This window comes from Centroberyx gerrardi, chromosome 8 (genome assembly GCF_048128805.1).
Source record: "Centroberyx gerrardi isolate f3 chromosome 8, fCenGer3.hap1.cur.20231027, whole genome shotgun sequence".
Taxonomy (NCBI): domain Eukaryota; kingdom Metazoa; phylum Chordata; class Actinopteri; order Beryciformes; family Berycidae; genus Centroberyx; species Centroberyx gerrardi.
The window spans coordinates 27,038,673-27,110,761 of NC_136004.1; positions in this window are offsets into that span (position 1 = coordinate 27,038,673).

Consider the following 72,089-nt stretch of genomic DNA (forward strand, 5'->3'; position numbering starts at 1 on the left):
TGAAACCTGTTTGGCAAATAGTTTCATGGATGAATGCTTATCCATATTCCAGCGAGGTGAGTGATGCGATTTCACTGTTGATTACCTCTGCTGATCAGTGTGATTGGTTTAGTGTTGGATAAATATAGCGAGCTGCCGAACGGAATGATAAGTACATGCGGACCCTGCACCGTATCAAGGCAAACAATGCATGGATTATGATGGTAAGAATCGGAGGGATAAGCTAAGAGGCAGCCGTTGGTGATTTTAATAATCCTGGCGAACTATCAAACAACTTTGGCAGTTGTGCGTCGCAAGGTCAACATGTGACATTAATTGAAACTCATCTCAAGTTGGCTCAGCGTAATGTTTGACCTCAGCTGACAAGTTTTTCAGAGCATGTAATTTTTGCAGGATTAATACGATAGCAATCTGCTGCCTTTAATTCCCCGGTAATTTAAAACCCAAAATTGATCCAACGCGTCTAAATGGACATTTTTTTCCCCCCTCAAATCTGCGCCATATCAGATGCATTACCTCTGTGAGATACTTTATCAGAACAACTTAGAGTCAAAGTGACACACATTCGGCAGCATTGCATTTCTGGGTCTGCCCTAAAAGGCCCTTTCCTTCCTTCTCAGCGTTTCAGGGGTAATGACAGGGCAACCCTACTCCTGCAAGGCAAGAGGCCAGGCAGTCCAGGCCCTGATACATAAAGCATCCGATTGCACATGAGCACCAATCCAAACAACTTGTCATGGGAAGATATTTACTCCTTAGTTCAGACATTATTCACACACAACGATGCCCTTGGTGGAAAGGAAGCTGTCTTTGGCTGAAAGAAGAGTAGTCTTGTTCACCTCATCTGTCCCCGAGAGAAGGAGAGCAGGCAGGACGAAGGCAGAGAGGGAGAGAGAGAGAGAGAGAGAGAGAGATACAGAGATGAAGGGGGAGAGAGGAGGAGAGGAGAGAGGGAGGATATAGGTGCAGAGGGGAGAGGGTGCAGAGAGTGTAAGTGAAAGTAAGGAGAGAAAAAGGTAATAGAGAGATGCGGAAGACAGTGAAGGCAAGGAGGGAGATAGCAAAGCACCCAACTATAAAGACTCAGAGTTGTTTGAGCCTCGCTGATGATGCAGGAGAGACCATCATTTATGCTAAAAACCCTTTTAACTCTTGACCGAGCATTGAACAGCGCTCAACTTGCTTTCAGGCTCTCAAAATGGACTCCGGTGATAGCTTAAGACCGTCGACTGTGGCAGAGGAAGAGTGCGCGTATGTGTGTGTGTCTACCCCCCCTGCATGTGTGTATGTTAGCCGTGCACGTGTGCATGCTTTCCGCCTGTGTGTTTCTGTGACAGCAGCTCAGTGCGAAGACGGATGCTGCCTCCCAGTTGACTGTCCATCCTGCCGGCGTAAATCATCTCTGTCACTCTCAACAGCCATCCTCTATGCAGAGCCTCATTAGTCTAACCACACAAGAGCTCCCTCTCGCATACAGCCGAGCATCTCAGCTCTCTGCGGTAGAGAGCCGCCAGCAGATACCGTCGGTGATGCCCTCACATAGATAAATATACACACACTCTGCACTCAGGCAGGCAGGCAGGCGGGCAGGGCATGCAAACGCACACACGTATAGCGCAAGACACAAATGCACAATACACAGAATATGCGCTCAAGGAGACAGCAGCAAAACAAATACGTCGACATAAATGTGAGGTCACCGAGGCGCAGCCACAAACCCAACTTTACTTTCGGTTTCCACCACTGTAAAAAGCTCTCAGAGGCAAAGTCCAATACAGGATGCCCTCACCTAATGCACGTGTAATGGGGCCCATTAAAGGGACCATAAACACAGGCTGGCTGGCTGGCTGGCATGGGGCGTAAGAGTTTAGTGGTTTAGGCGGTCATACTGTCCGTCGAATTTAAAGAGAGATGCAGCATTTACTGCGCCTATAGGCTGCCTTGCCTCCAGATAATGTTGTCCTGTTTGAAGTCAAATATCTGCAGTATATTTTTTAACATGTGGGTTGGATTGAGGTTGGATTGATAAAAAAACTGGATAGAGACTTTTTAACATGTGGGTTGGATTGTTAAATAATCTGAGAGGAAACTGGAGAAGATTCAGATTTTTTTTTTTTTTTTATGAAATCCGAATCTTCTTCAGTCTCACATTATTTAACAATCCAACCCACATGTTAAAACGTATATTGCAGATATTTGACGTCAAACAGGATAACATTATCTGGAGAAGTGGTGCAAAATCTGTGTTTTAGGGTATTTTTTTATGATATTTGCACTCCTGTATGTTAAGTGCTGTCTATAAGCTTAAACTGTGAGCAGGAATGTGCATACTACTATCCATCTGTCTAGGTGAGTGTGTATGCCAAGATGCGCACCCATTCACATTCATTAGCTTGTATTTGTGAGTGTGTGTGTGTGCGCCTGTGTGTGGCGTGTGTGTATTTCTCCACATCTGCCCTCAGCCATCCACCCAGCTTGGGGAAACTCCCATCTCACCAGCTCAGCTATTCCCCGCAGCCCTCGCTCCGCTCAGCAGACAATGTGAGGAGGAGACGTGACTCATCCTGGGACGAAGCCTCTCTTCTCTCTCCGTCTCCCTCCTTCCTTCCCTCCTTCGCTCTCTCTCTCGCTACCAGTTATCTGCTTGTGTGCCTGGTGTCTAGCCTACACTGGCTGACTTGAGAGTCACACTGGCACCACTGCCCCAGGCCAAAACAAGGCTTGATGAGTGAAGACACTCTCTCCTCCCTCTTTCCCTTCCCAGATGGGCACCACCTCACTCTGTGTACAGTCGCATCTCCCTCTACCTATCGTGGATGCGTTGATTGGGTATCTGCGGTGGAGAATTGTTTGTAAGGTTTGATCATGCTGTGTAAAAACAGCACTTGTGTAACCTTCATCTGCTTGTTCTTGAACCCTAAAACGCACTTGAGATTTTATTTTCCTTTCAAGGAAAATTCCAGCCTCGGGTGATCTTACATCATTACATATCATCAATCTGTTTAAAGCGTTCCAGGAGTTATTTTGTGATGAAGTGTTATAATTTACCGTTTTTGTTGCGTTCACTTTCATTCAACCTGCCTCGTCTGCTTCTACTTCAGTTAGTGATTTCCTACATTTCCCAGAATGACTTTCAACAACCCCCAGAGAACGGGCCTGAACTTGTTCCATTCAGCTGTGAGTTATAAGTGTAGGTGAAGAGTGCGATAGCGATACCGGTTGTGTGAAGAAGCGAGAGTCGCGCCCCTTACTCAAAACACAGCATGTCTTGTGGCTGCATTGCATTCTGGTCTATTGAGGCTGCTGTCAGTGGAGAAATTGGTCTCTCTGCCTCTTCTACGATGGATTTCTCCCTGTATGATTGTTGAACGTCGGTGCAAAATGGCGGCTCCAGAAAGAAGCCCTCTCTCTGATTCTGAGGGACTAACAACAAAACCTGATGTTTAATGCTGTTAATGTTTTAGATAGCTAAAACATGTCCTGCTATTAAACTCCTTTGTAGCTGCCCTGGAAATATCCTGACATGAAGTCACACTGTCTATGTTTGTTGGCTTATCCATGGGAATAAGAAAAACACACCACCTAACAACAAAAGAGGACCCAGACATGCAAGGAACATCGCCAACAGCTGGTTTTTACAAGGTTAAAGTGTTTTATGGTGGATTTTTGCTTTAATGTTTCTTTTGGCAACCGACATAATGCAAAAGATCACAGATGTTTGCCTGCACAAGCTGAGCCTGGAGCTGGATAGCACTCAAGTATGCATTCCAGGTTCAGTCATAATGAGAGTACATGAGAAGTTTCCTCCCCTGCGCTTGTTATCATAATCCAGAATGGGGAATCTGGGGTCTCCTGTCAACGGGTTGGGATGGGGAGAGACAGTGCTGCCATTCCCTGCTATTTTCAGCAACTGTAGGAGGTTGGTATAAGCAAAAACAAAAACAAAGGAAATGAAAATCAGCCTCAGCATCTCCAGCTGGGGGAGAGAGCTCAGAAACCTTGCCTGGAGAGGTTGTAATACGCATCAGTAAGATGTGAAAATCATCCAAAGCAATGTACATCAAATCATTTTCTTATTTGCAAGCCATAATTAAATACATTAGGTCACAGAGGTGCCAAAGCTGTCACATCATCATTGCTTACAGCGTCACATTGAATCAATTGAACCCAGGAAGGGAAGCCATTACATGTCAGTGGACTATGTAATGCTGGCAAGGTAATTGCCCTTTTAGGACAGAGGGTTGACAGTTTAATTGTTTAATGGTCAGTCAATGGGGCCTCTAACATGTTCGTATCTCACCAAGAAGACAATTCAGTCTGCTGCGCCATGACATGACTGGTAAGATTGTTATCACCCCAGAGCTGTTGGTTACATAAGCCATTTGCCTGCTGCCTCTGTGTGCAGGAACGGGCCTCATGCACCGTGGCACTCTGTGTCACTCATGTTTTCCATTAAGAGCCTCCAGCACATTGCTGCTCTTTGTACACAAATCCCCTTTAATTATGGGATTTATACACCGGCGGTGTGCAAACATGAATAAATAAATATACAGCAACGGAGAGCAGCAGAGGCAAATAAAGCCAGCTAATGCTTCCACCGAGCGTGAGATTCTGCAAGGTCACCACAGACAAGGTGCCCAGTTTATGGGATGCATCTCAAGTAGAACAAAATATATCTTCCTAAAGAGGCAGTAAAGAGTATAGAGTATCCTTTGCTGGGAAAAAAGATAGCAAGATTTGTTTTGTGATTATAAAAACATACACATACAGTATATGATGCAGCCAAGGTTGAGTTGAGCATTTCAGCGGTGATAAAATTGGTATACGGTATAGCGTACGCTCAATAAAATAAATTTGTTAAAACTTATCAATATCTAATAGCACTAGCTTGAGGTAATCGGATGATGAAGGACACTGACTGCGCTGTATGTCTGTGGGCCACATAACTTGCTTCCCTGTGCATCCTGCCACTGGGGAAGACTATTTAAGATTCCAGCAGTGTGTTAGACAGAGAATAGGAAAAGCCTTTTTGTGTCCATGAATACCCAGGCAATCAAGGCATCAATTATTCAAGACGCATACTGAGAGAAACCATTGCGAGCTGTCCATCGGCGCTGCGTCCCAAGACTCCTAATGTTGTTCAGGCAGCAGTGGAACAATACAGATGCAGCAGAACCATTAGAAACAAGGCAATGAATGAAAACTGGCTGCAAAATTAGAGATAAGATAGGTCAAACGTGTTTATGAGTTAATCAATAATAACTAGGTTTAATCACAGTATGCAAAGAAGGCACAAGTGTTAAGGAAACTAGTTGTTTGTGTTCAAGCACATTGCAGGAATACACAGGTGTAAAAATGTTGCTTACTTTTACAGTTTTTTCCTTCTGCTCACATATCAACACAGCAGTGGACCTTGTAAGCACAGAGATCCTGACACGCGTATTATTGCTGCCTTGTTTGGCTGTAACTACTAGTTGTATAAGAAACAATGACAGTCATAAATGCACTTTCTCGTCTTTCCATAGTCAGCACAGTGTGTACCCTTCAAACCTGAGCTACCCTTCAAACTTGTTCTCCAAGGGTAGCCTCCCAGCATGCCGCCCAAACTGTCCCTGTATTCCACTCTGCTGTACATACTGTATATGCTCACAACAGGCCAAAGATTTATTTACAACGCTGTCTCTCAGCCCCACTTTTTTGGCCCTGTCTTCGGGAGATAAACAGTATGCTAGACAGATCTCCGGGGAGACGCATTCAGATCCTCCTCCCCCCCCCCCCAACCCATCCATGTAATATAAAGCTGCAAAAATGTCAACATGATTTTATATCCACACCTTAAGGTTAATTCTCCTTTGACCGCCTGATGTCATTATTTAATCCTCACCGTGACGCCACGCAACGCCTTTTCATATTTACAGCGAAGTTATATCATAAAATTGGGCAATAAATGTCCCACAGATGATGTGGATCGCACTGATAGCACAGTGGTTCCTAACCTGGGGGCCAGATGACCTGATTTTGGGGGCTGGCAAGATGGCTTATGTGGATGTAAAAGAATATATTTATAATATACAAATTTCTCATCATATTTTTGATCTTGGTGATAAATGTTTTTTTCTTTGAAATACACTTTACAGTAATCATTAATAATTGGTAAATTAATCAGTATAGTATTTTTTATCTTTTAATGGGTAACTAAGAAATAATCAATGCTAAGTTACTTCTTACATTATTTACTAATAATCATAAGTTGTATAGGGTATATTATTTAAACATTAAATAATGACCTGTTAATGAATCAATTAATAATTTATGTATTATCAGAACTGTTTGAAATTAAATTAATGATTTGAGAATGTGATTATTTAACAATTTGTTAATAATTTGTTATTTTCCAGGTTTATCACTTTTGAATACGTAATTAACTATCCATCGCCATGATTAATAAATGATTTATAAAACATAAATAAGCATTACAGTAGGTGTGCATTTATTATGAAGTTGCAACTGATGTTTATAATGCTTAATAAAGTGTTAACAAGCGCTTCTTATACATAAATGAAAAGTGTTACGTTGGCATTGTTCAGTTGTTGTATCCCCTTTTTGATTCTATCTCTCTCAAATATTGATTATATTTGGGCGGCCCGCCCAGGAAAATTAAAAGCCGCCCGGGTAAATTTCTCTTTTAGATTTATTTCAAGTGCTCTGATGCACTGAGCTGGCATTCAAACCAGGTATTTCTGGTCAGCTAAAATATAGCCTACATGTAAACACAACTGAAGAAAAAAAAGTCCATGATTTTTTGAATAGATTGAAGAGAGGAAGAACATTTTGCACACAGCCTCCAAATACCCTTCCATACTGCTAAGCATTGTAAACATCAGTTGCAACTTTATAATGGCCCAGATGTTCTCTTTTTTGATGTTTATTTTTGTTTTACAAACCAATTCTAAACCATTTACTAACCATACCCATTTCTCAGCAGTGAAAATACAACATATAAACGTTTAATTGATTGTCGTTAATTAATGATTAAATAATGTACAGTATACATTTTATTATTAAATTGTAAGCAATGTAGGCAATTAACTAACTTAGTTGTTACTTAACTATTCAATAATAATTACTAAACATTAAATAATTATTAATTCACCATTCATTAGTGACCATTATTGTAGTGTTACAGCCACTAGGCTTATTCCAATAATAAATCAAGTCATATAGACTGAAAAGGGAAAATGAAAATAATAATTGTCTAATATTGTCTAATAATCAAAGTTCACCATTATGTATATTTACACCTGCAATAGTGGGTCATAACTAAGTATCACTTTGGGCATCACAAGCTGAAAAGGTGTAGTGTAGAATTTTATGTTTAGCACTATATATTTTTACTGCCACTTTTTGTATTTACAGCAAGCACTTACAGTATCTGTAGGTATTCTTCTGTTAGGTATATATTAGTATTAATGACGAAGAGAATGACAGTGGATTCATATATTTTTGTCTTTTATATCCAAATGACTTTCATAAAAGCACTACAGACCAAACCGTCTAAGACACAGAAATAACATATTTCAAAGCTGACGTTTGCCAGTATCCCCCTTTAAGTCACGCTACTGCACTTGCATTAGATTAGATCGCATTCAAAAACCTACAATAACCGATTCAAACTTTAAAGACTCATTTGATATTCTCTCCCATTTCACGCCATTGTGCGGTGATGAACCTTTCCCAGGTGTAATAATCTGTCTTGATTAAAACTGCAGTGCTGTGGCGAGTGGGAACAGCACGTATCACTCACACATTGACTTGCTGCACCACTTCACTCTGATGAACGAGACGGAGTCTGAAAAGCAATATTGGTTTCAAAATCTAATTTTTTAAACTGCCAGACTCCCCATATGCCTGACAAATATCATTGAACCAATTAAAATGCACATCTGTTTCATTAACAGACCTCATATCCATCCATCTTATCTGTCAATCTTATCTTACAGCACCTTCATGCAGCTCATCAGATGGCTCTACGCATGTCTGACCATGAAGACTGATTGGGCCAATTTCACTTCATTTCACTGGAAGGGAAAACTTCATGCTTTGGATTGCTAAGTTGATATTCAACTTTATGAAATTATAAAGTCAAATTTGTCCAAAAGACCAACGTTTTCTTTGATTATTTATGGGTGAAATGTGAAATTAACGATAATATGCACCGACCAGCTTGCATGGGCTTACAATGTGTGAAAGAATTAATGATTTATTTCCTTGTCATGCTGCTTAAATGAAGTCTGTGAAGCAATATTGGTTTACGAATCTAAATTTTAGAAGAAAGATTATATAATGCAACTATAAAATACCAAAACAGTGCGTGCCAACATTAAACAGATGCAGAGTAAATGTGTATTCACAGTTACAAAAGCATTGTTTTCTTTCTGCATTCCCCTTGAGAATACCCACAAGTTGCATGTGAATATAAACACTGGTGCTGCGCTACGGGCAGATTGTGAACATGAACACAATACAGTGGGTTCTCCCCTCTACAGGACTCTCAGACACAAAAGCCCTTTATGTGTCTTTCAACGTTTGATACAAATTGGATTTTGTCGGTCCAGAGGTTTACATGAATAACAGGTAAAGAAACTATTACCGGGGATTGTTTCCTTGTCTTTTTTAAGCCGGCTGACAGTGATGTGAGGAAATTGTCTGCTGCTGACTCTGTCAGCTGTCAGTCACAGGCCGGCGTGTTTTTACTTTTCAAACAGACGGGGTTTAGGTGTTTATTTAATCTTACCTTATTTAATATAACTTTATTTAATCAGGCGTGTCAGCAAAGAACACATTTGTAATACGTACGGCCTGCAGCATTCATTTCTGTTGCGCAGCGGCTACTGAACAGCTGCACTGGACCATTTTGGGGCGATCAGGCCACCGCAGAGGAGAATACCTCAGTCGCTTCCCCAGCCCAGATTTTTGCAGCTGGTCTGGGCAATTCGCCATAATCTCACTTTAGTTAGGCTCCTTTGTTACCTGAAATTAATAAGTAAATATTTCAAAAACACAGATAATTCTATCCTAGGATAACTATTTTCTAAAAAGGTCGTAAGATGATTCTTAACAGTAATTGCAGCCCAGAATTTGCTTTACTTTCATGCCGAGGATCATTTTGCAAGTCAGATTTTTCAAATGGTGGATATCTAATTTTGGAAGGAAACTGAAATTGAATTTGAAATGATTCACAAGATGAAGAGATTGTTTCAAGTTTCATTTGGAGAGTCTTCCTGTTACTGTTCCTTAAAAAAATATAACTAAATGTCATGAACCAAGGCTCATTTAATTTTAAAGCAGACCCATTTTACATCAAAAAAAGTTTAATCAAAATGCATGGTAAAACTAGATGGCACTCAGAGTGCATACCTCCGCCAACGCTATGCAATTGTCAAAATATGGTTGTTCCACGTGTCATATTTTCACCAAAAGTTAATAATTTATTCCGTGCCACTTTACCAACTTAATCATGAGTTAGACCTGAAACAACCTGGGCAGTTATGTCTAAATGAGCTCTCCAGTGCCCCCATGTTGTTTGATTGGTCCAATAATGGAGGGTTTGCCCCTTCTTCTGTCTGCTGATAGGCCACAAAGTTTGATGGCGTTACGTGAAATTGTTCGGAAGTTATATGCCTTTTTATGAGAAGCCACGCCCACTGCCACGCCCCCCTGTGGCCAATCAGTGTGAAAAGTTAATCAGTTCTTCCTTGCTCAATGACCAAACTTTCTACCAAGTTTCATGCAAATCAGTTCATAACTTTTGGAGTTATCCTGCTAACAGACAAACAGACAGACAAGCAGACGGACAGATGGAATGGAACGAAAACAACTCCGACTGGCCCAACTCCGACTGTTTCATCTTCAAGAAATCTGAGACACTGTCCGACTCTTGAAAAATAAATCGCTCTCATATTGGAACGGGATTACCCTGATTGATTACCTTCAGTCCGTCAATCATCTTACGGTTGACAGTTTTGGGTTGTGACATTCTTGGAGGTCACAGTAAGCTGAGAAAGGCAGTGTGGTTTAGGTAAGAACGGGCCAAAAAAAAAAAAAAATAGGCAAGGGAATGAAGAGAGGGGATGTAATCAATCTTGTATTCAAAATTAATTGAAATTCAGTAGACATCAGTTTGTGATTTTTACATTCCTGCTTGACAACCTAATGAAGATGCCACATATGGAGGCTGCCTGAATGGTTAGCGCTGGCCCAGTGCCAGTGGAAGGTTGCCACATGCCATTTTCAAATGTTTTAAAACCAGTGGTTGAGACTTGTGAGTAGAGAAAATAGCTGGTAAAGGAACGGCATTGAGTGCAGTGAGAGTGCAGAGTGTCTAAACTGCAGTGGCCCTTTTTCCTCTCTTGCATTTCTGCGAGTAACAGAAAAAGTGCTGGCATATTATAACAACCTATGTCACTGTTGTACTTTTGTTTCTTAAATCTCGCCATTTCTCAAGCTGCCATGTATTGATGTTCACAATTCTTTGCAATAATATTTTAGCTGACTGTAAGCAAAAGTTGACTTTTAAGGGAGCAACATTGTTCTATCTTGCTGTTGGTTCACAGCCAAACCCAAGGAACCATATAATAACCTCTTACTTTGGGTTGCTGCTTTTCAGTTCAATAGCAAGAATCACTTAAACAGATATCTAAAGCAAAATAAAAAAACAACAACAACACCGTAGCTAGCCAAAGTCATTTTATCCCGACAAAAGGGTGTCTGTAGTGTATTGATCAGTATTGTGAGGGCGCCCGTGCATCCATTAATACTGCCTCTCTGCACTTTAACTCATCATTCTTGTCATCATTAGAGAAATACCATCGATTAGGTCAGATGAAAGGAATTTGCACAGAAACAGAGAGCCAGTGTCATCCCTGAGAATCAAAGGCCAAGGACTCATAACTCCCCGTGTTATCAATTATGGAGGAGATACAAAAGCGTCCATCGAGATGCTGCAGTTGTGTGTTATTTCACTGCTGCGTGCATTCAGCTATAATCTGTTTGATCCAGAAGCACTGCATGCACTCAATTTGGATTATATATTGGATGCGGCATCTCTTTGATGTTTAAAGTAAGAAATATCTAAATGAATTGTCAGCTACGATGGAGCGCAGACCTGCCGGTGATGTTCTTTCTGCTTGTTATTACCACAGCTGGAAGAAAAAAAAACGTACATGTCGGTCTTACGCCTTAAATTGTTTCTTCAATACTGCAGAGATTCAAGATTGCACCATCATCTATCTTATTACAAGTGAGGCTGATGAAATGTCTAAGTGTCTGTTTGAGTCTGGGAAATGTAAACAAAAAAATATTTTAAATAGTAACTGATCACTTATTAGATATTAGGAGGCATTACACTAATGTGCTGCTTTTGCCTGTGCAATGTACAGGGAGAGGAGTCTGATGACTGTTATGACGAGTATGGGCCGATCTTGTATATATGACAGTTGACACCAGTGGAAAAGTTCAGACTGATTCTGTATTTGTGTTTCTTATCTAATGTCTTATATACCTTTTTTTAGGGCTGCCCCCGACCAAAGATTCTCCTAGTCGACTAGTAGTCGTTAGTTCAAGCCATTAGTCGACTAGTCGTCGCACATTTATGATATTAATTTAACTATTTAAATTTTTTTTTTTTTGAAAAAACACACCCAAGTCGCGGCTACTCGCGGTCAGAAACACCGGTGAAATACACTCTGGTTCACGGGAGAAAACACACCCAAGTCGCGGCTTCTAGCGGTCAGAAACACCGGTGAAATACACTCTGGTTCACCCAAAAAAAACACACAATAGGCGTAGGCTATCAGTCGCTTGCTTTGAGCCCCGCTGCTGCACAGAGCGCTGTTCGCTTGTTTATTCAAAGTTTATTAATATTGAACATGTCGTGTGTCCAAATTGCACCAAATCCGACACTGCACGTCCTTGGGTCCCCAGCAATACACCCGCCAAGTGCAACCCTGGTCTAATAATTTTTTAACGACAAGGCGCAGCTCCCGAATGGAGTTTGAGGGGGGTTTTTTTGGGGGGTTTTTTCCCTGCGACTAACTGACCAATGAAAACTTGGTCGACTAAGACTCTTCTCATCGACTAACGTTTGGTCGACTATTAGGGGGCAGCCCTACCTTTTTTGTACGAAATGTGCTATATAAATAAACGTCCCTTGCCTTGACTGGTCATAATGACTTCACTTTAGAATACCTTTATTCCAGTGCGTTAGCCTGTGTATTTTAAGTGCACAATAATAATCTGCATATACTTGACAAAGCTCTCATGATACATGTTACATTAAGAGAGTTCAGAAAATGTGTATTCTAAATTTTGCACATACTAATGCAGTACTGGATCACAACATTTGAATAAACAACTTTAAGGGAATGAAATGTTCTGCTCCGGACACGACAAAGCAGTAAAGAGTAACTAATTGGGAGAGAGCATCCCCTAAGTGCATCGCTTAAATGTCATAAAATGTCTTTACTTCAGGAATGTTATTCTAGTTATTAAACGTGCAGAAACACTGTACCACACAGGCACATATTGAATTGCAAAAACAACTGTTCTTAGTATACAAACTGAGTGGCACATGCAAATATAAAAAGAACAACTTGTTCATTCAGCTTTGCATGTTTTTTTCCTGTTTCCTGGAATGTCAAAAAGATTAATAAAATATATTTGACATTTAAATGTCATACAGTTGGATTTAAATGCCATACATGACAATTGCTAACAAGTTAATAAAGCCAGTGCTTTGTAAAAGTGGGTAGTATTAACGTATTAAATTCACCATTTCTCAGAAACCTAAATTTGTTTTATGGGTGTGATCACTCCATTGAACTGAGCTCCAGTTTCCCAGTGTCCAGCAGAATGAGTGAGTCTGAAGCTGCTATGTGACTATAATTCACATTGAGCCAACCTTGGGCTAAGGGCAAGACCCTCTTTGAGAAACCCATTATGGAGCAGTCCATTGGTATCCGTTTCTCCACACTGGGACCAGCGCTGGTGTCTACTCTCATTTTATCATTGACATCTTCTCTGGAAGGTAATCCAAGAATATTGAATCAAAAACATCTCATTTGACTCTTATTTCTGTTGAATAATCAGGGAAAAGCTTAAGTGGGCTTACGAGTAAAAGTTCCTGGATTCTTATTTTAGCTCATTTTTGACTGGAAAGGAGAAATGATAACCGTTGCATCATCATGGCTGTTTCCATTCATAAAAGATCAATATGATGTTTTTTTCATCTTGGACTGTGGAACTATGATATTTAATCATGTCAGAGCATATTTGAGACAGATGTACTGTATAATAAACCATTGGTTAGTAGTGTCCTTCGAGAAATTAATCAAAAACCTGTTGTGTATTGGAATTCAGTCAACAGCGATTTCATGTGGTAATGTGCATTTACGGTGCATCCACATGCGGCGTTTACTCCACAGTGTCAATAAATCAAACTAAAGTTTAGGAACATAGTGCAAACATTTTCTTGCCTGGCCTAAGCGCTTAGCGGACAGTTACAAAGTGGGCAGTGTGTTTTTAATCGCTTCACGCCACACTCCTCCCTTTAGAGGCGGAGAACAAGCTTGTCGATCTGTTCCAGTGAACATCAGGGGAGAACACCTTGAAGCCCAGAGCTACTATCTGCCATGGTGCAGTGGTGGTAATGATTAAGTATCAGTCCAGCGCGTTCTTCTCATTTCCAAACTATCAGTTTCACCTTCTCCACTACATCACATTTGTGGACCAGAAGGTAATGATCCACTTGGGTGACTGCCAAGTCATTTTCTTCCCTCCACCTCTTCTCATGCTCTCTCACTCACTATTTCACTCTCTGTCTACTTCTGTCTCTCGCTCTCTCTCGTTCCCTCCTCATCCTCAGTATCTCAGTTTTGGTATTCCTTTCTCAAGGTTGCCTGTGGAGATAAAATAGCCGTGCCCACTGGGTGAGAAAGTCAGCCCTGTGAACCGTCTCCGGCGGGAGGTCACAGAGACTGGCAGTTGTTTTACAGACTTCTTTATGGCTGTCACAGAGCATCCAAAAGGGCCAGAAAGGTGAAAAGGTTGTGCACGCTGCGATTATTGGCTGTGCACTTTACCCTGCTGTTTAACTTTGGATATCAATCAATCCTATCTAGAATGGCAAAGTGTTAGACTGAAACAGGGGGCTGTGGAACAGTGTGTGTTAGGTGAGGTATTGTACTGACTAGGTTTATAGAATGATACTATAGTAAATCAAAGGATTGAATAGAATTTGACTATAAATTTATTCTACCCCACTTATCTCTCTGTAGTTGTCCCCCACACGATGAAACCGGGGGGTGAGGTGGGGCGGGGTGGGGTGCGGCGCTATTGATCACTGTCTGTCTGTTCATCTGTCTGTCAAACATGATATCTAACAGCGCTGATATCTCAGACACCACTGAACTGTTTTGGAGTTTTTGACGAAACTTGGAGAGATGATGTATTTTGGCACTCTGCTCAGGCCAGAATTCCACATTTTCAAAGGCACCAACACCTAGACACGACACAAAACTTGCTACACGCATCCAGCTATCATTACAAATGACACTGATTGCCTTGATGAGGCCTTTATAATTAAAGGTCAAAATTTTAACCTCAAACATGATATCTCAGACACCATTGGGGCAATTTTGACTAAACTTTTGTGTTCTGGCAGGTAAAAACATTACACCGGTGGTCTGATGAAGGTGTTCTAATTGTAGAAGGTAAAAATTACAAACTTTGAAAGGCCCAAGACATGTCTGCATCATTTGTTGGGAATAACATGTCTTCTTATTTAACTTGTCAATTAAGTTACATTATAAGCAAAATGAAGGACATTCATTGCATTCATTCCAATGCAGAAACACTGAACTGGCTCAGCAAAAGTTCAAGCGATACCTCTCTCCTGGGCTTCAAATGGGGTCAGAGGAGCTGGATGATTCCCATGCATCCTGCATTGTCTCCACAGAAGCACACAAAGCCCCATGATGACGCCTGGAATCCAGAGTGGAGCTCACACATTATGTGGTGTGAATTCAAAGATGATCTGGAGTACTGATATGGGGAAAACCTGCATTGCTGCAGAAACTGAATCTGTGCCATGAGATGCACATATACAAGATGAGATCGCTCACAATGGATGGCAAGGGCTATAATCTCCCAGAGCAGTCACTGACCACATGTATTTTCCTGCTGACTTAGTACACAAGTTAACTTGTGAGTCTCAAAAATCTATACGGTGTATACGTGGGTGCGGGGGCAGTCATCTCGTCCATTATTAGAGTGTAGATCAAAAAGGAAGGGCAAATTCCCTCAATAGATTAAAGGAGTTGAGAGGATTACTTTTCGCAGCCAGGACAACGTCCCTACCCAGTGCAATTACCCCTTCAGAAGTTAGCCCATGCATTTCAATTAAAAACCACAAGACGATTTCATAACCAAGGTGAAAATATGCTTTTAAAAGACAGGTGCTAAAGTACACGGATTGAATAAATTTCACGTTGCAGCAGATAAGCTCACCACATCCCTCTTGGCTTGTCTTGTTTATCTTCTCAGTGCTGATAATCCTCTTAATATGATAATATATGAAACACCTTGCCAGGATGTCTTTAAGTCCTCTGCCCCATGTTCATATTACTGGGGCTGAGACTCATTTTTCATTTACATAAAATTCAGAGGGAGATTTGAAATAGGATTTGGGGTCTCAGCTAGTTGACATTTAGTTGAACAATGCTATTGAATTACAGTGGCATCACATTTCTCATGGTTGTTACATGACAGCACGTCGACGCCCAGCTAGTTTTTAGCATTCATCGTAGCCATCTAGAGCACAAAATACAAAAGAACTGAGGAGAATCATAAACAGGTTTGATAATGAGACTGAGATAATTATCTTGGAGCTACAGCACAGTATGTATCTGTGTCATGCTCCTCAGTGCAATTACACCATTTAAGACCCATTAACACCAAAAGCCCCAACATTATTGTAGTAATTGTTGGTTTGATTGCATTCTTTATTTATCTAAATGTATCTGTGACCTCTACTAATTACTTAATCAAATAGGGTGTGAATTCCATTATGGTTAGACTTGGGAAAAAAAGGATTTTGTAGAGATAAATCTAACAAATCTTAGTTCAGTATGGGAGATTGTAATTCCAGAATCAGCGTCCAGCCTCTTGTGTCACTTAACACAGGAACTATTTGAACTTACTTAAGTCAAATAATCTAATTACACTTCTAATACCTTCCCTTTCTTGTCTGTTTAGGCAGAACACACCACCTGTTACTGAATGGAGCTGAATACTAGACTATTCACCCGGCAACAAAGAAGTATTGATGTGTCACGGTTGAGGTTGCTGCAGTTTCCACCTGTGAAATGCAAATGTGACCGGGGCAGGGGCCAACATGGCCAGCATGCAAATGAGCTTATCGAATGGCCACGGGGTACACAACGCTTCTGACCTGCTGGCACCGCATCCGCAACGTTTCCAGACTGTTTCCTTCTCTCGGCTCGTGGGCTCAGGGCCCTTCAGCAGCGCGTAGGAGGGGGAATTCAGAGAGAAGACCTTGAAGTCGCCTATTGTGCACAGCTGCGCGTTCGGCAGGAGGCGATTGAACAGTGAGACATCTCAATCTTGTTTCACCCTTTCACATTCAAGGTAATAGTTATGGTTCACTCCTGGCCTTGTTTTTTTTGTTTTGTTGTATTGTTTCATTTAGTGTGGAGCTTTTTTGTTCTTCTTTCTGAAAGGTGCATTAAGTAAGATTTTTGCTTACAAAATTACCATAATACATCTGTGGGTGGTTGATTAAGGTCAAGATTTTTTTCAGAGTAGGACAGACCTGCAGATGAAAGTCTCTGCAAAGCTACCCAAAGAAAGAACAGAGTTTGAATATTTTTTATTCGGTGCAAGGACTAACTAGCCCCCGTATCCCATGAAGTAAGCATTTCATAGGCTCTTGGAGGGGTGGGAGGGAACCTTTCATAGACCAGTACCATGACAGCACTCCATGACTGCAAGTTGCAAGAAAACCAAGAACAAGACTAGGTCAAAACCTAGTATATGGCTGGACCGTGTATGGGTGTGCCACGTGCCACGGCCGACCAATGGTGTAACTAACTCCGCTGTAGACTGTTAATACAGAAGAATAGTCCATACATCCATACTGATCTCCGTTCCAGCGCGTCCCGTCTCCTCTCTCCGCCGCTGTCCTCTCCACCGTGCCCACGGCCCACATTGATCCTCCCGATCTAAGCGCCAGTCGCTCTGGTACCCACCGGTGCCGAAAACGCCGTTTGCTGGACACCCAGTGACGCATCGGCGTCGGGACCCCCGCCGAAATCTCAGCCGGATCACCGGGAACAAATGGGCGCCCTGCTATCGGCACTGGCCGACTAATTAACTTCATCACTCAGTCAGTCAGTCAGTCAGTCAGTCAGTCAGTGAGTGAGTGACAGACATTCGCGTTTATAGGGCTGGCCCCGCTGTTGTGGTCCAGCCAAAAATGCATCATATAAACAACAATAGTCACACAAATAAAGACATTATGTTAAATATTAAACGCGTAATTAGTAATGGGGGATATTGTTTGCAGGAAACACGAAAAGTTTAATTCCTCATTTAGTTCAAATGGCTCTACATAATGGAGTGTGGAGATCCAATAAGCCTCTCTATACGCAGTGGCCTGTTGACAATATCCCCTCCTCTTGGGGAAAGGATAAATTTTTTCGATTCCCCAAAATTTCAATAATGCAGGGAAGCCATTGTTTGCAAGAATATAATGGTGTGCAATTGCATAGTCCATATTGCCATTGCGAAATTCAGCCTGACGTTAAGCAATTCTGACCTTTAGGGGACATTTTGTTTTCGCTGACATAAACCATCCCTCACGGCATTTCAAAAAGATTGACAACATGTATGGTGCTGCAGTTAATGAATGAATTGATTTTATATTCTTTGCCTACGCGTGGATGAAAAAAAAAGTGAGATGAGGGATGAGAAAAGTGTCAGAGGAGTTTGAGCAATGAGCACAGTGACCACATCTATAAAAGCCCGACAGTAGGTTTGACCGCCAAGTGGCTGCCGCTGGACTGGGCTTGTTGGTCATACTGTGCACTACTCTTGTCTTTCAACAAGCTAAAACAAGATTTTTTTAAGAGAGATTTTTTGCTTTCAAAAACTCACTTTCCAGCCCGTACTCTCTGTTTTGAAAGCAAGAGTTAGAGAATGGTGCTACAAGCGAGCAACTGGCGTCGCAACACATTTCATTCTCAAGCCAAAAAAACAAAGCAGTATTATTTTGTATTGTGATATAGCCCATTACCTCTTCGTTACATGTTTCTGCTGGATCTCTGCTCTAATTAGCTAGTCAATTTGACTTTTATATTTCTGTCCATTATCAGCCACCGTCAGCTGTGCCAGAAACCTGTCAGTGTTGTTGGAATTCCTTGGTCGCTGATAAATGCCATATATTAAACCTGCAATAAGCGATATCAGACCTTAACCAATCCTGAAGCTAATGTGTGCTATGTGGAGATTTCATTGAGACATAATGATATAAACCAATATCCACACAGCAGCCAGCTGTGTTGCTGATTTCACCTCTTTTCCAAAGCTTGTTGTCAAATTCCGCTCCAGAACGAAGGTCCTCCTGGTCCATTCAGTAGCTTCGCATTTTTCTAAAACTAGCTTGGCTCTTCCCTTACTGTTTAAAAGCGGCCCTCACCCCCTCCTATGCTCATAATGGTGGAATTGAAGCAAGCGAGTAAACTTGTTAAACTAGTAAACTTGCTACCTAGCTCTTCACTTGTCATTGTGGCACACGTAAATTTCAGCAGGAGAAAGTTCTGGCAAAGCATGACCGGACACTTCTCAGCAGGTACAGTTAGCTTAGCTATTAGCTTTTATGCACAGTGCTTTGCAATGTTTGTTCTTGGCTGGCCTCCGTATTGCAGTGGCCTTGCTGTGTGTTATTTACAAATGTATTGTGGTTTCTGTCACCCTCTAGAGGTCAGAAAATGTTGCTAATTGCAGCTTTAAGGAGAAATGACCCAATGGGGACCCGCTTATATAGACTGAAAACTATGCTCAAAATCAAGACATGTATTCCATAATCTGGGTTCTTTCTCTTTAACTATAATCTATCAAGGAATGACTTGATGTCCTTACCAGTTTTATACCAACATGTTACCTCTCCCTTTTGGAAATGCTTTGCTACTTGATATTCACCAGGCAACATGTAAAAAAACAGATGGGTGGGCGTCCCGGTGGCTCAGTGTTCTAACCTTGACGTCCTGTGGTCAAATGCGGCCTGGGACCTTTGTCACATGTAATCCCCCTCTCCCTTTTCCTGCTTCTCTCTGAACTGCACTATCCAATAAAGCAGAAATGCCATAAAAACAATCTTAAAAAAAGAGAGATGTGTCTATCCCCAAACACATAATGATTTTGTAGGCAAAGCTCTGAAAATGACTCAGAACTTCAATAAAATCCCAGAATTGTGCTTTACTTTGATACCAGCAATTAATTTGTAGGAGTAGGTGTCAGGTTTTTCAATTGGTGAATATCTCATTTTGAAATGAAACTCTTCAGTTCTCCTCATGTCTGTCTCACTTATCTATATTATTATACACAATTTCACAAATCTGTTGGTAAGAGTCTCATTCGCTTATCACCATGTTCGCTGTAGTCAATTGAAATGCCTGTTGAGGAATATTACATTAAAATGTTTGAGGAATATTACATTTCCAGCTGCCATTGTCTGACTCACTCTATGTCTCATTCTCATTCCACAAGTTGCCACCTCCAGTTGCGGCTATTGTATTGCTTCACACAATGTATGTTCAGTCAGAAACACTCTCGTCATTAAGATAAAGCCGTAATTGCTCAAATGGTTATAAAGTTGTATTCGGCGGTGTAGGTTCTGCTCTCTTGGGTGATCGCCGTATGAGTCCGAGCAGCATGCTAAAGACTCGGCGCAATCGAACCGAACCCCCCAGGGTAAAGAACAGAACCCAGCAAACACATATCATTGAGATATAGGATATACATAATGCAAGAGGCAGGAGGATGCCATCGCAAGTATATTGATTAATAAGAAACCAGAGCAGGAGGAGGCTGGGTGGTGGAGGGAGAAAACAACACAAACAGTCAGCAGCAGCGTGTTGCAGGTAGGAACCGCAGGGAAGAATGAGGAGCTGGCAGCTTAAATAGGCCGCCTTGTTTGAAGCGTCAAACACGATTTGTGTTGTTTGGATCAGCTGACGGTCAGCTGATGTACACATGACTTACGCAGGCTAATCTCCTGAAATTTTGTGAAATAAGCACGAAATCTTAAAATGCAAGGCAGGCAGGACTATAAACAGGAAGTAGTCTGACATTGAAATGGTGCTGTGGTCGGGGTGGTGGACAGGTGTATGCATTGGCCTTTAATGCCAACAACCTGGGTTCAGTTCCCAGCTTGTACAAAGAAGGTTTCTATACCGTGAGTTAAGTTTTACTTTTTAACAAAGGTTTTGCTTATTTAATCATGACCAAAGCCTTTCCCTAACCTTAACCAAGTTGCTTTAGTTGCCAAGCCATAACCATAACTTCAACCAAAGTTGTATTAGTTGCCTAACTTTAACTGCGAAACTGGTGTGCCCAATTCATGCTATGTATGAACATACAGTAGTCTTCACATAATTCATGTCCACAACACATAATCTGCGTTTCAGACTTTATGAGATAATGTTGGATTTACGTGTCCTGCTTGAACTAACGCAAGCTTCATTAGTATTACAGTAATTGTTCTGTAGTTATCACAAATGAATCCTTAATGACCATGGTTGTTATAGTTTCACATAAATTTTGCTTACAGTGGTGAATGGTGGGTAGCTGAGATTGATACACAATCCCTGAAGGAAATGGTAACAAATTTTTCATTTAATTTCAAGTAAGGGTAAGGCTTTGAAAATCAAGACCATAACATAATTCTACTCTTTCAAATTCATTTAAAAACACACTATCTTGCAATTTTTCAGTGCAGTACAGACTTGGTCTGAGATTAATCTCAGTACACGTTTCTTTGTAAATTTATTTAATTCTGAAGCTACCTTAAGGGTTACAAATTAATGCATATAACTCAAAGCTATTGGATAATTTCATCAGATTGGTTTGTGATCTTTGGAAAAATTGTACCTAACCGTAATTCCATGCTCACTGTGGGTCCTGACTCTCTAATGCAAATGTCTGGCCATGTTCTCAATTTCAGACATGAAAACCTTGGCTGTAACCCAGTGGCAATAAAGCGACCTCACACACATCATGAACTCTGAGCTTCCCTACCATTCTCCACGCTCTGTGGCTGATATGGACCAATGACAGTGGAACTATGGCTCCTGAGTTCTTTGCTTTTAAAGCTATACTTCACACGCTGGCGGCTCCAAATGGCAGTGACAGGAAACTGTTTGAAAACTGTTTGAACTTCAAAAGCCAGAAATCATGTAACTTGACATCAGTAAACTGCACACAGCACGCTCATGTTTACCAACCCGGCCGGTCTGTGATGCTTTAAACCAAAGGAAACCAAAGACACACAAGAGAGGCAAAAGATTTAACTTTGGTGAGTCCAGCTTTCTCTGCTCTCTGCTGTTTAGGAGACAGATTGTATTTGTCTTGTTCTTAAGTTTCAATTTGTTACTTCTATGGGCGGAGAAGAGACAATACCCGACATCAGAATTTCGTTTGGGCAAATAGGGTGAATCTGCGGAGTCTCAATTAGAGGGGATGGGACACTCTTCACTATTGCAGCCCCACTTGGTGATTTAGTCTGATAAGATTGATGTATTTTACATAAAAATCTTGCCTAGTGCAGCTTTAATGTGGCAACCTCTGAGACGCAGTGTGCTGTCAGTCAAATGTGCTGGATAATTTTGGCAAAAATCTACATCCCCTATAATCTCTTCACACCCCAGAAGTGCTGAATGTGTTTGTTGTGATACAATGCGGCAGTCAGCGACTACAGATATCTGAGAAACAAAGAGGCCGTTTCTGGACTCATGGTGCTCAGGTTTTGGACAGGTTTCATGCAATTTCATGAATTATGAATATTTTTTATGCCAGCAAAACTGTGGTGTGCATGTTTTTTGTTCTCTGGGCTCTCAAAAGCTAGTTTCCAACTGCAAAAAATGTCCATCCTAACAAGTCATTTAGTCTATCATTGAGTCCTAAAATCGTAATTTTCTTAAAATAAGTGAAAAACAAATCTGCCACTGGGGTTAGATAATTTCATGTGTCCAATCATGCAAATCAGCTTGTATCTTGTAGAATCAAGTGTCATTTTCTTGATAGTAGTGATGTGATTTGCCTTATTCTGACTTGAAGATAGTGACTAGAACGTTTCTAGAACATTCCTGAAACAAGTACACCTGATTGGAAACAAGTGGAGGTATCTCACCTCATTGGCAAGATTTGTCTCTTGGTTTAGGAAAAATAAGATTTGAAGGCTAAATATGAGACTAAATGACTTTCTTAAGATGGACTTTTTTTGCAGTGACTTAGAAACATGCAGTATTTATGGCAGTTAGGTGCCCTTGATCGGAGGCATACTGGCAGCACTGGACACTGTTGCCACCAGGGTCTGAACCAGCAACTCATCAACTATAGGTTGAAACACCCTGCCAACCCCATGAGGGTATAAGCGTCATATGTTTAAACCTAATCGCCTGCAATTTTCTGCATCAACACCAGCTTGTTTCACAATTTGACAAAGGTGTCATAATCTTGAGCCTTGAAGCAAAATAGACCATAACACCCAGTTGCTCTAGTTTATGGCGCATGTCATTGTGATGGTCTATGATTGTCATCTTACAGAGCTTTGTCTTATCAAACATTCATGCCCCATTTTCCTGGCCACAGTCCCAGGGCGCATAAAGTCTAGACAACACACTTCATCTGGAATTCTGCAAAGTGATTCATTATTGCACAGAGTTTATAGATGCTTCACGGTGCTTCTGCAACACCTCATTTGTCTATTTTGTGCATATTTCAGAAGATTTAGCATCTTTTCAAAATTGCATTTCCAAATTTATCCGACCTAGAAAAAGGCTTTGATACTATGAATGTAACGCTTTGACTTGTGCCAACATTTTGATTTGAAAATGGACAGGACCTGTGATACCTTGTAGTTCATCTATAAGATAGTTCTACCACAGTTAATCTCCATTGCTTTGTTGCTTCAAAGGACTTCTTCCCCCATCTGCCTCTTCATATATATAGTCTAATCCAATCAACCTCAAGCTACAGGTCTCTCTCAAGGAAGGCGACATTCTATTTTCTTCAAGGGAAAGGAGAGTGCTTCAATTTCAAAGGAGTTGTTATTTGCCCTCTATCAGTGTGTCGTCCTTGAACCAAAACATCATCCCTCAAAAGCCGTTTACCTACCTGGGTCATTGCCTTCTCTCTCATACCTCCCCGTGTTTCATTAACCTTTATAACCAGATTCTGCTTTAACAAATACAGACATTGCTAAAAGATCTTTGGGCCATGTTTGAAGGCATGTTTTTGAGTTTTATGTCCATCTCAGAAAGTCCCAAAAATCTGACATCTGACTGAAGGACATAAAAACATCAAAACATTAATATGTTCTGAATTGGTATGGTTTATTTCAAGCTCTGCTAACATGTCTTTTTTTGTTTTCATACCTTTTTGTGATTTCAATTTTCAGTGCATGACTTCTCTGTGACCAACAAACAAGCAAGCATGCAGATAGATAGATAGATAGATAGATAGATAGATAGATAGATAGATAGATAGATAGATAGATAGATAGATAGATAGAGATCTTTACATAGTAAAGCACTAATAAAAAACAATATTTTATTTGCATTTTTTGGCTTAGAGAAATGGTGAAATCTGTATGGCTTTTTAGGCTGATGACAATTTCCAGTTCTGGGCAAAACAACTATGAAACAATTTATCTAGTTGATGAATACTTTTGATGATATGCATTACATAAGCTGCTCTGCCAAAGCAAACGCAATCTTGGTGTGATTATTGAATTGCTTTTGTTTCAAATCAATGCAATAAAAAACACGAGCGCTAAAACTGACCTGTTGGCAGTTTGAAGGGGTAATATAATCATGGCTAGTGTTACCCTGTAATAGAGGGCTGCACTCCATTTTTCCACTACGATAATTTCCTGGTAAATGTGCTAATGTCTGTTCAATCATTAGAGGAATCTCTACTATAGGCCTTCCTATCATTGCGATTTCATTTGAAGGGGAACAAATTACTTGAAAAAATGTGAAGATAAAAGTCAATGAGCTTGAAGGACCACCTGAAGATAAAGTTAATGATTTGTGTCGAGGGGAGCATATTGTTTCATTGCCATCTAGGAAATTGCTTCATTCCTTAGATAGGCACAAACTGATAAGAAAAAAAGGGGGGAAGTCCTTTACAGCGTTTGGACTGGAGATGCTTTCTCTCTCACCAGTTAAGAATCTGATTAATACCCCAGGATGCCTCCTGCAAGGTTTCATGATCGCCTTAGGCAAAGCTCTTATTCAAAATTCACCAGTAAATATTCATGGCGACATGTGCAAACACAAGGCCTTGATTACCCCAACGTGACAATGACCTCTATCAATATGTAAATCATTTAAATGGATGCTTTTCCCATGGAGTGGAATCACGGTTTGTGCAGTGTTCTGGCTAGCAGGCTGGCTGCTCTTGTTTGGCCGAGCCGAAGGGAAGGCCCACTCTCTCTGGTTCTCTCTCTCTCTTTCTCTCTCTCTCCTTCTCCCTCACTACAACAAGCCCTCTCAGCCAGAGTGCCTTGCATTATTTACATGTTTATGATTAGTTAAGCCTCACATGGAGCTGCCATCTGCTGGAAAGTGGCATGGAGAAATGGAGTGCTATTAGGTCTATTTACTCTTACTGAAAGAATGAGAAAAATAAGGAAGAAGACTGCGTGGCATCCAATGTGCGTCCTCATTCTCATTGTTGGAGACGCCGCTATCAGAAACATAAGCGGTGAGATGACCAAAATATGTTGTTTTCCAAGTACAATGGCCTATGACATCAGTGAAAAAATACCGTACTGTCTGACCACCCAGAAATGAATCAAATCATTGTACATGTGGGGACAAATGATATTCACAGAGAGCAGTCGGAACTGCTAAAGCTGGACTTCATTGAACTTTAACGGACTTGGCAAACTAGAGATTCAATCCTTTATCAGTGGGCAATTACCAACAGTTGACAGAGGAATCAGTAAGTTTAGAGGCTACTTGGATTGAATATATGGCTATCCAAAACCTGCAATATATAAGGACTGAACTTCATCGATAACTTTAACCTCTTCTGGGGGCGTAGACACCTACTCAGAGCAGATGGCCGCCATCTAAACGGGTCCAGAGTGAAGCAACTAACAAACAATCTCCTCTACTCCCTTCATCACCCATCTGCCCCCCTCCCGGATGCACTCAACTCTGACACACTACAGTCCCAACTTCAGCAGCAACCCATAGATGACCTCGTCCCTCTCGCCCATGCCCCCCCCCTCTTCAACTCCCAGTCGTCCTCCCCCTCCCCGCCCCCCTCGACCTTCATCCATCCTGGAGGTGCCAAGCACACTGTGTCACACCAACTTTCCTGATATCAACACCGAAAAAGCAAACAACTGATGGCCTTGGGGTCCCTGCTGCAATGTAGCTGGTATTCATGAAATTTCCCATATCAAGCTGGGACCCAATACACGTATTGCTGGATCACAACCACCACCAAGAGTTTTTACATCAGTGCCTGTAACTTTCCCCATTCCTGTTTTGACTAGCAGTAGAATGAGCAAGACGTACCCTCTCCATGCTGCAAACTTATCAAATTTGATAAGTGTGAAACAATTTGACAATTGCAGACATCCTGCTTCAGGGCCTGTGACTAATAATCTAAAACTAGATAGCTTGGCTTGCTTAATGCTAGGTCTCTGGTTAACAAGTCTCTTTTGATCAATGACCTAATCAATACTTATAAACTTGATTTTATGTTTTTAACTCAAACCTGGTTAGACAAAAATGGTAGAATGGCTATTGTTATTGAATCTGCACCCCCTGATTTAAATTCTTTTAGACGTTTTTAGAGCTGACAGGAAAGGGGGAGGTGTTGTAGCTCTATTCTCTGTTTCAGTACAAACAGGTGTCATTTGGGTATTTTACATCTTTTGAATACCTTGCTTTTAATTTGAAATGTACTCTGACCTGCTCTTAGGATATGAGCCACCCAGAAACTAAATCTGGTGAAGCTGCTTTTAGTAATTATGCTCCCAATTACTGGAATAAACTTCCAGAAGCACTGAGATGTGCGCCCACTGTCAGCTCTTCTAGAAGTCGGCTCAAAACATTCATTTTCTCTGTGGCCAAATCGTCTGTATGTAGATGTAACAGGTGTTATTACCTCCACCAAGGAGGTTATGTATTCGGTGCCGTTTGTTTGTTTGTTTGTTTGTCTGTTTGTCAGCAGGATTACGTGAAACTTCGTGGAAGGGTGTAGCATGGTCCAAGGAAGAACTCTATTAAATTGGAGCGGATCCATATATTGGTTGCGCTTGCACATTTGCATATCATAGAAGACTGGACTATTGGCCTTGGGGGAGGTCTGCGCTCTCTGAGTGCCCTTCTAGTTATCTTTATCATTATTTCTTTCTTTTATTTATGTTTTACCTATTTTATCTCTATCTCTCTCTCTTTCTTTCTTTTTTAATGTCATTTTAAATAGTGGTATGTGGCCCTGAGCGAGTTGGCTTAGGAGGATTTTTATGTATTTTTTCTGTTTTATGTGAAGCACATTGGATTTGCCTTGTGCATGAAATGCTATATAAATAAAGTTTGCCTTGCCTTGCCTCAGTAAAGTCCAGTGCCACGATTACCCTAAAGTCATAAAATGTGTGGCATTTATGCCTCATTAAATGCTGTATTACTGAACATTAGTGTTTAAAAATTAACCTCAAACTAAAATGAACAGTGCAGATGGTGCTCTACACCCAGTGTCCCTTCTAATGAACACCTTCACAACACCAATATAAACATAAGTGTGTGTCAGTGGAATACCTGCAGGGGAACATGTGTTCAGGCTCAGAATATATGAACAATATGCACTATAAATTTTAAGCAAAAGCATCTATGTGTTTAAAAGGTGTGACAAGAAATAAACATACGTCAGCTTACTTAGCAGACTAACATGTTTAAAGGGCCAATAAGTATGATTTTTACCACCTCATAGCACAAAATGACCACTATATATCTGCAGGGTATTGAGTCAATACCTATGACTCAACGAGTACTTTGCCAGGGGCTGAAATTTCTGGCTTCAAAACAGCCCGTTCTCTGTTCTGGAGCAAAAACTCCCCACACATTATAATTTCAAGATGCCTTCAGTTCCCCCTCCCAGCCTACTTGCATTTTTAACTGTTCAATGATGGAGGAAGGTGCTGCGATTTGATTCAAAACATCAAATGACAAAGCATATTGTTATTACAGTATTTTGCATCATGATATATTAGCTCTTCACTAGACTCTTCTGTTGGACATTTGCTTTAAAGACCCTCTGGGACACAATAATGCAGTGAGGGATCACTCAAAAGTCTAAACCAATGGAATATGAGTCAGGGAGAGAAAGGCAGTTTCATTTGATTGGAGGGGTGGAGCCGCGGGATTGATCAAAAATCTGATGGTTTTATTGGTTAGAAATTTATATTTACGCCTGCTGGTGCAGCATGAGGTCACCAAAATACTCTGTTTTCCAGGAAGTAAAAGTCATTTGAGTTCATTTTATGGGGACTTTAATTAGCTAGCTTACTCTACTGTGAAAATGTGACTTTGTGTCAGTTAGAAGCCACCGTCACTCAAGGGGACGGGATGGGAGGGATGGGAGGGGGGACGCACAAGAAACCTGTATGGGAGGAGACAAGTTCGATCGATGTTGTTGCAATTCCTACTGGTCGCTGACAGGGGTCGATGCAGGTCATAGATTACTTATTGCCCTTTTAAGGTCCATTACAGATAAGTGTATAGTTATGTTTTCTGAAACAAACATGTTGTCTTTGATAGAATTGTGGCGCTTCAGGAGGCGGACACAAACGGTGACAGATAAAAGACAACCTGACCGTTCCCTGTGTGTTTCTTCCTAGCTGCTGTCAGTCTTCAAGAAGTTTGATTGAAGGCAGTTGTCACTTGATTGTGATTGCGGCGCGCCTCCCGTAAGTGAATCGGATGGCTGCCTGATGAATCCTGGATAGGATTGTTCCAGCACCTTGTCTTTTCATCGCAGGAGGTGGGGCTTTTCCTGTCAGAAACAGGTGCACCGAGAGGATGATGTAATCAGCTGTAGATGATACGCTTCACTCACCCACTGAGGTGGATAACCCCAATAATACATTTGTTCATTCCTTGTGTTTTTGACAAGAGAGAGTAATACAGCCAAAGTAAAGGGTTGACAGAACGCCAAGTGTAGACAGATTGCGCTCCCACATATCTTGAAGAAGGATATCTACTGTTCTCAAGTATTTTTCTTCAATCATAGAGGGTAACAGCGAGAACAGTGGGAGACACATGAAAGACTGGATTTTTATTGTGAACCGCATACATAGACAGGTTTTTAAGCAGCATACTATCTCTGTGCCCAACAGTCCATATGTCAGTGCTTTGAAAATATCAACTCTGAGGTTGGGGGTCAGGATGGTGTTATTATAGCCACTAACTAGTGATCAGAAAAGAGACACCATTTAAAGATAATGAATGGGTTGTTAGTAGGGATGGGATGATATGCTTATCTCACGATCTGATTCGATACACGATATGAGGTTCACGATTCAATACAACCACGATACGATGTGATAAATAAAAGTTAAATGACAACAAAGTATGACAGTGCAGAATTATGTTTATTTCTGAGACACAGATCTTTATAGTAGTGGCATGGGCTTGCTAGAACGTAAACAACAATTTAAAAATGTCTTTACAAAGTGCAATTTATGTAATTTGGATGGAGAGCTTGTGAAATTGTGATGGGTAAAAAATAGAGCTAATATCGCAATTCATTTTTCTGCCCCACGACACGTATTGTCACATTTTTGTGTTGTGATATATTGAATTTCGATATATCATTCCATTCCTAGTTGTTAGGGATCCATAATGTAATCTATTTTCCTGACGTGTGAAGAACTATGTAAAAAAAAGAAAACTTTACATGTCCCATTATCCCTGTGTCTCTGCTCCATCACTCTCAGGTAATACCCTGTGGTCAGTCGCAGTCAATCCATTAAATGGCAACCCTCCACTCAACCTCCCACGGAAGACTGATTCTCCCAGAAAGCCTTGGGGTGAAATCTGATGCAGCCTCAACACCACTCCTTTGGGTGTCACCTGGGAGCTGTACACATTGATTAGTAATTGTCCTTCCTCCTTTCCTGAGAGGCTGTTTGTCCCAGAGGGAGGCAGCCATTACACCACAACTGGCTAGAGGGACCATTCAAGGGCAATCAGAGCAAACAGACTCGGAATAACCCACTTAGATGGGAGTGTGTTGGCCTGGATTGGTAACAAAGAGTAAAGTAAGGGAGTCTGGAAACAGGGCCCAATGGAGTGGGTTTAGTCTGTGAATGCCACAGTGGGCAGCAGTGGTGCCGCATTCAAGGGCTTTTAGAAAATCTCTGTGGTAAGTAACAGGGTTTTGCTTTGCTTTTATGTAACAAACAGCAGTAGCCATTGTGGTCCCCCCTTCATGCATTTATCTTGTGTTACTGATGCAGGATTTCTTTTTTCTTGAATGTTAGACAGTAGAGCCAAATTATTATACTGTAACATAAAACTCAAGTTTCTCTCAACCGACTCGTTTCCAGAGCAATTCCTTGAAACTCTCAAGGGATGAAAAGACAGCAACACTCTATTCTCCTAGATAATTCCTTCAGGGACGGAGCAAAAGTGCAGCAAGCATGTAGTAAAATAGTTTGGCTTTTTCAACATCTACATCTGTAAAGTTTCAGAATACCGCATTTGTACTCTTGCACTTATACTGGATATCTAAAGCCCTATTTGCACCGGACTGTTATTACCTGGGGACTTCCAGTGATTTGTAATAACTGCAGAGATCATCTGTGATTTTAATCCCATGTGAAACTACTATTCCTTTTTTGTGAGGAAAAAACATCCAGGGCAAATTACCAACCATATTTTGGAGAAGTTCCCCTGATAATACTAATCCAGTGTGAATTGGACTCCTAGTAATTTAAGCCATTGTTTGGTTTTGGCACACAGTTTGCTTTTCTTCTTTTTTCTTTTTTTATCTTCCTCCTGTCATGAAAAATGGAGGCAGTAGTTTAATCTATAGAGGGAGGTTTTCAATGCATTTTCAGCACAAACTTCAGGCTTTACTGTGCAAAATCAGAAAGTGCCATATTGTAAAATCTTGATCTTGTACAAATGTATCCGGGGCACTTTCAGCGAATTTCATTATCCTATGCAAATGCGTTTCACAAAACACAGAGGTTGGAGGGTAATTCTTTAATTACATGAGGTCCCTCCATGATACTAGTCCGATGTGAATAGGGCTTTAATTGTGCATTTGCAGAAGCCCACCCAAACAGTAAATGCCAGGTGCTAGTCTTCAGGGAGATTCAGAGTGCCGCCCTATTTAATGTCTAGTGAGTTCAGCCAAGGGATAACAAGCATTTGAGTGCTGCCACTTTGCAAGTCCCAAACAACTCGGGGCTTCAAATGAATATCTAGGAGGAGATTTCTCCCTAACAAATCACCATGTAGGACTCTATGGGAATCCAACTCAAGACCTGAGAAAAATAACAAAACAACATGAAAACCACAAGTCAACAGGGAGTCGCAGCCATTCAAAGCATTTTGGTGCATTGTGCCTCAGCCTGCCACAAGAAATAGGAATAATAGGTTGTGCCAATAAAGCGATATACTAATTTGTGCATATACGTTTACATTTTAGGCTTTTAGGCAATGATCCAATTCAGTGTGACCTACAATGAGCGAGGCAGCAGAATAAGCTTAAATTCCTAGATTACCAACATTACAAGTAACTAATAATAAAGAGTGCAAGAGTCAAAGCCACAGCCCCAAGGCAATGGATTTAACAAAATATTTCAAGGACCCTAGGCTGTTCATGTATGATAGAGGAGAGCAGGTAGGGCAGGCAGAAAGGCTGTATTTTGTGTATTTTGCTTGTCTGTCTATCTATCCCTAATAGCTCCAAGGGGGATGCTGTGTGCTGCAACCTCCCTGGAGGAGGGTAAACAAACAGAAAATGCTTTTTTGGGCCATTTTTGCCTTTATTTGAAAGTTGACAGTAAAGATAGTGTGAGAGAGAGGGGGATGACATGCGTAGATGACATGATGGTACGCACCATAGCCAACCGAACCACCAAGACGCCCCAACAAACAGAGAACTTTCCCAACGTAATCAATCGACTACTACATCACCATTAAAAGACAGGATCATGGTCAGGTGCAAGCAGAGGAGGAAGGTGATGGAGAGGGAGAACCTGGAGTGTCACACTAACTATGCTGTGCAGTGTTTTGGGCTGCATTCTACGTTATACACAGCTATAGTGTTGCTGCAGGTGGAGAATCTTGCAAGTTTCATCATGACTTAAACTGATCATGTAGAAAAATTGCGCCAACATTGTAGAGTTGAAGGAAGTTGGGAATCAACCATGCTTGATGAGTGTATTGATCGTCTTTCTGGAGAATGTTGACACACCACATGTTACACCGCAGCATGGCTTCACCTGTTCTCCACCAAACCAACATCATCGGAGACTCATTCATGTTTACTGGCCCTCGGCAACAAAACAATGAGAAAAAAACAACAACAACTAGGCTGGAGAACAGAAGGGAGACATGTTTGGGAATATCTGGAGGATTTATTTTAAATGAAGTGCAATGGCTTAATTTCCCTTCACTCGTAGTCGGAGAAACTGACACATCTCGCCCTTTAGAGTTTTTTTCTCTATGCTGTTGCAGATGAAAGCGGGGCAGGAATCACGCAGCTTCAACATTCTCGCTTGCAAATTCAGGGATGACAGGGTTCCTCCGCCAGCTTCAATTATGAATGACAGCCTTTTATCTTCTGCCTGCTAATTAGGCGAGCCGATGCTATATGCTCACACCACGTTCTCTTGCTTTTTTTTTTTTTTTTGTTCTCTTGGATACCTGAATCCAGCTTTTCTAGTGCAACGGGTAAGTGGGAAGAGAAATGGGTCAGGTGAAATTATCTCAGAGTTCAAATGAGTTAAGTTTAAAGTCATTCATTATAGAACCGAAAAATGAAAAACAACCTGACTCCACATCAGAGATGGAGCGGAAATTGTTAACTATAGAGCTCCTATGGAAAGCTGTGGGTGTTTGGACTAAGTTGATGCAGCATTTTAAAACATTTGGCTTTATAGTGAATATATTAATATTGAACAACACTCGAGTACCCTTGATCCTTGCCTCACCATATTTTTTTGTGGCCACTTAGCTGCCTGGACATCCTCGTCCCACGTCACAGAGGCTGATTTAGAGTTGGAATCCGGAGTTTTAACAAGTCATTTTACCGTAATATCGAAGCATAGCATTTAAATACGTGTCGGAGGACCACTTGAAAGGATTAGGTCACTGCTGAGATACGGAGAGGATCTGGGGTCAATCCGACTGGATCCAATTAGCTCTCTCTGACAGGAGGCCATGACAAGCCTAACGCTGCAGCCACATCTTATTCTCTGAGCCGGGGTCCAGACTCGCAGACGGAGGGATGGAGGGATAGAGGAGCCGGGGAATAATAGAAGAACAAACAAGTCACGACTCCTGGAGAACACCCACCAGATATTCATTAGAAGAGAAGCTCTGCCTCCTCTTCCCCTCCCCACTGAGTATGCTCCTGAGATTGGATGAGATGAGAGGAATGTTCTTTTTTTTCTGGGCTCTTGGACATTGACGGCAATTTTCCCCACTCTGCAGAATACACAATGAACAGTATTGACAACACTTTTGATAGCATTCAATTAAACTATTTTCAAATCTGCCTGAGGTGACAGTATTCGCTGTTTCAAAGGAGAGCATAAGTATTTTGTGTTCTGTGTAGAAGAATCACTTCCATGGGGTTTTTGCATTTCTTTCAAGCGATGTCTATTATTTATTCTTAAACTTTAAAAATTGTCTACTTGATGTGGGTCATTAAAAAAGGAAAACACTATTAATGTTTTATGAATAATGCCACTGTAGGCTAATTTTCTCATTACAATTTTCCAAGAGCTAAAGAAACTAAGAAACTCATTGAGTAAGACTCTGGACTCACCTCCACTTGTGATTATTTTAATGGATCCAGACTTCCAGAATAGATCAACCTACTGTTATACATATTCAGCAGTTGCCTAATGAAGTGTTGTTTGCACAAAACTGCACACAGTAATCTTTGCCCCCCTTAAGACCTAAATAGTTCATTTCCAATGCATGAAATTAGACCTCAGAGAAAAGAAAGGTGTTCAAAATGCAATCTTTTCAATATGGCATATTCATTATTGAGCGAAAAAAAGAAACCATTTTCAACAGATAAAAGTTATTACTCGCACAGAACACCGCTCCTAGGGACTAAACTCTTTTTAGTTGTCAAGACAGTAAACAAGTGGTGGAAAAGGGGCTGAGGGGATCAGTGGTCCTTTGAAGTGTTCTCTCCTTGTTTTAAATAAGCACAGTAGCTTGCCTATTCCTCTCCATGGCCAGGGAAAGCAACAGCAGCTCAGGCAGGAAGCTCTGTGGCCTTGGCACCCCATTTCAGGGACCCTGGACAGCAGCCTTGAAGCAGGAAGCACCGGGTGATGGACTAATCCTATTCAGGTCCCTGAACAAGTGCCTTCTAGGCTGACTCCCTCACAGCTGTGTGTGCCTCTGGACGACCACCAGCTGGGCTGCACAGGCCATCCAGCTAAGGTTATACAAAGGCCAGGAGAGCAGCGGCAAAGACTGGGGCCCAGATTCACTAAAGGTTTGCACAGGTAAGAGCATGCCCTATATCACCAAATGGTCAAATAAGAATGTCTTGCTATTCCCTAACTGTGTACAGTGAGTGGAGAGCTGCCAAATAGCGCGGGTCAAAAAATAAAGCCTCTTTGCGCCTGTCATGGTCATGCATACGTAAATCTCATTATTTTGCCTACATAATAGTTGTTTCTTTGCGATGCCATGCAAATCGAGATTGCGCCCAATTTACTAACAATTCGCAATACCAACTCTCCCAAAGGTGGCATAAAGACTTTGCACAAAAATGCTAAAATTGGCCTCGCAACAATCTTAGTGAATCTGGATGTTGGTGTCAAAGTATTTAAAAAATTCACACAATGAGAAATGGCAGTGAAATGGTATAATGATTGAGTCAAAATCCTATGGTTTGCAGCATGCTGGCTTTGGAAATATACACATTTTTAAATGGTTGAGCAAGTACTGTAAGTACAAGATGTCTTTATTATCTTTAGACCGCTCTATCTGAATTTATTTCTTCTAACATATTCTCTTTCCTCTTCAAGGTCTTGAGCTTCACCAAAACAAATGGTCCCTAATGAAAAGTACTCAGGGTCATAAGAACTTTCATGAAGGGAAGGAAATCATGAAGAAAATGAATCAAAGTTGCCGAATATTTGTTCAGAAGTTGAAAAAAAAACATTGTGAGTGTAATGCCAACTCACTGAACTGTTAATCGTATTTTCTATGAAGATAAGAGAGATAACCTTATACATTATTTAGCTAACCTCATTACAGATTTCCGGATGCCATAAAGCATTTAACATTCAATTGATGACTTTTCATCACTTGGTGAAACAGCAGCCCAGAACAAAAAATGGGTCCCTGAAATTTGTGCACTATATTACAAATGTCAGTATACAAAATCTTTGTGGCACACATTTACCTGGAGCCATGCCTGACTGGCTACAAAATCTGTGGATTTAAAAATCATGAGTACATGTTTGTCAACTAAATCATCCATGGCCATCCATTGCAAGGCCATAGCCAAGATGTGACACTAAGCTGACATTTGGTCCCCTCAAAGTAAATAAAGGTCTTGTCATGATTATGTTTCAACTTTCCTCTGGAAAAATGGTAGGGATTTGTCTACAACATTAAGCAAAATGCTGGTCTTTCAGTCTGCCTCATTGTGTTACATTTTAATTTGGCACTGACTGTGGAATCAGATTAGTGTTTGAGAAGAAAGCTAAAGCCAGAAGTGAGGAAGGAAAGAATTATTATGGATCCCACCAGTTTTCTGGGCAAGACCCACCTGTCCAAAGATGAGGCCAGCCCATTTGAAAGAAAGTAGACAAGGACATGGAGTGGAGGAGCTTGATAGTTACTGAAGAACAATTGGGAAGGCTTTTGAGAAAAAGTACTTACTTACTTACTCACTTACTTACAGGTAAGTAGACAAATTATGTGTAACAAAATTACATATTGACATCATTTAGATAATGGTTGCCCTGTAGTCTATCATGTTGAAACTGCACCTGCATGTAACAGCAATAATAACAACAGCTATAACTTTATTTGTATAGCACTTTTCTAAATGCAATGTTTACAAAGTTCTTTACATAAAACACAAAGAGACAGTGATGTAAATGTAACTTTAAATAAAAGTTAGATAAAAAGCATGGGAAATGAAAACATGAAAAAAGAAAAGAAAAAGGAGAAAATAACAAACGGTAATGAGTTGCATATACTGGACACCCAGAGCAGACCAAACCACAAGGAACACAAGCCCGAAACCAGGGCAAAGACGGAGAGCGCGACCCACTTAATGATCAATAGTAGAGCCGTGGCAAGCGCACAAGCTGACCAAAATGCCAAGTCCACAGTGCACTCTCGGACGCCCGCCATGAAAGCATAAACGGACGTGCCGGGACGCAGCCACCCCACCAGCACACTGCATCCACAGGCAAGACATGAGTGCATCACAGGTGTCCAGCCAATGCAAGTCGTCTCCTAGGCAAACATCAAAGATCAAAGTCTCCTAGAAATAAAAGGCAATAAAAGAGATGCACAAATACAATTAGAAATCAAACAGAAATACAAAACAGAGAGAGTAATTTACATAAAAGCGTGTGCCTGTCTGACCACATGAACATCCAGTCAATACAAGTTGTCCCCTAAACACACAGTAATAAAAAAAACAACAAGTAAACGAGATACACAATCCAAAATGAAAATAGAATAGAGATACAACTAAAAAGAGCAATTCACATAAAAGCCTGTCTGTAAAAGTGTGTTTTTAGAAGTGATTTAAAAGATGAAAATGATTTTGCTAGCCTAACTTCCTCAGGCAGGTCGTTCCATAGGGGCTCTGATAGAAAAAGTGCAGTTACATTTAGTCTTGAGCCTAGACTGTGAATAGACAAAAAGGGCCTTGCCTGAGGATCTGAGGCTGTGCTCCGCCTCATAGGGAGTTAAAGGTCAGCAATGGAGCCGGGGGCTAGACCTTGCCGTGCTTTGAATGTAAAAGCACAGCTAAATCTTAAAATCAATTCTAAATCTAACTGATAACCAGCGCAGATGTGCTAAGATTGGGGTAATATGGTCTCCTCGTTTGTCACTAGTTAGCTGCAGCATTTTGAACAAGATGGAGACATGAGAGTGATTTTTGGCTAAGGCTGGTACAGAGAGAGTCGCAGTAGTCTAAACAGGATTCCATGGCTATCTGTATTGGAGATAGTGAGATAACAGTGAAACTATGATCAAAATAGTCATTCTTCTACATTCTCTAATTACGTTAACTCCTTGTAAATGAAATAGGCCTAATGGTGAAGTTTAACAATTCATCAATTTGCTGGGGACCCCCTGGAACCCCCTCAAGGACCCCTGGTGGTCTCCGGACCCCACATTGAGAACCACTGATTTAGAATATGATTTCTAGGGTTGGGTCGCCCATGCAAAAGTATTTCAGATATTTTGGGACATCCAGCACCTTCTGAGAGGTCATGTCTTATGGGTAGATATAACTGTGTGTCATCAGCATAGCAGTGGAAGGAGACATTATGCTTGATGATGATGATATGACAAAGTGGGAGCATGTAGTGGGAGAAGAGGATGGGGCCAAGCATTGAGCCCTGTGGGACTCCACAGGTGATGTCTGCTATGGTGACAGAGAAGGTTCTATTTGATAAGTAGGATTTAAGCTAACTCAAAGTCTGAGGTACGTCTCCACTGTTCAAGGCGTTCAATTAAGATTGTATGATCTACAGTGTCAAAAGCTGCACTCTAAAAGGATTCAAATTGAGCATTTGTCCGCATCTGCTGTGAGGGGGAGGCCACTAGCTACTTCGAGAAGGCAGGGCTGTACAGTGCGACATATATGTCGCACGTGCTACGAAAAAATCAGTCTGTGCGATGAATGAATTTACCGCAGTAGCACCCGTGCGATACAGTTTTGCATTGTAATAATAGAAGTAGTAGTTGTAGTCTATCGTGCGATTAAAAATCATGTCCCCGGCTGCGTAGAGTCCATACATCCAACACCAATTTCCACAATTCCTAGGGAACAATCCCATAATTCCTATGCGGTTACCTCTACGCCGTTTCCTCCGAGGGCAGTGCAGCACCCGGACAGGCTACAGCGCGCACACTAGAGTTATATTGTAGTTCATCTTCAAAAAAGGCAAGCGGTCGCAAACATGTTTTGATTTAATGACTAAATAATTACCTTTGCGAGATGAACGTGAAGTATATTGTGAACTTTCTACGCCGTCACTCAGAGACTAACGTTAGCAGAGCGGAGCAGCGATCAGCAGTAACAAACGAGACCGGCTGACCAACACACACTGCAGCATTAAACAACTTAAACCAACTCTGAGGTGAAGAAAATAACTCGGTGCTCAGTCTGTTTCACCTCAAAAACCCTGCGCCCGCTCAGCGTCTCGGACAGCGATGTCTTTCCCCGGAGCTAACGGTGCAGCAGAGAGGCTGCTCTCCGCTGCTGGAGACATAACGTTAATAACGACACATTCCGCCTCTCCCTCATTTTGTTATTCTCATACAGGCAGGAGACTGTAAGATGCTTTCAAATTAATTTATTCATTAATTAATGCAGTTAACTTTTTAAAATAAAAAGGCTGCAGACCATTTATCTTAATTGTCAGTTATGTTTCATATTGTATTTCAGTGGACTAAGGACACCAGTGAATGGTTTGGCACACAGTATACTGGAGCAAGAGACTGAAAATAGTGCCCCCTTTTCTATTCATTCAATCGAGAATCGATTCTGAATCGATTCGGACACCCAAGAATCAAATCGAATCGTGAGATTCCCAAAGATTCACACCCCTAATTTGAAGCATAATATATTGTTGTTTTGTATACAGTTGTTATGTCCCTGCAATTTACCATTATGGGCAAATAAAGAAAATGTTTGTCTGAAAACATTTCTTGTTAAGGTTTGGATTTTGTGTGCCCTGTATGCAACATTAATGTCCTTTGCCAGTCACATACCTGTTTAAGTGATGAACTGCACTACTTGTGGTTGTTTTTAGAGATGGTAACAGACGTTTTATATGTGTGCTACAATTTTGTGGCCTGTGCTACAAAACTATCAACCTCTGTAGCACCAGTGCTATGTGCAAAAAAACGTACAGCCCTGGAAGGGCTGTTTCTGTGCTGTGTAATGCTCTAAAACCTGAGTGGATTTTTTCAAAATATATTAATATTATTGTTCAAGTAAAATATTAACTGGGTAAACACTACTAAAACTTTTAATGACAGTTCAGCGATGGGCCTATAGTTACTGAGATTAGGTGGATCAAGGCTGGGTTCTTTAAGGAGAGGCTGAACTACTGCATGCTTAAAACTAGGTGGAAAAGTACCAGTGACCAGAGTACCGTTGATAATAGATTAAATGCAGTGTCAAAGACATCTTTGAGAAATTCTGAAGATACAACATCTGAAGGGTAGGGCTGTGCAAAAAAATCAATACAGCTGAGTATTGCAATATTTTTTTCCATGATACTGTATTGATTTTCCAGCCCCTCGTATCGATACATTAAAAAAAAAGTATTCATGTTTTTAACGGATTTAAAATGTCCTTAAATTTCCCTCAAATCCCTTTGAATTAAATAGTTTTGACTCAATTTGTCCGATGAGTTATCAATATAATGTGATGTACATATTACACTACCCAGGTGGTACACAGCAAGTTGTATTTTCAGCTCTATTTTTAAATTTTCAGTAAATTATGTAGAGTATTGCAATGTATCACAATATGCATCGTATCGCAATGTATCGTGATACGTATCGTATCGTGAGGTCCTTGCCAATACTCAGCCTCACTGAAGGGCAAGTACAGCACCTCATTTGAGAGAAAATATCCTATAAAGGAAATGGAGAAATGGGTTGAACAGTTGAGTTTTAAACAGTTGAATTTTCTGACAAAACAAATAAGTCCCTGTCAGAAGGGGAAATCTGACATCTTATGCTTTCAACCTTTTGAGTAAGCAAATACCGTCATTGTGGGCTGACCAAGTGTTGGCAGGTACATCTAGTAAGACATAAGATATGAACCTAAATTTCTGTCCAAATGTTAGTGTCTCACTGAGGAGTTCGCCCAATATTGACTTTTTTTATGTTAAGTTTAGGTCAGTATATCACTTTTACACCCACACACAAACCCCAAACTGGGGGCATGAAGCTACAGTGGCATCTGTTCCCGAAACCAATTGGGTAGTCCTAACACTTGCGCGTGCACACACACACACACACACACACACACACACACCAAACGGGGCATAAAGCTACAGTGGCATCTGTTCCCGAAACCAATTGGGTAGCCCTAATTACACATTTAATGAGACAAACTCTGGAGAAACAGTAAGCACCTTTGATATTTACATGAAAAGAATGAGGGGAAAGGATAGAGAACTGAAATTGAGTCGTAACCTGCTTAGCTCACACTGACAGCATAACTTCTCCCTGTAACAAGGCTGGGGCTTGTTATGCTAATTGCAATACATATCCAAGTGAGAATCCAAAAGCTAAAGCCAGAGTTTGTCGTGTAGATTTAAATCTGCATCATACTCTTTGTCACGTTTATTGAATTAGAGCGCTCTACATCTGAATAGGAGATTGTGACAGGACATTTTCCATTCATTTGCAGATCAAGATTATTGCTGGATCTGGGCATCAGACCGATGTATGGCATTAGAGGTCTGAAAAATCAAACTTTCATTTGTGGGGGGACATCCCTTTAAGCCCTGATGGACACCATTTGCTATGGCCAGGCTGAGGATTGCTGAGCCTTCAGAGGAGGAGGCGATTGGAACAGTGTTCTCATCATCCCTGAGCCACTGGGTCATGGTTTAAACACTAATCCTGAAGGATGAGCGAGGGAGAAACATCCACCACAGCATGCTCCAAAGATTGGAACCCCTCCGTCTGATCGCAAGCTCACAAAAAAGCACTCATGGTAGGGAAAGGGCAGCTGCAGCTGTCAAAGCCTTCACTCTGCCATTCTCAGTAGCGCACCAAACAGAACAGTTTATCCAGCTGCTCTGACAAATACGTGACAGAGGTGAACGTTGGCTAAGGCTTGTAGAGGAGGGCTGCAGCTCAGCCTGACATTGTTTGAAGTCTTCCAACAAAATGGATTTCATCTACAACGTTTCATCATAGCAATTGGTAACAAAGATCAACCACGGGCATTGGTTTAACACGTGCTGAGTGGTGGTGGTACTGTACAACACTTAGAAATAAAACCCAACAGGTGGAGGTGTCAATGGAAAGTGCAGCTGCAATGAGAAGGCATTTCAACAAAGGCTACTGCCGGCTCCGCCTGCCTGGAGGTGTCATTGCCAGTTTAATTATTGTTTTGCTGTCACAGAGATAATTCATTGAAATTACAGTGCCGTCGTGAATGAAATATTCACAGAGGCTTGCCAGCTTGTCTCGCTGCTGCAGCACAAACAGGTACAGTGCTATTCTTTGCATTGATATAAAGTGCACTCTGTTGTTGGCTGAACTCTTTCTTCTGTATCGGAGCTGCCATAATTAGTGGACTGAGTTGTAATTAATGGTTCAATTACCAAGAACCACTGTCTTTGTGTTTAATTGCCAAAGAATCAATTTACGTCTCCTATTTTTCCCCGCCCTAAAGAAAGAGATCCTTGATAAAAATGTGGCCAATCTGGGATTCAGTTACTGGAATATCGAGCAGACACTCACCATTAAACTCAAAGCATGGGTGCACACTGAAAGAATTTTCGACCAGGTTTAAAAACCTTAGCCAGGCAATTATAGAAGCAAACCAGAGGAGCAAAACAAACTCAATATCGTTTTCTTGAAATGATTAGATATCAAAATCTACTTAAGGCTCGTTGGGGATTTAAAGTACATTGCATTTTGTGGTGAGAAGAGACGAATCAGAGCATCTTTGATGTTTTACTCTATTCTTGGATTTACCATGTAACTGCTAATACTCCCAAAGCTACTTTACATAGCTTTTGCTGACAAGATTGAGTGCCGCCACTGTCAAAAATCCCATTGTTGTCCAAAATTCTATTATCATTATCAATTATTCCTGTGAGTGTGTGTATGAGTGTGAGAGAGAGAGAGAGAGAGAGAGAGAGAGAGAGAGAGAGAGAGAGAGAGAGAGAGAGAGAGAGAGAGAGAGAGAGAGAGAGAGAGAGAGAGAGAGAGAGAGAGAGAGAGAGAGAGAGAGTGTGTGTGTTTGCATTTTTGACTTGCAGTGACCAAGAGATCTAAACATACAAAAGAAAAAGAAAGAGGATTGGACTGGAATAGATTTTTTAACTTCTTTCTCTCCTGCTGCTTATGGCAGACACCACAAAACCTTTTGATCTAGAGGACAAGGAAAAAGGGCAGTTTCATCACACAGCACAACATCTCTGATGCATTGTGGGAAATGTGCAGCCCCGGTGCACCCTGGACCCGTGAGAAGGAGGCGTGAGTCACTTACTGCCAGGCACGTTGTCGCCTGTCCCTGGAGGACCAATTACTCCGTATGTTTGCCCTACAGTCTGACCATGAGACACACATAATATGTTTGAATAAAATATCAGGTAAGGCAGAAAATATGGCTCTCTCCATTGATGGCCTCAGCGTTGCATCAGTCTGTAGGCCTACTGCTGGTGCAACAATGTTAGTTTGTGAAGTACTAGCGTTTTTAACTAGAATTGGAACTTGGTAGTAAATCCCTGCAAATGTTACACTGTCAATTGAATATGTTAAAGTCGAGATGAAACGGCATTTCGAGAGTATCTAACTTCCGTATCGTGACATATTTCCGAGTGAAACAGGAAAGACAGGCGGGACATAACGTTGGGAGGAATTTGATTTGAACGTTTAAAAGTGGGTGTGTCATAACACCCGAAGACACACCGAAGTACCATGCTGTTGCTAGCTAGCTAACTAATGAATCTTAGCTCTGTGCGCTAAAAGTTGAAGATTGATTGATGGGTGGATGTCATGATATTATTGGTTGAAATTAGTTACGGGCATGCTTACGTAAGCACACGGCATATTTTGTTTTACAGGAAGAAAACATGATTGAATTTTGATATAAGAATACAATGAAATTGATTTTTGGTATTTTTTGTGGCATATATTAAATATGTGCACAGTATGACCGGGGATGTGATCTAAAAGGGTTAAAAAGGCATTTTTCATTTCATCTTGTCTTTAAACTAAATTTCTCCTCCATTTAAAATCAAATGAGTGTTCCTATTAAATGAATATTGAATGATTGCATTTTTCATCATTTGGACAAATGGGGAATCTTTTGAGACTAGAAAAAATTAAAGTAGTTACTCTTAATATGGTCAGAATAATGAAAGGGTCCTTATTTGAGTTTGAACACGATTTTTTTCTAGCCAATGAATCTTGGCTCAATCGATGGATCCGGTTTCCTCCACATGGGCAGATGGCAAACAAACTCTAATTTCTATCAGGTGAAGGCAGGTGTGCATTTGCTCGGGGTAAAATGCCGTGGCAATCCTCCGGAGTCAAAGCTGTCTGGCCCCCGGCAACCTCTCAGCCTTGAAGGTCAGCTTCTCAAAGGCAATTGATACCCCTGACTCCAGCTCTTTTTGCCCATCATCCATTTTGGCAAATGGCAAGACTGAGCTGATCAATCAAGTGCCGTCAAAAGGCCAAACAGAAAAAAAGGCCAAACAGCAGCCCTGATCCTCCGTATCGACTGCTTGGATTATAGAGGATCACCCTCTAGGCTTTCTACGTGATTTGGCCATAACTCCAGTACTATGTTGTGATGATAACTGCTAAGTTTGGAAATCAAATAGTGTGCATCTGTCCTCCTGTCTGGCTGTTTATCCAAATACTGCCAAGCTGTAAAAAGAATGCTTCAGTTATTCGGGGATCTATAGAGGAAGCCATTGTAGAAATCTGTCCTCATGCATTTATCCTGCATCTATCCACCATTGTCGCTGCAGGAAAATTGTTCTTGAATGTTATACAGCAGAACAAAATTGGTATATTCTAACACCAAACTGTCACTCAACCAAGTAGTTGCCAGTTTTCCAAAAAAATCCTCTGAGGGATGGAGCCAAATTGCAGGAATAGTTGACCATGCATGCAATAAAAATTAGGAAAGTAGTAACTGTAACTGCTAAGTTTTGAAATCAAATAGTGTGCATCTGTCTTCCAGTCTGTTCATCCATCTACCTCCAACCGGTAAAAAGATGATGCGGTGAACAGTTAACTTATCATATGTTTTTTTTATGCTCATGTATATCATTCAGTCTTCCTCTTTTTCCCACGGTGCAGCCGAGGGCATCACGAGGCAAATTCAGGTCAGGCAGTCAGTCAGTCAGGTAACGCTTAGATTATGCACTTCGTCAGATGGCCTCTAGAGGGCGTTTTTGACTTCGAGATGCAGTGTTTCCCATACAGAGGCACAAAATCAAAAGTTGCTCAGTGTAAAGAAATGGATCTAAATCGATCTCTAATGCGCCTGATGTGCGCATCACATCATGTCTGTAATTTGGAGATGTACAGACAGCAGACCAGCAGCATTGAACTCAAACCACAGTCTCCCGGTGTGAAAACAAAAGTGAAACTTAACATTCCACAGTTAGTAACGGGGATTTGCACACAGTAACTCGTATTCGCTGCCCTACAAACTTTAACGGTAGGTGCCTTTAACGTTACCTTGTGTTGTAATTTAACTGTGTCGCAGTGCTTCAATGCATAGAATTGAACACACACAGTGGGTCTGTACAGGATCTGTGCTTGTTCTTTAAAAAATAATGATACCACAGATGGAGGAGAACCTTTCTGAACTTAAAGCCCCTATGTGTAGGATTTGAAAATTGTTGATTTTGGCGACTCCTAATGGTAATGCAAAAAAAAAGACACTGTCGCAAACGTCTTTGCAAACTCTTAGCGACGTTTGTGATACCCCTAATCATATGGCCACAATATGTAAACAAAATACTGCTGCAGATAACTGTAGCTCAAGCATTAGTTCCTATATTATTCCTAATGACAGCATTGTACTATGAAGTAGTTTGCAATTGTGTGAATTCGGGTTAACAGATGTTTGGCGGATCGCTGTCGTTGTGAACATAGCCTGTCCAACGTTTACTATTCTGATGCTACGAGCTGCAGCTAATGGAAAATGCTACCGCTAACAAACTAGACTAACGTTAAACACAAATCAAGCAACGTAATCGGAATATGGAGTTGCATTAAATATGGCGATTACGGCCGATCAAGCTGGCGGAAGGCAGGACACATGATTGTGGACTAAACGACGCGATTACAACCTGCACACACTGGACAGAAGGAATGCCATGGTCTAACGTTACTGACAAATGTAAGTGGCTATGAGTTTCTTTCCCTTCTGTTGCTCCACTCTCTGTCGGCAGCCGGCTATGTACCGACAAGTGAAGCTAATTTGCTAGGCTAGGTTACATAGCTTAGTAGCTGTACAGGTAGCTGACTACACAAATAAACTAACATTATGCCATTACACATAACCGCAGATATAAACTACACGGGTCCTAAACAATAGTTAAAAGCTTCGGTAACACAATTTGAGAACCTTATTGGTATTTCACTTACATGTCTATGAGAAAGAAAGCCAGCTCTGTGTTGGTCTTAAACCTCTTCAGCTCCCGTCTAGCTCTCCGGCGAGTGAACGCCCCGGCCGCGGTTAACTCTGGTCGGTCCTCCGTAGCTCTTTTAGCCTCTTACAGAACTAGTGCTGGCCGCCGATGGGTCCGTTGGGCTCCCGGGGTTTGGTGACCGGAGTCTCCGGTCTGCCGTGTTGCGGGGGCCGGGGAACGGGAACTTCAAGCCGATCGATCCGCGGGGCTACCGGGAGCTCCGGGTCTCGCGATGCCCTCCCTCACCCTCTTAGCAGTTTTAGCCTCTTCTGTTATACTGTAGGCTTGTTTTGTTTTGTTACAGAGGGTCCAGCAGTTACAGTCCTGTCTTCCATGTTACCATATCTGCCATATTGATCAGGTTCACGTTGTTCAATCTAAGCTAGTCTGCATTCAAACTGCCTCTGTTTTCTTCCTGGTTTGGCTTGACTTTCTGCCGTAAATCAGTACGGCAATTCGCGGCAATTCGCGGCAATTCGCGGCAATTCGCGGCAATTCGCGGCAATTCGCGGCAATTCGTATCCGCGGAATACACAGACTGACCAACACATACTGTAGACTAAACCAATTTTCTCCGCGATGGTCTCATTTTTCTACTGACAAACTGTTATGGTATCAAAATTAATTGGAGGATGATATAATCAGATACAAATTCTACACATAGGGGCTTTAAATGGGAAATAAGTAAGATTTTTACTGCCCCATTGCACAAAATGACCCTAATATATCTGCGGGAGTTGTTGAATCTATACCAATGACTCAGCGATTACTTCGCCAAGTGCTGAGATTTCTGGCTTTCTCATTTCTATTGTGAAAATGTGATTTTATAGTTTTTGTCAATTACAGGCATCCTAATTCAAGGGGTCGGGAGGGGTGGGGGTTGGGGGGTTGGGGCAGTGCCAATGACTTGTGTAGGAGGAGAAAGTTCGACTGATGTTGATGCAATTCCTACAGGTCAGTCACCGGTCACAGAGGTACATAAGGTCGTAGATTATTTAATGCCACAATCCTGGCATCCGCCCATAGAGCTGGTGTTATAGCCTAACAGTGCACATAAATGCATTCTTCTGTAGATAAGTGGATGATTGCAGTGTTTGAAGAAAGGCTTCTACTGTAAATCTTGAGTGGTCAAATCATTCACCCATTGAGCATGACATTAAGCCATTATAGTCCCACTTTTCATTCTATGCTTGCTGAACTAGTGCTGCACTTTGGCTCTATCCCCAAAAGGGATTGTCAGCCATCAGAAATTACAATAAATTGTTGAGTAACTAGTCCGTGGAGAGACTCTAGAATTGTGTTTTAAAATATACTTATTTGCTTATAATGCATAACATTCAAGAATGAATTATTTGCAGTACTAAAGCAGGGTAGAGGAAGGATAAACGCATGAAGGATTTCTACAGTGGTTACCACTCTACCTCGAAGTCTTGGCATCACCAAGATCAAACGCTGTGCCAACACTTGCACTTAAGAATGGCAGTTCACTCATAATCTCTCAGCCATGTCTTGTAAGAGCTTTGTGATCAATACAGTGGCAAGAATTCTCCTTGAAACATGAAATTCTGTTATGGTGAATATGATGTTTCTCCAAGTTACATCATGGATCAGACTATACACAGGGAGAAACATGTTGAATTTTCTCAGTAAATCATTGGATTCATTCTGAGAGTATTTAATACAGCTCATGCATTTTCCAATTACACTTCAATGTCAGGCTGCTGAATTGTAAATGCATAGTTTGCAGTCATCCATTCTGTTTCTCGAAAGTTTAATGAGGTAATGAATCAACATAGGACTTCATTATTTCTCAGCCTAAATCCAGAAAGTACTATATACATACTACGAGCTTTTGGCACGGGGTGAATTATTTAAGCTCAAATGGCCAGCAGGTTCCCTTGTACAGCATCTCATTCTATTACAGTGTTAGGTTGGATTGCAAACAGTGCCTTGTGGATTGGGCCCAAAGTCTCTTTGGGAAACTTCAGGCATGCATGAAATGGTAAACGTTGTACGCAGATATGTACTGCACATGTAATGCCTAAATGTGCTACCATGCATGCATGCATCAAAGGGAACATAAAAGCAACATATATAATATGCATGAAGCAAAAAAGGCAGTTATATTCTAAGCACTGTAGGTATAAGCATGCAATGTAGACTTCTAGCTTTCACATAAACCCGTGCAATTACTACTGGTAATGGTACACTGACAATGGCCGTACCCTAAAGTGTTTGTGGCTTGTTCTACTTCCCATGCAACAAATAACTCAGATGCAATAGCAGCACTTCATCCTTACCGAGAGCAAGAGCTGCTTTTTTAATATGGAGTTTACAGGTTTGGCGATACACAGGTAATTAGTTTTGAGCGCAGAGTGGACACAGTCCGACTTCAATGCAATATACTTAGGAATCAGAGGACACTGCATTATTTATTAAAGTGTAAATTCCTAAGATGCAAAGCCCCCATGCCTGATACGAAAAACAGGGCTATTTCCTGAGAATGAGGCTGTGTTGCAGTATCGATCCAAGTGTGGGATAACTACAGGCAATTTGTGTAATGAAGAACTTCTCCTACCACAATCTGTAGTACTATAATCACAACTCCATTCACTGACATGCCATTTTCCTCCATCATCTGAAGAGTGCTCAAATGCACTGATACACTAACCCTTAGACAGCTTTGAGATTTCTTGGCATTTGCTAAGCTTTGGCCCTGCCTTGTCTCCGCAAATGCACAATCAATTTTACCTTCTTGTCTCCTGTTTCTAATCCCCCACTACCATCTTTCCTTGCTCAATACAGTTCGCGTTTGGTACACTCACTCTGCTCGATGGTCTTTGCCCTATCAGGCGCGCTGGGGATCGAATGTCGGTTCTGTCAGGCAGCTTGTCTCAGTGCCTGGAGATGAATACCAGACAGTTACTCCTACTCTTCATCCTCTCCTATTATCTTTCACCTTGTCTTGCACGTGACTGCTGCCTTACCTTCATGCTGTGCTCTGATATGAATAGGCATCATAGCTGTTAGACACAAATCCATTTCCAAGCCTTAATCAGACATAAACGGGCCCTATTACATTATTTTTATACTCATTATCGGTTGAATACAAAGGCATATTAAGAGCCTTTAGCCCTTTTATGGTTAATCAAAAGCACTTTAGGGTGAAAGCTTTACATCTGATACCTTTGAACAAATGTGCCCAATTTCACACAGATTAGAGTTATTAATTTTGATGGCTACAGTGGAATATCCCATTCATTCTCTTCAACACTCTGCCACAGTGTCTATTCTATAAGCATAGCATATTGATGGCAGCGCTTTAGAATAGGCTGCGAATCAAGAATGCTCTTTTAGCCGTTTCTTATTGCTCCTCTTCCCTCGCTGTGTCTCTTCAGGCTGTGATGGAGACGTTTCACAATGGGGAGTCACGATCTGGGAAATCATATACAGCTTGAATAAATAAAGCCTCGTCAATCATTACCAAGCTGACATGGTGTAAAATGCCTCATTAATGGCTTAATGAATCACAATATAAAGGCGTTGCCATCCCTCCCGCCTGGCTATAGCTATATGTGCATGTCACTTTTATTGATCTGGCTCCTGCGTTTTGATATACGGTCCCAATCTAATTGCACTCAGTGAAGGTTTTTATGGTGTTTGCTGGGAAGGACATTTATATGGGGTTGCTTGAGCTCACCTCTAGTCATGTGATGCAGTCATCAGGTTTCCTGGGACAAAATTGTGCCTCTGTCATTAAAAATAATAGCTGGTTAGGGAGAAAGTTGGAAAAATGAAAGGGCACTGTATGTTTTATTAATAAATCCTGCAACAATCACTCCTTAGCTGCAAGAGGTAACGAAGAGAGCAGCTTAGGAGCTGGAATACAGATGAGACAATCCATGAGTTTGTAGTTGCAGAGAGAACCACTATTATTATGAGGATGAAATATAAATCCTCGGTAGCTGAAAGGGCTAATTCACTTTTATATCACTGCTGGAGCAGGCCTCACGTGAGTTTACTGTGAAAGATCAATCCTTCATCCCGCAGGGAAAAAACATAAGAAAAACAATGTTAGAGTGTACTATAAATGAAACAGAGTCTTGGGCAAACAGCTGAGGTAAAATATAATCCCTAAAGTAGTGTTGCCAAATGTTAGCTTGCCAAGGTCATCCATAGGATAACGGGATACTGCCCTCCGGGCCACAGAGAAGATATCAGGTAGTTGCTGACTAAATGACCATCTTCATTCCTACAGCTATTACTCTCCTGTCAGTCAGTCTCGCCACAGAAATAGTAGACAATAATGACTTTACAACTGATACCCAGTTCTTGAACTGTCAGCAAGGGAAGTAGGTAAGTAGGAAGTCAGTAAGTGAATGAATTCCATTACTCTTTCGAATGCAGGCAAATCATTACATGTAATTATAAGTAAATAAGCATAGGAACACCTTACATGACAATTGTAGTAATAGTCACATAATTACTCTAGAATAGACCAATCCTGCATGTGATTATTATATATAAAACAGTGACAATAATTATTTTTTTGTGATCAACTTTTTTTAATTTAAAGGAGTAAGTTGGTACACATCATTATAGAAACAAAAACATATATGCTCACAATATGTGTACTTTTCCCCCCAAACCCATCCCGTCTCATCTCCCCAACCCTCCCTCATCTTCCCTCCCCCTCATGGCGACCGATCCCCCCACCCACCCAACACAGATCTCTATGGATCAATTCTCAAAAGGAAATGGCAAAAGGAAATTATTATGAAATATTTTCCCATAGCTACAAAATAAAGTAAATCCACCCCCCCAAAAAAAAAACAAGACATAAGAATATATATATACATCCATCCATACATACACACATACATATATCTATATATATACATATATACAGTACAGATACATATATATACACATACACATACACATACATACATTAGATTGTTGTCCAGTATTATTTTATAATCAAATGGCAACGTTCAAAGGGAGCTTGTATAATGCTTCAATTGTGGCTGTGGCAGTGACAATAATTATTGATTGATTTTGACTATGTAAGACAAAATCATAGGTTGAAGACACGTATTACAGTGTGTAACAGTTAGCTAATATATAAGGGCATTTCTGTTAAAAGTGTTGGGAACAGTGTTCTACAGTAGAATGGTCTTGGTTAGGTATAGTTATAGACTAATTGTGAATAAATTACTTTAAATCTGCCTCTAAAACATAGTGGACAATTCCCTCCTGTCATTGCTTAGTAATTAGTCCAGCAAAGATTCCTTTTTTATGCATCAACCTTAAATATATACAGATGATGGTACTGTATATGTTTATCTTTCCTCACTGTATAAAATGGAGAATCCATTAGGTAATTACTCCCAGTTAAATAAGTTAAGGTCTAGATCATGAAATCATCTCAATACTAACAACATCTAACTTATTGAAGTCAGACTGGAATGCATCATTTTCTAATATATTCCCGTTTGTGATATTCTACTTCCAGAGAATCTTACAGTGAGTGTAGGAAAGGTAGACTACCAGTAATGTTTTTCATCAGTGCAGAGTGCAAGAGTTTTTCAAGCAACAAAGTGATTGAAATTAGAAACAGTTTATCACCATGGCTAGCTAATTACTGGACCAACTGGGTTATTTAGAGCAGTTAGTGCCATGGTGTGAGCTGTTTCTCATGTTCAATTGCAAAGTGCAGCTGAGAGTGTCTCTAGTACAACACTATCCGGGAGTCGGAATAAGCTTTTTGGGAACTTTAGAAACTTTGGCCACGCACGTATAGAGACAACTGTGTGACAGCTAAACATTCTCTCTTTTTCTCTGTTCTTCTTCTCTGTTCTTTTTCTCTACCCCCCTACGGTGGCTGTCCCTGGCCCCAAAATGACTAGGGCAAATATCCACAAAACAATATCACATCTTCTCTCTTGCGCTAGTAACAGAGAAAGCAAGAGGTCAAAGGGCGTAACCCCAATTGCAAACAGTTGATGGATCACTGTGGGCCGCTGTCATTTTGCTCATCGGTTCTCCAGCAGTTCACTGGCAGCTGAGCGGCGTTTGGGACAGAGGGACACTGATAGCCCGCTCATTGACCGCCACTCATCGCCTATTCTTTAGCGGTCCACTGGCTGTCCTGTGACGGTACAAGTGTCCTGCTGGCGGCTGGTACCTGCGGGCCGCTGTCCCTTTCAGGCTCCTGTCCGGTCCCTTAATCATGCATGCTCCCATCTCTCAGTGAGTATTTTTGCGAGGATACTGACCGAGAGATGACGCACACAGGATACTGGTTCAGCCTGATAAAAACCCCAATGACACCGGCTTGGCCCGATGTTAAGGGATCACAGGAGCCATGAAAGCACGTTATATGAATAATGATTGAACATCATCACAGTATATGAAGGATAAAAGTAAAGGAGAGAGGGTGAGGGCTAGAATACAGAAAGAAGAAGCACACAGGAGTTACCCAGGGGTCCCCCCTCTCCCCTCGCATGTCTCACCCAATTCTCCTGTGTGTTTCCCCAGGCTGCTGCCGGAGACTGACCCCCATATCAAGTGGAAGTTACCCCAATCTGAGCACAACCTTGGCTATTTTTTCACCTCTTCCCCTTTTACCCACATAATAAAAGCTATTTGCCTACAGTAACACAGTTCCTAACTGGATTCTTTAATTCTTCTTGCAATGTGAGCTATTAAGTTTATGACTGAATTAATGCACTTTTAAGAGGCTTTGTCTGTATTAATTTGTCCTGTTGCTGCAGTTGTTTTATATGGAAGTGTCTACAGATATTTTTTAGTGTTTTGGAGAATCCATATAGAAAGAAAAGACGGGGCAATCAAAAAATCGGCAAATGTTCATGCAATGCCATATCTTCTCCTTTTTTTCCTCATGGTTTTAGTGGATTGGATCGCCAGCAGTATATTTACTAAGGGAAATCGATAAAGGATAATGGCTTCCACCTGGATTCATCTCATCAGTGTACTTAATGAAAGTGCCCTGAATATTTTTTACACTGAGCGGCGAATTCACAAAGATTGTTTGGTTGTACTGATTTATTTGCTTTTGTTTGTGAAGCAATGTGTTAAAGTTCTATAGTAATAATAATAATTATAACGTCAAAATATTATTTACAGACTGTATTTACAGACAATTTTATTTTTTAGGTCACACAAAGGTGGAATTGTTGCAGAGACATTTGCAAGGTCAATTCAATTCAATTCTCAGTTAAATCAACAAGTGATATTCTCCTTATATATATATATATATATATATATATATATATATATATATAGAAATATATATATATAGAAATAGATATAGATATAGAAATATCCGCTCACGAGCATGCCTGGCATTACGATGCCTTCGCCTGGCTACAATCACTGCTGCCATGATCACTGAAAAGTCTGGACGTGACACCCCTTATAAATGCGCTTCAATTACCACCAACTCTCTGAAGACGCTAATAATTTCACTGTAACTGCGTGTGGCAATTAGCGCCGATCTTTGTGAATTGGACTGTTTTTGCAATGAGGCTCATTTGCATAGAAAGGGGCCAATTTTGCTATTTGCGTGGCAGCGCAGTTCGCGGTGCATTTCACCCTTTGCGAGTGCTTTGTGAATTACACGGTTTCTTTTTGTCTTATTTGCACAGGTTTAGCGTCAGCAAAAGCCGCGCAATCCTTTTGTGAATTCGCCCGTCAGTGTTTTTATGCTGTTAAGTTAAAATTATCCTTACAACTCCCAATTGTATATTCACAGGAAAACATAATAGTGTAAAATTTGTTCTCATACGTGAAATTGAGCTGCATTCAGTTCATTCTGACGTGGGAAGGCTGGGGTACAGGGGGCTGCTGGGTAGGGGGGCCCGTCATAAAGGATAAAGTAAAGGATAGGAGCTGGAGAGGTATACTGGTTTGACTTGATGTTAAGGTGGATTTCACTCCTACCTTGTTTGGTGCAGACTTTACAAACTTTTTGCTAAGTTCGGATCATAGTGACAGGTGTGAACACTCCTATCGACTGGGGTACGGATCAAAAAATTGCAAAAGCCTTGCCAAACATCAGTGGTCTTGGTCCTCTTCCATTTGGACTGTGGTGCGGATCATTTCTGTTGTGAAAACAATTTCGATAAAGTCTGACCCAAAGAGAGGAAATTACGATATGTGAGCAATGTATTGTGGGTTCACAGCGGATTGTTTGGATTGTTTTTAGCCAAATTACAGCAAAGAAGAAAGAGTTTACTGACCCTATAACTTGGTAGATATTGCAATTTCCCCTGTCTGTGTGTGTGTGTGTGTGTGTGTGCGTGTGTATGTGTGTGTGTGTGTGTGTGCGTGTGCGTGTGTGCGTGTGCGTGTGTGCCTGTGTCACAGTGATAACTCTCACAGTTCTGATACGATTTGGATTTTTTTCAGTCAAAGATTGATATCACAGCCCATGATCACATTTTTCACCATAGCAATTCATTATAATTATAATGTGAAAATGCCTTTTGAGTGCCATTCTCATTTTTTTTTTGTATTCCTGCAAAAACATCTGTTCAGCTGCAAACTACTTAGCAAGTTATTTGTTTTGAATAAGAGGAAATTTGTGGTTGAAAAGTTACGGCCAGTTTTGGAAGTTGGGCTCATGTTAATTGTGACTGCTGCAGCTCATTCATTTTGTAGCCTACTACAGTTGTGTTTGGCTGCGTTTGGATCTGGTCGGTGGCCAGAGGTTCATGCAGAACACCGCTGAGTGGTTCAGTAAACACACCGCACACAGTGGATGTGGAAATGTGGAAGCAAGCTAACCTTAGCGCTGCACGTTTGGGAAAATGTTTCACATCTTTAATGTTTGATGTAAACAGTAAAGAACTTGACATATTTAACTATGGAACACTAACTCGAGTGAACGCAGCTGTTATGACAAAATATGGATCCCCTCTAGCCTTGAGCTGCACAATTAAAGCCAGGGATGTGATTCTGCAGCATAACACACACTCCCCCCGCCTACATTCCACTATCTCCCACTGCTATTTCATTTTTTACAAAGTTTTCAACAGACTAGAGAAGGGCTAACAATACCATCATGCTAACATGCATGGCCATGCAGTCTTTTTGGAGGGCTCTAAGAGGTGACCTGTTCTCACATCTTACATTTTAGGCATTTTGCTGATGTTCTTATCCAGAGTGAAAATAAGTGCAAGAGTAGAATAAGCTTTCATTTACCCACCATTACAAGCAACCAACAGTAAGAAATGCAAGGGTCAGAGCTATTAGTGACCTGACAATATTCATGTGACCCCAGAAATAATCATGTGAGAGGGAAGCACTGGTTAAAGAAATGGAAAAGTGAGAGCTATAAGGAGAGAGGCCAAAGGATTTTTTTTTTTTATTTCAAGATGAGAGCATATTCGAGCGAGTAGAGGAGGAAGATATATAGGAGAGAGGATATGATTTGTTGGGGAAAAGCAGATGTCAAGTACTTCTTGAAGAGATTTCTTTTCCACTTTCAATGGAAGATAGTGACCCTGCTCTCCTATTTTCCTTCACATACCCAAAGTATTATATAAATGTTTGTATGAGCAGACATAATGCAAAAAATATTTTTTTCACTGACAAAGCAGGTGCTTTGTCAGACAGCAGGAAAATCTGATTTTGTATTTTTTTTTTTTTAAATCTCCAGATTGGATTTGTGTGTTTAGACGGTGTAATCATTTGCTGTCATTACGGCATTGGTTGCCATAGTAACCAAGGGCGAAGGAAGGAATTTGAGAATGCGGGGAAAAACGTTGGAATGTTCTGGAGAATAGATCACACTATTTTACCTGTCTTGCATGCTCTCTCCTTCTCTCGTCTCTGGTTTCATTAGGATGTTTGTCTTTGTGCTGCACTGAACCAACACATAACACTCTTCCCAGATGTTGTTCATCAGTTAATTAGATGCTGTGGCGGTTGAAGATGATTGATATTGACCAACGAATGCCTGGAATCGGGATAAGCAGTTCACACTATTTTACCTGGTGTCTTCCTGGCATCCTCTGTCCGTCTCCCTGCCCCTCTCTGGTTTCACTGGGGGTGAGGAGGCTGTCCTGTCCTGCAGCACTGACTCTTCAGCTTTAGGTCTCTCACTATTAAAGGTTAAATGTGTAATATTTCTGCTTTACTGAAGCATAATATGACTAGCAAATATCAGCAGAAGTTCCTGAATGGTAGTGAGTGAAATAAAATGAACAGCCACAGTGCACACACTGCAGAGATTTCTGCATTCAAAAACAGGAGCGGGCCGAGGCTAATGTTTTTGTTGTTGTTTGAAGGCCCTCCTGCCACACCAAGGTCCCTTCAAAAATCTGGCAATTTATTTTCGCCTTGCTTATCAGCACAAAACACATATTGGAAAATATAATTTGAGACTTTACTACTAATCGGTAGGGTGTTCTGGTAAATTTGGCATGTATATAATCCTCCAAACAGCTTGAATTTTAACGGACCGGCCCATTTATGCGCCGGGGAAGTAGTGTTACTTCACACACAAATTAGCGACTCCTTACCTTTGATATGTTCCAAAAATCCAGACAACAGGAATTGTGGTGTCAGGATCCTAATCACGGCAAGCGTCCATTGAACAAAAAAAATGCATGGGTATTACGAATAGAAGGATAAATTAAGAAAACATGCTGCACAGTTATAAACAGTTATATAGCTAACGTGAAGGATAGAAACTGTGAGAGAGCTCAGTTCCGTTAGCTAGGGAGACTAATGTTAATGATGGTGGTGAAATCTATTTCACTGGAAAACTCCCATTCTGAATTAGCGTCCTGAGCCAATTCTTGCAATGAAAATGTTTTTGTACTTAAGGCCCTGACACACCAAACCGATGTCAAAGAACCAGCGGCGACGAAGGCCGACTGTTGCGTCGCCTCAGGTCGCCTGCGTCTGGTCCAAAAAGTTGCACTTGAACACACCGCAAAGATTACACCCGATGGCCAACTAGCACGTACGTTCTGCGCCTGCGTGAGGGGAAATCTGTATTCGTCATTCAAAAAGGGAAACCGGAAGACCTAGGACTGCAGATATACAAACCGTAAACAAAGCAGCGTTTGCTTACCATTTTCACACCACTCTCGCTCATCACAGACGGTTTCGCTACTTCTAATCGAGAATATGTCTGATAAGAAGCTGCAAATGGCACTGGCGTTGTCAGCCCTTGGTCTTTTGGTTGTGGCTTGTGACTTCGTCGTTTGCTTTTGCTTTCGTCACTTCCGCTTCTCTTCTCGTGCCAATCAGAGTGATCTCTCTCACCGACGGGCTCCGAAGCCGATTCAACATGCTCAATCGGCCGAAAAGCTGCCGATGGGGGTCCGACTAGTGCCGACGGTGCGGGACACACCGCAAAAACTAAGGACACAGACGCTTACCGACGGCCTGACATTGGCCGACGGCCGACCGTCGGCCTGGTGTGTCAGGGCCTTTAGTCATAGAAAATGAGCTGTATAGGACAATTTGTAATCTAAGATTGCTGCTGTTTTTATTATAGCATTTTCTAGTGACAGTGCAGAACACATTGATGACAGGAGGCATGAAACCTCTTCTTTTGTCCAGAAACCATTATGTTCTCTTGCTGCCTCTCCTCCATGTTTGTTGTTCTCTGCTGCTCTTGTCTCAACATGTGACGTCAAGTGAATGTCGCGTGCAGAGTGACGGGAATAGAGGCTGTTGAAATGTGATCTGAGTGGTCCGACGGAATTGCATTTTCAGAAATGTGTTGTTAATCGTATTTCAAACCACCTACGAATGCGATTTAAATCTGATTTGAAAATATCGGTTTCTATGTGTTTTTTTTTGCTGCTCAGACTGGAATATCTCCGACTCAAATTGAATATGCAAAAAAAAAATTGGATTTGAGCTCCCTGTCTGAACATATAGCTTGAGTGGTCATGGGAAAAAAAAACACTTCACTCCTCCCTCTGTGTGCCTTCCATCCCCAGTCTAGAGAGGTACGATGTCCTCTTCATCTTCAACCTCTTCTTCCTCACTCCGCTGTCTGTTCTCTTCAGCCATTGGCTATGCTGTAGATCATGCAGCACACAACAATAGCCAAATATGCAACAGGATGGAGATTTAAGACATGCTTACCTTGTTTATCATGCTCATGTTTTCTCTGTTTTATAGTGGGTACAATTCAAGTTGAAATTACCACTTTCTGGCTTAGAAAATCAAAGAAGGAGTCATACTGTCATTCTCCTCATCCATTTTTAACTCTTAGAACTGGCATACCCCAAAATGCATATTAATTAGGTTAAAAGTACCCAATTTCCTTTCATACATGCCCATAATTCTTGTGTTCCTGGCAAGAAAACCAGAATCTTCCATTTTGACAAGTACAAACATTTAGTAAATCTTGTAAATAAACATTTTTAGGACCTACAAACAAACCTTTTTTCCTACACACTTCAAACTCCAAATCTTCTAATCCAGAAAGATGCATTTATTTCTAATTGTTTTAATCAGAAGCTGTGTGGCTTATTTTACAGAACTGTGATGGTGATTTTAGGCAGATCTTTGTCAGTCATTGTAATATGGCGGCTATGTATGTGCATGTGATAACATAGGAACACAGCACAGCAGAATATTGATCTTTGCATTCAGAACGTTATATTACAAAATAGGCATCAATAAATTATTTTGTTTGAATTATTAATTACTGAATCAAAAACAAGCATATCGATCAGACTTTTCCCTGATGTAAAATGGGACTCATGTAAAGTTAAATGAGCCTGGGTTCATGGTGTTTGGTATGTGATGTGTGTGTGATTCCTGTCCTTTGTATTTGCGAAAAGATAATTTTAGCTCAGAACAGTTAACTGTGTGAGAGTTTGTTTGGGCTGCTCACCTCCAAATTATCTGTGCACAGCCTGTAATGTTCGCTTGCAGTTATGTTTCAATTATCAATTGCATTATAGGGGACAGTTCCAGCTCTATTATAAAATACATTTTATTCTCATTTTTCTCTGTCTCCCCCTTAAATTAGACAACAGAGATTTTTCAAAGCCTCATAAATTGCAGCAGAAGCACAGAACGTCTTGGAATCGGGTCAAAGACGAGGTAAGCACTCCGAGTGCAGAAATGTAAATATACCTCACTAATCACATTGCATATGCATTACAGCTGCTTAGCCACAGTTGCATTTCTGGCAGATGCATTCCCGCTAATTTGACGGTAAAAAACAAGGAAGTGAGTATCCGCCGCGGCAGACGTCAGTTGGAAAAGGAATCCAAATCAATTTAGATGGCTTCCAATCAGTGAGCCTCAAGGTGGTAATTATGACAAGTGTGCACATACATCATGAAACCACTAACAAGATGTTTGGAGCTCTTCCTTTTGTCATTGAAATGTGTACACGTTGACATCAGATTAATTGGCCACACCACTTGGGGGTTCTGCATCACCTAACAGGAGCAGACGGTGGGCAGAATACAAGCCTAACAACCTTGGCCGTGATCGAGCCTTTGAAGCATAGCTTGAATTGAGCTGCAAAAACTTTCATCGGCTGTTTATTTTATCCCTTTATTACAAACTAAGTTGTCTTCAAACGTGCCGCTTTATACAGGGTCAAACAGCTTTATGGCCTGACAGCACAGGATTTAAAGATTCATGATGCCTAATGTAGCTTATGGGAATGAGCAATGGCAAACATATGGCCTATGGTGGCCTCCCATTTGAGTCGATCGGTTCAAACTGGAGGAAGCAGACAAGCTCACCGTGTTAGATTGAGCATTCTGACAAATCTTTGAAAATAAGTCCCAAATGTGTTCATGCCGAGCTAAATAAAACAGGGCACTTTTCAGAATATTTTTGTCACATCTCTGGAGTGTGTGGAATGATATGTGTGAAACTGGCTGTCACACGTTTGTCATACTTTACAGGAAGTGTTGAAAATGTGACAACATAACTTCTCAAAATCCCTCGGAGCATGTTGTTGAAACCAACACCCAAAGTTTTTTTTTATTTTTTTTAGTCTTAAACCTTCAAAATAGTACAACAGTAAAAGGAACATATTTCAATGAAGTGATGGAATGATTCACTTGCATGGTAATACCCCATTGCATCCTGGTGCAGCCTGTATTACCGTAATAATAATGATATTGATAATGATAATGACTTTGTGTGTGTGTGTGTGTGTGGGGTGGAAATGGTTTTAACAACTGTACTTTCTATAGCACGTTTCGTAATGTAAAACAAAGTTTTGGTGCATTGCAATCAAGACAAAAAAAGAGATGAAGAAACAAGGTTAGGACAACAGCAAAAACAAATATACAGTATAACCATAAGGGTGGGGGTGGAATATAAACTCTGACTAGGGTAAGGGGCAACAAACCAATATAAACCAATATAGTGAAAAAACAGTGGAAAGGGAAACATCATATATGCATGAAAGCGTATCTGTAGAGATAAGTCCTATAAGAAACATCCTGAAATTAAACAAAGCTTGGCCGCGCAACATGTGTTTGTAATGATGGACCCACCGGTGGGACCAGCAGGGTTGAAGAGGTTTTAATTTAGGAAGGAATAATTTGCAGAGTTGCAGTAGCCTAGGTGAGATGAAAGAAAAGAGCAAATGACTTTCTCCAGACTGTGGAATGATTAAAATGTGTTATATAAATTGGCGATAGTAGTAAAACAGGCATTTATTTAGATAAAAATGCCGCTTTAATGCAAAGAACCTGTCAGCTCAGGAGTTAACAGGCGGCAAGAGAAAAGAAGAGAACGGTAATCAGAGTCATCCGAGCCCCGACAATTCATGAAATAAAAGAAATGGTTTGATATGAAATTAGAGTCAAAGGAGTGTATAACAAAGAATAGTTCCAGTATTTTGGGGAAAAAACACTCACATCTGAGATTTGGCAGAATTAATGTTAGTTGGTATAATTTACTGAAAAATGCCTTTCAGATTCAACAATTCCTTGAAATAAAGCACTATTTTGCATCTTCTTAAACTTATATTAACATCATATTGGAATATTTCCATGTTGCTACAGTGTCAGTGAGACATCAATTTTGTTATCAAAGACAACTGCTGCACTCCAAACTCCAGAAATCATCAGAGTCATCCGAGCCCCGACAATTCATGAAATAAAAGAAATGGTTTGATATGAAATTAGAGTCAAAGGAGTGTATAACAAAGAATAGTTCCAGCATTTTAGCCACAGGTGGACGGCAGGGCAGCTCAGGGCTCTTTGAGATGGACCAATGCCTCGCGGCGATAATTGGGAGAGGCAGAGTTCTCAGGCAGCCGGTCCAGGATGGAGCTGGACACTGATTTAATTCCAACAGCATCTGCTTTTCCCTCTCAAGTTAATGGTAAGCTATATAGCCTTTCTCATTTTATACCTTATAGCTCAACTCATGATGACACTCTTGTAAAGCGCATTAATAGCCATTCGTCACTCTTCGCGGTGATATCTGTGTGTTCCCTGAAGATGCTCTCTCTCTGCATAGCCCTATTTGTCAAGTAATCCAATAGCGGCAAATGGGCCATTCTGAAAGTGTTAGAGTTGCCTCATTACTTAACATTGTTAAAATGACACACATTCACAATAAACGGAAGCTATAAATGTACTTTCCATTAGTTAATTATGTTCAGATAATCTATACATGTTAACATTCATGATTACATCAATGGCAATTGCCAGGTATTGGCATCCTGTTTAAAAATGGAGGGTGTCACAACCGTCTGAGTTAGACTTGCTGTAAAATGTGCATGTGCCTTTGTGCTTCTTTTTCAATGAACTGCTCACAAATTCTTTATGGCTGTTGTAACCAAATTTAATTGCACTGGAAATGGCAGACACCTTGTGTATCTATAGGAAGTTACGACTTGCTGTGGCTGTCAAGTGACCTCAGAGGAAACTCTTTGCTTCCCACTTAGGAATATATTTTTTTTGGATAGCAGGGGCTGTATGGATGGTATTGTCGGTCGGTCGGTCGGTCGGTCGGTCACTCTGTTCACCACTTTATGGGTCACATTAGACTCCAGACTCAATCTGGAGACACAAGTTCGATTCTCACGCGTCCACAAATTTCAGCATCGCGGGGCTGTTAGACTCTTAGTCTTGTTTAAAGAATGCTCAGTCCAATCTAAGATTGCATCATGGGCTGCATGCAGCTAATAATTTCATTCCATATCAGTTGGAGAAAAAAATTTCCATAGGTGTGAAAAAGTCGAGTCAGCATCCAATAGTGGTTGAGACCAAGACAAGTCTGAGTCAAAACAAAACTTGGTGTTGGGACCGAGACCAGACCCAAGTACTGCATTTATAATCCTGCTGCTGCTGCTGTGATGATGATGATGATGATGATGATGATGATGATTATGATGATGATGATGATGATGATGATGAGTTTCCAATCTGAGCAGAAATGATTATATAATGATAGGAGTTAAACCACTTTAGTACAGTGTCCTTAATGCCAACCCAGCAATTCAAATGATCAGTTAAGATGTTTGTGTCAAAAGCTTCACTAAGATCCAGAAGAATCAAAGCAGAACTTTCAATCCGATGCCATTTGAATATCATTTGTCACCTTAATGAGCGCAGTTTCTGTGCCATACATTGTTGTAAAACCACAGTGAAATGTCACAGAGATGACATTTTAATGAAGTTGAGCGGAGGCAACTTTCTCTAAAAGTTTTGATAAAAATGGAAAAGGGAGATAAGCTTACAGCTGCTGGGAAGATCTTTTTTTTTTTAAGGAGTGGTGTAGACCATGGCTTGCTTAAAACTTGAAGGGATAATGTCTTGTACCAGGGAGCTATTGATAATAGATCAAATACTAACTGTATCAAACACCTCTTTCAGAATTTGCTGAGAACAACATCAAGAGGGCTTGTGCTGGACTTGATGTGCGATACAGTGTCAGTCATGACCGAGGCAGAACTGGGTTGATACTGCAGACTTACTAACAGATTAATTTGATCTGAGGTCTTATGTTCTCAACCGTTTTGACAAAATATGTTAGAATCTCACTTCCTAGGAGAGGTTTCAAATCCATAACTGGGAGTGGGCTTAATGAGTCATCAGAGCAATCAGTTGCTCTTAGCAGCAGTAAGTAATAAGTACAAAATTTGGTGTTGAATCTAGATTAAATATTTTGGGGAAAAAACACTCACATCTGAGATTTGGCAGAATTAATGTTAGTTGGTATAATTTACTGAAAAATGCCTTTCAGATTCAACAATTCCTTGAAATAAAGCACTATTTTGCATCTTGTTAAACTTATATTAACATCATATTGGAATATTTCCATGTTGCTACAGTGTCAGTGAGACATCAATGTTGTTATCAAAGTGCCATTTCCAAAGACAACTGCTGCACTCTCCATTCTGTCACGCTTGTTAATATTCCTCCCTCCCATTACTATGAACACTGATCCTTGTCCTAACATGTTTTGCATCTTCCCAAACATGAATGATTCAATTGTATCATAATTGAAAACATCTTGCACTGCTAATCTCCCTTCAGTTATTATAATGAAAGTAGCACGTTCGACATAAGAAAACAACTTCAGTAACCCACGAGTTATTTTTCTTGGTCCAAGGCAATTTGGAGTCTGGAAATCCTGTATGCAGTGTATCAAACCAAGACAACAACCTCATTCTCTCAGAAGGAACCAAATGGGAGTCCTTTTACTTCCTAGATGGCCTCTGTTCTCTTATAGAGTATCCTTCTGCAGTGTTACTCATTGCACTTTCCCTCCTAGTGGCGGATTGGATTAAAGGCTACTTTTCTAATCCTGTGAGGCTCCCACTAATATAATGTCAAATTGATCTGTCAGCTAGAAGCCCTCTGAATCTGGGGCACTTTCCCAATCCCAAAGGCTCGATTAGAGCGCCGCACTACATCAGTGGAGCAACTGGTGGCTGCTGCTGGTTGATCTTGCAACAATTAACATCAGGGGTTGGCTGGTCAGTGCGTGTCACTGCTCTAACATTATCCTACTTTGTTCTGAAACAGTTCAACACTGCTACTTTGTACTTCTGAACTTAACATGACCTCATTCATCTGTAAGCTACCGGATGAGCTGTGAACCTTGTCCTTAATTTGTGGAAGAAGTGCTGCTTTGCCCTCAAAACGTATAACTCAGGCAACATCTATGAATTTTAAATCTTTCCCCCTGGCTATAACTGCACGGCATTTAGCTGATGTGTGAGTGTTGCTCACAGATGAGGCGTGTTTATCATATTGACGCAGATGGTTGACAGAGAAAGGCATTGTGGTGTAAGTGTGTGGCGGGAATGTGACATCTATCCCCCGCGAGCAGCCGAAACGACTGTCAGAGGTAACATAACAATGTTCGTGGGCTTGACAGCGATATGTATCAGCTGATATCTTCCTGTTTACCCCATGAGCTTTCTCATACCACATGCTATGTGTTTCCATACACAAAGGCCAGAGGGGGAGAGGCTCCACAGGCCCGAGTGGTAATCATTGGGGAATGTGGAGGATGATGGATACGAAGAAGTGTCTTGGAGCATTTATGTGCTCAGGGAGAGTCAGCTAATGATCTGTGGCATATGGACAGTTTCTCTTATGGCATTGATCATTTCCTAATCACAATAGTGCCCCTAGAGGCCGCCGCGCTAGATGGATTTCAACCACTTGCAAAGATGTCAGGGATGACTGATGTTCATCTGCAAAAAAGCCCAAGACAGAGAGGGGAACATTCAGTGCCAGCTTTTATTGACACCAGGTCATAGATCTTGTTTTTTATTGTAGTTTCTTACTGATAGGTACCATAGCTAAACCCTTGTCAAATATAGAGAGCTACACTCAAAATGAATATATGTAATACGCATTTCTAAACAGCTTATTTACATCTTCATAACCTTGTCACGGACGATTTAGCTTTAGTGAGCTGTACACACCAGTGATTTTCTCTTACATGAAGCACACGTTCCTGTGACACGTTCTGTTGACTTTCGCATGTAATACCCTGAGTGCACAAAGGACTATGGGTAAAATTGATCAATTAAAAAGAGACAAAACCATCATTTACCTCAATTATTGCTGAAATTTGTCAGTTTTCCTTCGAGGCAAGACATCATAGCATCATAAATCACAGGCACACAAAAGATTCCCCTGGGAGAGTCACACTCCTAGGATGGCAAATGGTTCTTCAATGATATAAAGACATGCCTCCAGGAAGAACAACACACAGCTACTGTATACCTCTCCCACACAGATGAAAATGGAATTTATATAACATTTATGTGAATATAAATAGATATATAAAGGAGGTTTACAGTTTAAAGAGCCCTGGAGTTGCCCGTTTATCAATGGAGCAGCTACAGTGGTGCTTACCGCTTACTGTAAAAATCCCACACTCTGTACTGTTGTGTTTTATTGTGTGTTCCCCTTGATAAACATTATAAAAGCCATTCAAATCAAAGTGAAATATGCGTAACTGTAACAACAACACTTGCATAATGAATATGACAGAGTTTATCAGAGGGAAAAGAGAGTTAAAACAGAATTATTTAGACAGCCATGTGACAGTTTATCACACCATCTCAGAGGTTTGAAGGGGTTTAAAATAAGAATAAAATGCTAAAAAACAAAATCCCTGGATACTGAACAACAGAAGATATGGATTAGATTGTTATTGATAATAGCATTGATATTCAGTCCATATATATCCATATATTTGTGTGTGATGCCATGAAGATACTCTAAATTGAATGATTTCTGCTGAATCTTCATCTTCTTTAGCAAATCTGATGCTATCTAAAACGCTACTTCACATATTTCTGTCAGAAAGTGCATCTGACATGTAAGTCTTCCTTTAAAACTACAGTATGATAACCTGATTCTTAAAAAAGTGACTTGGTGACTTGGTCCTGTACGGTAAGCAACTCAAACATGTTCTCAGTGTTAATGGAAAAAGCTGCTATTTCCCACATGCTGAATAATGAAGATGAGTTGTCAAAACACATGGAGAAACACTAAATGAAAACAAACAACGCAGCTCAGACTTGGCTAAGGGTTATTGTACACTTGGGGTAAATCACTTCATTAGCTGTATAGTAAATAAAAGAGGAGTTCTTGCATCAGGTTGAGCTTGGCTCTGTTGGAGATGAAGAAAGCAGCTTATCTTTCTGGCAATTAAAGGGATTTTCTTTTTTCATGGGCTGCATTATTCAACACAGTCAATAAGCGACTTTTCCATTCCACTGGATGAGTGATTTGGATTAATAATAATTAATGAAAAGCTATATGGTGTTTGCAATTTTTTTTTTAAAACAGGTCAAGGTGCCTTCTAATACTTTTATACTGAACTATATTACTTAACACTTTTATGATTGCAGTGCAGAAATTACTTAATTAGTGAGAAGATGTGGACAATTCAGTGGGGTGTGATTTTCAAAGCTTGCATTTCAAGTACTCCAGTGGTTTGAATCAACTCATCTTCTCCTCCCAAACCACAGCCCCCGCCTTAAATCAATATCAGTCTTATTCAACAAGTTAAAGCCCCTGTTAAAGGATTTAGTGGGTAATGGAACTGGTAACTCCTGACAGCTTCTCCTGTGTGCCGGCTTGCAGTATAATGAATCCTGGGAATATAGCAGAAGGGCAAGGTATTTACCCTGGCTGCAAGGCAACTGCCGTCCATCCTGCAAACAGCTTTGCTGCCACACTGACGCCCCAGTAATGAGCTGACAGGTGCAATGTTTACGCTCCGATTGCCACTCAAGTTTGAGGGGCTGACTCTCTGTTTAGTCTCTTTTGGCATTAATGATGCCAGCCAAAAGGATTCACCTTTCCATTGATTGTCGCACATTTTTGATCAATCTATGTTTGTGCTGTATTTCATAAGTACATTTAAAGCTGCACTAGGCAAGATTTTTATGTAAAAATACACCTGTTTTATCAGTTTAAATCACAAGCTGGGGCTGCAACAAAGAGCGTCCCATCCCCCCCTAGTTGAGACCCTGTAGATTCGCCCATTTTGCCCAAATTTAATTCTGGTGTTGGGTATGTAGACTTTTCCACCCACAGAATGTGACAAATCCAAATTTGAGGGCGAAATCCAGAAGTGCCTCCTAAACAGCAGCAGGCCAGCGCTCCGTCCAGAGAAAGCTGCACCCGCCGACGTTAGATCTTTTGCCCCTCTCGTCCCTTTGGTGTCCTTTGATATAAAAGTGATCACAAGGAACGCCGGGTTGGTAAACATGAGCGTGCTGTGTGCAGTTTATGGACATCGTGTTACATGATTTCTTGGTATTGATGTTCAAATTTTTCAAACTGTTACCTCTCGCTGCCATTTGGAGCCGCCAGCATGTGAAGTTGCCTAGTGCAGCTTTAAAGCAATATTCCACTTAGTTTTAATGTGCGTTGGGATTTTTACTCCCCATCAGTGTTGGGGGTAACGAGTTACATAATATAAAGCATTACGTAATATTATTACTTATCTGAGTAATGAAGTAGTGTAATGAGTTACTGTTTTAAATCAAGTAATAATATTACAGTTACTTTTGTAAGTACTGTAATAATATTACTAGTCGAGACGATTCAAAGAGCAACTGAAATCCTCGTCTTTTTTCTCAGCTGCTGTAGGTCTGATGTAACCTCTTGTTTGCTGTCCCCGCGCACGCTCCATCGCCCATTCTATAGTTCACTAGCACCCGTCATTTTCAAATGGTTTAAAATGTACCAAAAACAGAAAATCAAGTTATGAGCTTTGTTTTATATATACTTCAAGTTGTCATCGATGAACCGGAACCGGAATATATATATGGTGACACGTTTGCTTTTCCCCCGGGTTTAATTGTCCTCCAGCGGTAAAAATGACCCGCCGTATGTAGTGGAAAGTTACGAAGACATTGTGAGTTGAAGTCCTTTGATCGAAATCGCTTGTTCTTGTTTGATAAAACAAGACACAAGATCACCTTCACTAAACAGCGGGACCTATCTGCTCTCACCGCCGCATACGTACGCTGTTTTCCGGGAGGCAGTGCGTCGAAGAGTCGGTAGGGAGGATTGACCGGGTTGCCGCGACTTTTCTCCATATAAGTTTGGCGACTTTTTCCATATTTGGCGACTATTATTGTCTGATCTTATTACTGTGTGGGCTGAAGCGCTGGAGGTTTTGTATGTATTTTGAAAGCTTATCGTTAGCCAAGATAGGAAGGATCTGTTTTGTTGTCATGCTGTGAATGTTGACACTGACTGAAGTAAGGAGACGCCCTGAATCGCCTTGCCATGTATTTGGTACCAAATTAAAGGGGAAGCAAGGCCGGCGGTAGCTATGGGCAGGGGTGGGCTCAGTCCACCCAAACGTGCGTCTTGCCCACCCAATCAAAAGTTAAGAACATTTTTTGTTTTTGTTCAGCCAATGGAAAAATAGCACAGAAAATACCAGTACTGTTTCTAACTTCTGATTGAGTGCAGCCTACAGCCCGCCTCCAAAGACTGCCCCCCCCCCCCTCTCGTCGTGTTCAGGCACAAACACACAGAGCTCTGAAGCAGACCCGTCCGCTGCACAGAGTGTGGTCTATTCACACCAAATCAGGCGTAGCGGCACTCCCCGCAGGGTTGTGCGGGGGTGTGCGGGGGTTTGGGCGTGTTTATTTGTGCTTTAGAACGTAACCGCTGTGAAACAATCAGAAAATAACGTTTTATTTCTCTGATTCACCGGCTTTCTCGCTACCACCGCTCCCTCTCTTCATTCACTCTCTAGGTTGCTCGACCACCACTGCTCTCTCTCTCTCTCTCTCTCTCTCTCTCTCTCTCTCTCTCTCTCTCAATTTAATTCAATTCAATAGGCTTTATTGGCATGACATTTGACATGTGTTGTCAAAGCACAATTATGATTATGAAAGACAATGTTAAGGAATTAAATTAACAAAAAATAATGTGAATAACAATATTAGTTAATAGAATAAAATAGATAATGAAATAAATAAATGAAATAAAATAATATATATATATATAAGTAATATAAGTAAGGGATCATGTACAAAAACAGTAACCTCAGAGAGAGGAGATGCTTTGCACCAGATTTAGCTACTAGCGAATTTCCATCAGCAGTCCATTTGCATCAACTCAAATTTATTCGATGAAGGGAGAAGGACAGACTGAAGAGAATGATCTGTGTCTGCCAGACCCCTACCCAAAGTCCCGCCCCCAGCAGCAGAGAATAGTTCCCCACCAATCGGTGATTAATATTGTTCCACACACTAACAGATACCATACTACTACCATTTTAAAGATATAATTACGGTGACTTCAACCTTCGGACTACTAGTCTGCTTCTCTAACCTCTGGGCTACCTACCTACCGCCCAAGTTGCCCACCTATTATTTCTACCAGCCCACCCTAATATAGCAGGCTAAAACCGGCCCTGAGGGGAAGTATTTTTTTACATGGAAAAACTTATTTTTGAGTTATAGCTGTTTGTTTGGAGTGAGCGAGAAAATGCAGCAACATTCTAGAATTCTACTGGGATCTAGAAGGTTAAAAAAGCAGCTTTGAAAATTATTTTGCCTGCACACAATGTTGTTTAATTTTTCAAGAGCTCACTGTGAGCTTGTAGGCATTATGCTACTTAATCCTCATTTAGGCACTTTATTTTATTTACTCATTTATTGTTTGTTTACATTTGCTGCCAATCATAAGTTCTTAATTGGGAGTGAAGAGGTTGTTTTATCTCTTTAAATAAAGAGTTAAAAGACATTATTTTGTGCCTGTCTCCGATTTTCAGTACCCTACCACCGGTTGGACTTATCTGCATAATTGCCTTGAGTGAAAGTATTAAAGTAATATAACTAGTAATATAACTAGTTACCATATACAGAAAGTAATAAAGTAACTTAATCACACTACTTTTAATAAGGAGTAATAATATATTACATTTTGAAAGTAACTTCCCCAACACTGCTCCCCATTCATTTGAATAAGGCCACAAAAACACATTCATGAACATATTTAACAACATCTCCCGCTACTGTGATTTTCAATTGCCTGTGGGTCCAGTGTTTTAGAATCTAATTTCGCTGAATTGCATTTTTATTGATAGAAGAGAACATAGTGGAGGGATACCATTTAGGAGAGATACCTCCTGTGGAGATTCATTCAAATGAATTGGAAGTAAAAATTTGAACGCTACAAACTCATCCAGCTGCTTCCGATCTTGGTGAGTAGTTTATATTCTGGTTTTCATGGCGGTCAAGTGCCAAATAACCCCCATGTTAAAACTAAGTGGAATATTGCTTTAAGTGCTGTATGGTGTAAGGTCTGACATTCTGACACGTGACGCAAAAACCCCTACACAGTATTCAGGAGGATGCAGTCAGCTGCCAGTTTAAACATTTCCATCGCTAATATAGTTAAACATTACCCTTGAAAAGAGTAGACATTAGGCTTGAGCACATGAACTGCTTTAAAATCCTTCATTATCCATTTCGGTGCCTTTTTGAGGTCAAGAATATGGTCGACCCACAAGAAGAAACCACCTGAAAAGCCTGCTTCCTGAGGGCACCTCAGCTTCGCCTCCGCTTGCTTGTGTGCCACAAAATGGTTCTCAGCTCCTCTGTGGCTGGTGAGTGGGCTAATGCTCCTCATTAGAGGGGTGACCTTTCCGGAAATTGCCGCTGTGCACTCCTCACAACCCTCTGATTACCTCAGTTACTGTGGCTAAAATCAGTCAGTAATACCCCGGTCATTCGCACAAGTCAGGGAAACACATTTCATTGATGCCTCTCTTGGCAGGCTTACTGGAAAGTGGAGGGGGGGTTGAGGAACGGCCCGGACCCTGATGGTTCTGCTCATGTGTTTTAAAAGAACCCCTGGGGTAATAGACATACTGACACACTGCAGCTTTGGTATTATTGTGCTAAGTAGACATGTGAATGCAGGATGTTTTGCCGATGTAAAATAGATAGGTTTACACTAAACAGTTTACATTAGATTTACACATTAGCTTCCAACAGAGAACCATGTGCATATGGTATAGAAAAGAGACCTACATTTCTATGTTTATTTGTTTATACTACTTTTTTACATAGTACTTAATATATTACTTCAAAAAGAGACCTATTCCCTAAATTTCTGGCTTTACATTTTCCATAATAATAATAATAATAATTAAGTTTATTTGTATAGCACTTGTCGAAAACAGAGTTACAAAGTGCTTCACATAAAACTGAAAAGGAATATAACAAAAATAAAATCAGAAGACAGAATAAAACACATGGTAAAACAAAGCTTGACATGAATTTAAATGAAAGTGCAATGAAAAATAAAACAAGAGGAATAAAAAAATAAATAAATACTTTATATGCTACCATATACTACTTTAAAATGTTTGTGTTGTGTTTATATCTATCTTTAATGTGACCTACATGAGCAATCCACCGAGTCAAACTCCTTGCATGTGCAAACTTACTTGCCCAATAAAGCTGATCCTGATTTTATTATTCTATCAGGGTGCTTCTACTTTGGCAGAAGGGATTTCTGCTCTTCTACAGTGAATGCTGTTCAATAATCCTATTATAACAGTAAACAGATATAGAGGATAAATGAGACATCTCCAAAATCCAGATTTATCGACGTCCTCGCAGGAATGTCGATGCTGTTGCGGGATCAGTCGTCACTGACCGACTTTATTCTCAGGGAGGAAATCTGAACATTAAACTGCATCTGTGACCAGTGCAGATGGTATCAGTAATGGTATGGACAGACATTAGCTTTGGCTTGGCAGGGGCAGCACGCAGCACAAAGCCGGTGGCCAGAAACCTACAGCAGTGGAGTACTACAGGAGTGATTTTTGATAGTGATTTGACTTTTGAAGAGCAGCTTAAGAGCAGAGTGCATTCCTGCTTCCAGCTACTGAGAACCATCAAAAAATGAAGTTGTTTATACTCGACAGATTTAGAGAAGGTCGTCCATGCTTTTATCTCATCTCGTTTAGACTGCCGCAGCTCTCTCTATTCCTGCTTCAGTCAAAAGTCACTGTCATATCTCCAGCTTGTTCCGAATCAAGGGGCTGCAACTTCCACTGATGCAAAACTTATGGTATATACACCCTATCTTTTACATCACTTCTGAAAATGCACATTTACAGGCTGTCTGTGTGTTCGTTTTTTATTTTGCTTATCCCCTTTATATACTGTATATTTTACTATTCCTTGTAGTTATGCCTTTTTGCAAAGCACTTCGTAAACTCTGAGCTGCATTCTGCACTTTGTAGGGTTGTAGAAGTTCATCATTGGTAATATTATTGTTGTTGTTGTTGTTGTTGTTTGTAGTAGTAGTTGTAGCAGCAGTAGAAGAGGTAGTAGTTGCCTAGTAGTACTAGTAGTAACAGTAATAGAAGTACTGTAATAGAATAGCAGTGGCTGTAGTATTAGCAGTACTAGTAACAGTGGTAGTAGTAGCAATCATAGAAGTAGTGTGTTAGTGTTAGTAGTAGTGGTAGTATTAGTAGTAGTAGTAGTAGTAGTAGTAGTAGTAGAGTAGTAGTAATAATAGTAGTCATAGTATGTAGAAAAGAGGAAGAAAATTAGGTACCTTCATGAATAAAATGTAAAAGCCTTTAAACCATTGCTTCCATGAACAAGATAAGAACTTCAATGCATTTCATCCTGAGCTTTTATCAGACATAAGGGCAGAACAAGAAGAAATTAGGGATTTAATAGAGATTGTGATCTTCTTGATATTACCCTTGTGTTACTGTGACAGGAAATATGGTTAAACAATTTTAAAACAGTCCTCTCTTTATGCTGATCATTGATTTCCTGATTGATGGTATCAGTAAAAACCCTCACCTTCTGGGGAATATGCTGCCGTTCCACTACAGGTCTCTGAAATGCTGCATATCCTGGTTGAACTCCATG